Source organism: Spinacia oleracea, chromosome 4 (genome assembly GCF_020520425.1).
Source record: "Spinacia oleracea cultivar Varoflay chromosome 4, BTI_SOV_V1, whole genome shotgun sequence".
NCBI lineage: Eukaryota > Viridiplantae > Streptophyta > Magnoliopsida > Caryophyllales > Amaranthaceae > Spinacia > Spinacia oleracea.
In genome coordinates, this window is record NC_079490.1 from 158,861,201 (window position 1) to 158,933,289 (window position 72,089).

At 37.4% G+C, this 72,089-nt stretch overlaps 1 protein-coding gene across 2 annotated transcripts; it reads right to left on the reverse strand.

Moving 5' to 3' along the window:
* Positions 1 to 20,542: 20,542 nt before the first annotated feature.
* On the reverse strand, positions 20,543 to 35,224 carry LOC110784786 (5'-3' exoribonuclease 3). Of its 2 annotated transcripts, none has more exons than XM_021989231.2 (23): positions 34,807 to 35,224; positions 33,066 to 33,168; positions 32,913 to 32,989; positions 32,632 to 32,823; positions 32,407 to 32,526; positions 32,239 to 32,301; positions 32,017 to 32,160; positions 31,730 to 31,894; positions 30,249 to 30,326; positions 30,043 to 30,129; positions 29,428 to 29,682; positions 29,228 to 29,323; positions 27,309 to 27,404; positions 25,870 to 25,940; positions 25,142 to 25,270; positions 24,998 to 25,074; positions 24,354 to 24,394; positions 24,194 to 24,268; positions 23,928 to 24,085; positions 23,029 to 23,145; positions 22,856 to 22,931; positions 21,469 to 21,716; positions 20,543 to 21,346 (listed from the first exon to the last, which is right to left on the reverse strand). In XM_021989231.2, exons 1-23 carry the CDS (start codon positions 35,005 to 35,007, stop codon positions 20,767 to 20,769), a joined length of 3,249 nt encoding a protein of 1,082 aa, XP_021844923.2. In that variant the 5' UTR covers positions 35,008 to 35,224; the 3' UTR covers positions 20,543 to 20,766. The 2 variants fall into 2 exon arrangements, with proteins under 2 accessions (XP_021844923.2, XP_021844924.2); XM_021989232.2 differs by having other exon boundaries at positions 23,029 to 23,133; positions 34,807 to 35,178.
* Positions 35,225 to 72,089: the final 36,865 nt, after the last annotated feature.

Here is a 72,089-nt window from a genome sequence, read left to right on the forward strand (position 1 = left end):
GGTGTTGTTTCTGGATCTTCTTGGTTTTCTGCTTGTTCCTCTAGTACGGGAACTTCTTGATTTTGTTGAGCAGTTCCTCTTGCTGTGTGTTTGCTTATTTGGAACTCCTCATCATTTTCTGCAGCACGAGATAAACCAATCTCGAAAAATTCTTGTTCCTGTACTATGTCAGTTTTGTTAGATTCATCAAATATTATATGTACACTTTCCTCGACACACATAGATCTTTTGTTATAAACTCTATAAGCCTTGCTATTTAAGGCATATCCTAGGAACACTGCCTCGTCGCTTCTTTCATCAAACTTCCCCAAGTTCCTTTTTCCATTGTTGTGGACAAAACATTTGCTCCCAAAGGCTCTAAAGTAAGAGATGTTGGGTTTTATACCTTTTAGTAGCTCATAGGGGGTTTTGTTTAGGATTGCTCGAATCATAACTCTATTTATAATGTAACAAGCAGTATTGACTGCTTCAGCCCAGAAGTTCCTAGGCAAGGAACTGGCTATTAGCATGGTTCTTGCCATGTCCTCTAGGGTTCTATTTTTCCTCTCAACAACTCCATTTTGTTGTGGAGTTCTGGGAGCTGAGAAATTGTGGTCCATACCTTGTTCCTTGCAGTATTCATCGAATTTGTAGTTTTCAAATTCTGTTCCATGATCTGATCTTATATGGATCAGTTGGTGACCTGTGGTTTTCTGGATTTTCTTTGAAAATGTAACAAACTCATCAAACGTTTCATCCTTGCTTGTTAGAAATATGACCCAAGTAAAGCGAGAGTAATCATCAACAATAACTAATACATATTTTTTCCCACTTCTGCTTTGAATTCTCATTGGTCCACATAAGTCCATATGGATGAGTTCCAATGGTTTTGTGGTGTTTACCAATTTCTTAGATTTAAAGGAACTTCGGACATGCTTGCCTTTTGCACATGCATCACACACTTTATCAGTTAGGAACTTGATTGAGGGGAGTCCTCGAACCAGTTCCTTTGATCTTAGTTTGTCAAGCAGCGAGAAACTAGCATGTCCAAACCTCCTGTGCCATAGTAGGGAATTTTCTTCAAGGGCACTGAGGCAGGTTAGATTGTTCCTGGGAACTGTATTGAGATCCACAGAATATGTGTTCCCTTTACGAGTTCCTTCCAAAATAACCTTCCCAGTGTTATTGTTTATGATTTGACAGTTTTCAGAAGTAAAACTTACAGAGTTTCCTTTGTCACAGAATTGAGAGATGCTTAGTAGACTGTGCATCAAACCCTCGACTAAAAATACATTTTCAATGGCGTAGGAACTCGACCTTCCAACTTTTCAATTCCAATAATTTCTCCTTTCATGTTGTCTCCAAAGGTCACAGTTCCTCCATTGTAGGCTTCTAGTGAGAGGAATTTAGATTTGTCTCCTGTCATGTGTTTGGAACACCCGCTGTCGAGATACCACGAGCTGTTCCCCTTCACTAGAATCTGTAAAGAGATCAAAGGTTAGTTACAGGAACTCGGGTTTCCTCGAGTTCCTTTTCAACTATAACTTCAGACTTCTTAACCCATTTTTGCTTTACATAATTTATGTTTCTTTGATCCTGTTCCTTCATCTTGGAACACTCAGTACTTATGTGACTTCCACTTCCACATGAGAAGCAGACTTTTACACTAGGAAGATCCACATACTTCTTCTTATGACTATTTTTATGGTTAAAGCCCAATCCTTCTGTTCTCTTAGATTGAGCATTCTCAATCCATTTGGGAGGAACTTTAGGTGGTTGTCTCTGTGCCCTGGCCATGGATAGTTCCCTTTCCAGTTTCTCTTTTTGTTCCTTTGTGGTGATCAGATCTTTGTTTAAATTTTCTAAGTCGATGTTAAAAATTCCCATGTTGATTTCCAAGGATTTTGTAGGATCTAAACTTAAATTAAACATCTTATATTGACTGAGTTGAACTTGTAGAAGGATGTTTTCATTTCTAATTTTTTCGAATGACTCATTAATAGAGGTATTTCTATCTAGTAATTCAAAGAACCTGCCTTGGACATCAGATCTAATATTGTTCAGATAATTTATGTGGTCTTTACTGAGTTCCAAGGCTCTATCACTTTGTGCTTTTAATATACTTAGCTTTTTGTAATCATCTAGAGTTTCTAGCAACAGTTCAATTAGTTTTGACTTTGAGAGACACTGAAGAGTGGAGGAACTTACTTCTTCTGATGGAACTTGATCAGTTCCTTTTGTTCTAGCCATAAGGCAGAGATTTGCAGTTTCTTCATTTGGTTGTTCCTCATCGTCTTCTGAGTCTGTTGCTTCGCCCCATGCAGCTATCATGGCCTTTTTGAAGTTTGGTCTGTTGAAGGTAGACTTGTTAAAGCGATCTTTGACCTGTTCCTTCCCTTTTCCTCTGGTCTTGTCGTTCTCCCACAGAGGGCATTCACGAATTTGATGATCAGTTTCTCCACATTTGAAGCAACCTTGCTCAGTTTTGGAACTAGTGATTTTCTTGGCAAAGTTCCTTCCTTTCTGGTTTCCTGGTTTGAAGTTCCTATAGAGCTTTCTCATTCTTCTGACCAGCATGGCAGCCTCTTCTTCATCTGGTTCAGATTCATCGAGTTCCTCAGCCTTTAGAGCAAGTCCTCGACTTCTTGAGCTCTCGGGAACAGCAGCTCCAAGATGCAGTTCGTGTGTCATCAAGGAACCAGCAAGTTGTTCAATGTTGAACTTGGTGAAGTCCTTGGTCTCAAACAGTGCAGTGACCTTTGTTCTCCAGCGATCATCTTGTGGCATGCTTCTTAGTATTTTTCTTACCTGTTCATCTGTGGGAATGATTCTACCAAGAGAAACTAATTCATTGGTTATGTTAGTAAATCTAGTGAACATTTCTTGAATAGTTTCTTTTGGAAGCATCTCAAATCTTTCATATTTAGACATCAAAAGGTCAATTTTGGAACGCTTAACTTCATTAGTTCCTTCGTGGGTTACTTGAAGTAGTTCCCAAATCTGTTTTGCGTTCTTGCACCCCATGACTCTGTTGTGTTCATGAGGTCCAAGCCCGCAATGCAAGATTTTGACAGCCATGGCATTCATCTCATATTTATCAAAGTCTTCTTTAGAAAATTCAGACATTGGTTTAGGAACTACCTCGTTTTCAGCATTGGTCTTTGTTACCTCGAAGTCTCCAACTTCAATTACACGCCAAACTTGGTAATTTTCAGCTTTGATGAATATCTCCATTCTATTCTTCCAGTATGAGTAGAACTTGCCATTGAACATAGGTGGCCTTTGTGTCGAGTAACCTTCTTCCAGTTTCTCTTGTGAGTTCATACTTTCAGGAACTTGACTCAAACAGGGTTTCCTGTGTTTTGGTGAGTACTGGCTCTGATACCAACTGTTATTCCAGTAGGAACACGCACAAGAGGGGGGGGGTGAATTGTAATTAGAACTTTGATAAAGTTTCTTGCGGAACTTAAGAAACAATCAAGAAACTGAGAATAGAGAAGACAATAACAACAATTGTGAAAACTTCTTGATACTAATCAAGAAGAGAATTCTTTTATTATGGTAATGCCTCGATTACAATAATCTCTCCAACACAAGTTCCTCTCAAACTCGTGTTCCTCACAGTAATCTACTTCGATTACAACTCCTTAACTTCTCTCTCTCAGACTTAAACTCTAAGTCTAAACAGGATAACTCTATCCTTACTAATACAAAATATAATTCGTGTTTGGATAACTCTAGATATTAATAATGCTTTTGTGTGGATATAAGGAACTTAGGAACTTTGAATTAACTAGGACACAAACTGTTTTAGAAAATCTTAGACAAAACGTTTTTAGGAAAGCAAGAACTCTCAGAATGTTTGTGTACTTTAAACCAAAAACGATTTCCCTTTTATAGTGTTTATCCTTAGGGTTAGTTCCCTTCAAAACCTCAACTGCTAACTGCCAGCACTTTGGTCTCCACGTCCCTTGACTTGAGGAACAAGGGGAAGACCACTTCCCACGTTCAGCCATGAAGCAGTTAGTGATTTGACTCAATCAAACCCTAAAATATTTCTTTAAAACAGATTTTATTTATCTACAAAAACTTAGGAGAATTTTTAGGAAAATAAGTTTTGTTTAAATAAAATAAAACGTAAATCTATTTTATATTAAATATGCAAAACTTGTTTTTATTTATGAAAATGTTTTCCATAAAAATCGCTTCCAATAAAATAAATGGCCTAATTAAATCATAAGTTCCTTGAGTACTCTATATACCATTAGCATAATTAATATTTACATAAAATTCTAAGTACAGTGGACTACCTAGACTTCATGTCTTCCCTTTGTCTGGAACTTGCAACTCAGAAGCTTCAGACGTTCCAGCCAAGGAACATTGATGAGTTCCTTTCTAGCTAACACAGGAACTCTTGGCTATGAGTCTGTAATAGTTCTTGTGGATATTCGGAACTCTTGATATGTAACTGTGTTGCTCCTTTTGTGACTTCAAACTGGAACAGATACAACTTCCAGCTCTGGAACTCCATTGACTGTTCCAAGTGTACCTCAGGAACTTCACCAGTTTATTCAAGTTCCTATCCTAATAGAAACTTGGGCATATGCCTGTTCAAAGTCATTTAGCAACCACAATCAGGAAGTTTGCAATATGTGTGTGTCATCAACCAAAACTTAGGAACAACAGCTTCTCTCTTAGTGTGTATTGCTTTTACCCCAATGGTAGCCTTATGGCATGCCGATTTGGGTATTTTCATGGTTTGTCATGTTGCATTCATGGAAAATCTTTTAGTCCGTACTTAGGAATACTTCAAGGGGCGAGTGGCTCGAGAGGACTATGATAGTCGTGACCCAATGTGATCATAAGCCTTGAGGCCATTAATTTTTGCTAATAGTATTGACACCTTAGGTTCACTTTGGGGGTTGTGCGACTATGGGGGAATGATTTTCAGAATGTGACTGTTCCCATTTTGCAAATATATTATTTTTATTAGTGAGAGAGAGTATTGAGGCCGTGGATTCTTAGCAAGGGATGACAATTACATATGGGTGCTTATTGATTTAAATGTTAGGAAGGGAGACTCAATATGGTTTAACCTTTTAACTTGCAGAACGACACCAAGCATTAGGACTGATTCTATGGATAAGACAACTAAGACTTAGGATTTAGATTGTACTTTGGCATAGCCTAGTCTAGACTCGGATTTACTTATTTTTCATTTGAACATTATTTTTCCTTTAAGACTCTATTTGAACATTACTTTTTGAATACTTTACCCATGTGACATTCATAGTTATTAGCATGTTCGGTTTTGATGCCGAGCATTGTCGTCGTAGGAGGCCTAACAACGACACAAAGAGTTTTTTTTTTTTTTATGAGTCGCTTTTAGAATCGAGTGCTTTTCTTACGCCCTCGTAGCAATTCTTTTTACGAACGGTTTTTTGTGCTACGTATTTTCCTTTTGCGCGGGCACCGAGGCTGTTGCGCCTGACCAGAAGGCCAAGCAGCAACTTCAGCGCCCAGCGTAGGGCGTGAGAAATTCTGGCGCCCAGCCAGGGGCGTTGAAAATGCGTCCCTGGCTAGTTCTCGTTTTCTGTTTGCGTCTACTTTTGTTTATGCGACTTCGATTTTGCGTGCTTGCCTAATAACGTCCTTTACGCGTTGTGCAGCGTTTGTGGGATTCGTGACAGGCCATCCTGAGCGTCGCTTATTTTTGTGGCGATCGTTCGGGTTTGCGGAACACGTATTTCGGTATAACTCTTTGGCAAATTGGTTTATGAATGTTTGGGCAATTTTTAAGGTCGTTGGTTTTTCTAGGATAGTTTGTCACACGCAATCATATATTTCGCTACACATAACTAACATTCCATCATGAGGCAATAATAATATGTAGTTTATGATAGGCTTCTATGGGTAGTTATTTGCGCGTGGCTTGGTACCGCTTCTATCGCAGATCCACCACATGCCCCGGTCGGGGTAGTGCTTTCAACAGACGAATTTCGTCCCAGAAGGCCAACCCGCAAGTGCAAGCCAAGGGGGCATGCAGGCGAGAGGGACCTAGTGGGCGAGCGATTGGGTTTGGGACGGGTGTACTACTAGCGAAAGTGCCGAGTGGACAACATTCGAAGCGTATGCACCCCCCGGTTGGCGATGGGTATCCTTAGTCCCAACTCCCGAGATGAAACACCAAGGGAGCCAAGATTCGTTATGCGGTTCTGTCCGTTCACATTAATATGCTGATTTTCAGGTCGTCCCAACTTGATGGGGAAATAAACGCGGGGTAGGATCGTTTTACCCTTCGGCTATTTTGATTACCTACAAGCACGAGTATTTCCTTCACTGTCCCCAGCGGAGTCGCCACTGTGAGGGGGACGAAAAAGCACGAGGCTAATGCGTGACCTCGTCCCTCGTGGGTGTGACGCTTCTTTTTGTCAAATCAAGTGTAATTGGATTTCCTGTGAGTTTACACCCAATTGGCTAGTAATATAGGAGTCGCCATTCAGTTTTTAACGACAATGAGAAAAACTGACAAAACCCGGTTATCGTGACATAAAGGGAGTGCAATTATGTTTGACCACGACGGCCGTAGGTTCCCTTGTGATCCCTGGTGGTGGGGATCGCTCAACGTACACCCGCAGGGTAGAGATTGAGGGTTCGGGGGACTGTAACTACCGAGATGAGTACTCGCTCTTCGATAACTCCAGAGGCAGGATATCCTTACTAGCTCAGCATAAATAATTGAAGGCACATGCGTTAACTATTAAACTAATCTAAGTTGATTTTAACAATATGCAACATATAGTACTAGATCGAGCGCGATTATCTTATTGAGATTGTTTTAAGGGACCTAGCATGATAATCCAATTTCTCAAAAATATCATATTTATTAGGCGCGAACGAACAATCAGATTTAGTTAGTTTAACAGTTCATAAAAGGGCGAGGAAAGCAATTAAATCATAGAAAAGGGACACATTACGACGCACCCTTGAGAGGTGCGTCACGGTTCTCAGAAAACTAACCACTTTGACTTTGCTATTTCTCCTTTTGTTTAACGAATCTCAAATTATGGGACGGGATACGTTCTGTTCGATTTATGGATCGATTGCGACAGAACGTGTGATCAGTTTTGCAGCGTGAGGCTTAGGCTTAGGGGTTCAGAGTCAATACTTAGAATAATAATTGTGTGTTGTTGTCCTTTTCACGTCGAACTTAGGGCCCTATTTATAGAAAAGAGTTCGTGGAAAGATAGAATTGTAGAACTCTAATCCACGAGGAATTAGGAAAAAACACGTACCCGGTATTTTCAGCGCCCAGAGCCAGGCGTTGAAAATAGGATCTGGGCTGTTTTTCTTAGTCAAGTTCGGATTCCTAGAATCCGGAGTATTTGAGATTTAATTGAGTCTTTTAGTGCGTATTAACCTTGTGACGGAATGCGTCTGGGCCCGTTACGAACTCTAGGCTCGCTAAGATTTTAATTAATACGTGACTCTTATTTTCGAATCATATTAGGAATAGGATTCTCTCGCAATTTCTATCTCATTTAGGATTTATGTTGGAGTGCAACACCTAATTCTGACAGGTTTCTATCTTTTATGACTTGCCACTTTTAGCAACTACCCATTACTGCAGTTACTATTTTTGGCAGGTTTCCATAAATAGCAGGTTTCTATAAATAGCAGGTTTTGGGTGAAATGAAAAGGGGAATTGAGATTCGTTATTTTATAGGAGATGCATTGTCAAGTGGAGATTTATGTTCTCATCATCGAACCTTCCCTTTCGGGAATGGGGACAAAAGTAGGTGTCTACACTAGCAAGAACTGATGGTATCCAAATTGCCTTACCTAGTAAGAATTCGCCTTTTCTAATTCAATTAGAAAAAGATCTTTTAATTCAATTAAATGACATTTACAAGAAAGGGCGCATAATTTGGGCACAAAAGGCTGGTATTAATTGACGCAAATTTAGTGATTATAACATTAAGTATTTTCACTTAATTGCAAAAATTAAAAATCAAGAGGAAAAATTGCAGCCTTAAATTTTGTCAATTCTCTTGATTGGATCACTGACCAAAATGAGCTAAAGAATATAGCCTCTAGTCAATTTGAAAATATTTTTACAATTTCTCATATTATTAGTATTAGATCCTAAAAATTTTCAACCTCCTGTTACTTTAGATGATGAAAGTGTTTATACTTTGTACTCATTGCCTAATGTTATTGACATTAAAAAATGTATATTTAATATGGATTTTATGAAGTGTCCGAGTCCTGATGGTATTCAACCATTCTTCTTTAAAAGACATTAGGATTCTCTAAAAGATTACATTGTCCAAATTTTCGTTTCTTGCTTTACTATTTCCGATGTTCCTAAAAATAATAATAAGTCGTACATGTCACTCATCCCGAAAAGGGATAATCCGACTTTTATTTCGGATATTAGACCCATAGGTCTTTTCAATACTATGTACAAATTTATCATTAAGCTAGGTTAAATTAGACCTATTCTTGGTGATTTAATTAGTCTCCTTCAATCAAGCTTTGTGCTTAATAGAGGAATTGAAGAGAATATCATTATTGTTAAAGAAGTTGCTCATCTTTTTCATAGAGCTAAAAAAGGTAAGAATATTATGGCCCTCAAATATATATATATATATATATATATATATATATATATATATATATATATATATATATATATATATATATATATATATATATATATATATATATATATATATATATATATATATATCCAAAGCATTCCATGGCATCTCTCCATGTGTCACGATGACTTGGAAAGTGACATGGCGTAGCAGTGTCATGTCATACGCACACATCGTTTATTGTGCGTCCTCGTTAAAAAAAATGTTGTTATCTATCCTTAAACTAATGACATCTTATATGTTAATACAACATATTAAACATCACTCCAATGACACAACATATGACTATAAAACAATTACAAAAATAGAAAATTCATACTTATGAATGCATAAACCTTTAATACTCAAATTTATGTACTTGAATAATAATTTATGGTAACAAAAAATTTCTTAATTTTTATTCATTTACTAATCGAATCATTTATCTTTTCTAGAAATATATTTAGATAAATCATAAAACCACGAAATTAACAGAGAAAAGAATAGATAAAAATAATGTTGCGCTTCTTTTAACTAATCAAATGTGTTTTTCCTCCAAAATTTATTTCGGCTTTGTATATACAATTGTAACTTAAAATTTTTCTTACAACTCATAAGTAAAGTAGGTATAAAAAGTAAAATTTATACAAAATAATGCAAAATTACTCAAAAAAATAGTTTAACAGTAGTTGGTTGACCAAATGTATTCTTAAACTATATATGTAATAAAATTCATATTATGGTCAAACTGCGTATATAAAAAAAATTGTAAGTGAATTTGAAATGATTAAAAAAACACGAATTTTATGCAACACTCCGGCGCATCGCCCGGGCTACTAACTAGTTAGATTTAACCAAAGCTTATGACAATTTGGAGTGCGATTTTAATAGGGAAAATTTATTAGGATTTGCTTTTCCTAGTTCCCATGATTAAGATAATTATGAATTGCATCTCAAATCAAATTATTTTAGTCCTTTGTAACGGAGAGATCACCAAGGAATTCAAACCCTCTAGGGGAATTGGAAAGGGAGATCCCTCTCCTCTTATATCTTTGTCCTACATTTAGAAAGATTATCTTTGATGATTGAGGAACAAGTTCAAAAACAAAATTGGATTCATCTAAAGATTATTAGGTCTATAAAGCTTTTACACCTCTTTTATGTTGATGAAGTGTTCCTTTTCGGTACTGCAAGTAAAGAAAATATGAAAATGATTATGGATACCCTATAATCCTTTGGTGACATATCAGGTTTGAGGCTTAATCTTAATAATCCTCTTTGATTTTTCCAAGTAATGAAGAGGATTTGAGTGTTGAGTTTAATTTAAAAGCTTCAACTTCTCTTGGAAAGTATCTGCGGATTCAGATTAGTCCTAATCGTTTAAAAATGGCTAATTAGTAAAATTTAATCCAAAAAACTACATATAGAATTAGGGTTTGTCTATAATATCCCGTATTTTTATTATTTTTATAAATATAAGTTCAATATATTTATAAGTTAATAAAGCATTTAAAAAATATTTATGTGATTATTAATTCATATAAATAATAAAAGAGAATTTAAGTTCATTTAATATTTATTAAAGTTATTAAATGTATTTTAGAAAGATTTCTTTAAAAAATAATTTCTTAGATGGAAATAGCTTTAATTAAAAAGGATGAAGAGATTAATTAGAATAGGAAAAGATGGCAAATTAAGTAAACTTGGGTCTCCTAAACCTTACTCGAGGACCAAGTAAGGGTTAGTCTAAATACCCAAGGATTCAAGGGAAATTAAACCCTAAAATCACTTTGTCTCTCCTCTCTCCTCTCCATCCTCTCTCTCCCTCTTGATCGTGTACCGCAAGGAAGCAGCAGCCCGACCGAGCCGTGGTGCCCCTCCCTGTCGTTTTTTACCGCTGCCCGTCGTCGCAGCACAGCCGTGCGCTGCTCCCATGGGTGGCGTGTGCGTGTTCTCTCTCCTCCTCTCTTGTTTTTCGTTGTTTTATATAAAAAAAAGAAACGTTTTCAAGGTTTGTTAATTTAATTAATTCAGATTGTTAATGATGATTAAATTAATTAAAGTTTACAGATTTCATGTACAAATTTTCAGATTTATTAATTAATTGATTTATGCATATTTGAAACCCTAAAACATGGACTTTTAATGTTTTAATTGCATGAATTGTCTAGGGTTTTGACCATGGTAACTAATTAAGATTAAAATAGGTTTATTAGGGTTTTTAATGACTTTTAAAGTATTAAATAGATGTTGGAATTTTATTAAAGTATGCATAATAATTGATTTATTATTTATTTTAATGGGAAGCTTTGATTGATTAAGTTGTTGAGCAAAGTAACACCTTTGAGAACATACTCAAGGTACGTATACGTGTAGATTATGCTTATGTGTGTAGTATAATGCATAAGATGTTATTTTAATCATGTAGCATCATGTCATATGTGAATGTGGTAGTTACTTGATTCAAGGGAAGTTTGTGGTTCATATTTTATTATGCAATCATTTAGTAGAGCATGTTTGTCATTACTTAATTATGCAAGCATGTAGTATTAGTTGTGCAAGATTCTCAATCATGCTAAAGTCATGAGAAGTTATTTATTTCATGTGTGTCTTAGTACCTGTGTAGAAGTAGAAAAGTTTGATGTCACATGTGTGTCTTTGTGCCCTTGTTATCCGGCATGATACTGGTGGCGGGCAAAGTCTTAGCTACTGAGTAAGTAATTGTCTAATAGTAGTTATTTATTGGATAAGCACTAAAAGTTCTTGGATCGTATACATAGAGTGGACATATGGGGGAGGTTCGTATGGTGCAGCCCTCTGAACATCCATTGTGGTACATGACGATGTTCCATGTTTTATTATTTTATGCACTGGATCCGTAACAGAATTGTGACATAGGTTGGTACTTGGTAGAATGGATAGCTCACGTGCTACCGTCCAATTGTGGACATAGTAGAAGTAAAACATGGTTCATTGCTTAATCCAAATACTAGAACTTCATATTCCATTAAAAAGAAGAAAAAAAAAGCTATCCAGTAGTAGTAAAGTCAAGGGTAAAAGTAAAAGTCAATTTCATATTTCATCACCTAGAAGCATATGCTTAATTTGTGTCTTCAGGCTTAAGAAAAAAAATTGGCTCGTTTTGGGATCTTTCTGATTATTCCACAAATGCTTAATTTGTTTAGTTTGTGGTTGTTGTTCAACGTGGGTCTGATATATTTTGCTATAAAAAATTATGTTATGGTTTTGGGCTAATGTTAGTTTATCTAGGATTTATGCGAACGGCTTGAAACTTAGTCCGTTTTTGGTGGGAAAATTAAGCTCCCTACTCCTTGTGTTCATAATTTAGATGCATGCCCAAATAAAGTTCAATCTCATATGCATATGTTAGTGGAAAGACTTAATATAAACTCTGACCAGACTCGAGGAAACAACTCATCTCCCCTTGACCCTAATGTTCCTATTCCTGGAAAATGGATCAAAGTTAACCCCAATAAGAAGTCTGCTCCTAGAACCAGAAAACCAGTGCTTAAACCTAATCAAGGGGGTCTAATTTACCTTACACCACAAAATCAAGCATCCCAAATCCATGTCTCAACCCCTAAGCACCAAACTCCAGCTGTCAACCAAATTCAGCTACACTCAAATGTGTATGATCCACTATTAGCTACTGAAAACTTCGAAGATATGTTGAGGGAAGCCTTTGATCACGAAGCTCTTCTCCTGGAGAATACCATGTCTGCAATGAGCTCGTCCAAGGCTTCAAATTTCTCTTCTCCACTTTTTGTCCACTTTTTTAGTATGGCTCCAATCTTCCTTTAGGTACTGGACTATCCCCTGAAGAAGAAACAAAATTTTTTGATGCCATGGGAATAGACCAGCCTCTATCATCTGATTCAGGTAAAAGAAGAAGAACTGAGGGAATAATGGAAGTGAATTGAAAAAAAAACTAAAGAATATGATTTCGAAATTAAAAAATGGGTTGCCCGGGACTCGAACCCGGAACCAATCAGATGGAGTAGATAATTTCCCTGTTAAAAAAATAAAAAAATAAAAAAATAACCTTTCCCCAAACCGTGCTTGCATTTTTCATTGCGCACGGCTTTCCCTATGTATAAATTACTCAGTTCCCTTTCTAGGGGGAACTCGAACAAAGTTGAATATTCAACCCTTAATTGCATAAGCATTTCAGTATAAAAATGAATGAATTTTTTTTATCTTATCCCTCCATTCATTTCGGGATAATTCCCATTTCATTTAGACACTCTCATAATAAATCATTCATCATTGGCCAAATTATGAATACGAATAATATCCAAATACCAAATATGCCCTCTATATAATCCCCGTGAGATAGAAGAATCTCTTGGTAAGATCAAAGAAAGAGCTTTTTCTTCCTCTATAAAGAATTCTTCTAAAAATTCTGAACCTAATCTTTTCAAAAAAGCATGTACAGTACTTTTGTGTTTACGAGACAAAGTTCTAGCACAAGAAAGTCGAAGTATATACTTTATTCGATACAAACTTTTTTTTCTTGAAGAGCCGCTATAATAATGAGAAATATTTCTACATATACGTCCAAATCGATCAAGAATATCATAATCTGATAAATCGGTCCAGACCGACTTACTAATGGGATGCCCTAATACATTACAAAATTTCGCTTTAGCCAATGACCCAACCAAAGGAATAATTAGAACTACGGCATCGAACTTCTTACTAATATTCTCTATTAGAAATGAATTTTCTAACATTTGACTCCGGATTACTGAAGAATTGAGTCGCACCCTTGAAAGAAAACCCATAAAGTCTAGGTAATGGTTTGATAATCGATTGATATAGAGTGTTTTTGGTTGAGACCACACAGAAAAATGACATTGCCCGAAATAGATAAGGTAATATTTCCATTTATGCATCAGAAGAGATGACCCTTTTGAAGTCATAATTGATTTTCCTTGATACCTAACATAATGTGGGAAAGGTTCTCTAAAAATCCATAGGATAACTCCAAAATCCTTAGTAAAAACTTTTACTAGATATTTTAGCTTTCCGAAGAAATAGATTCGTTCAATAAGGGCGCCAAAGGATGTTGGTCGTAAATAAGAGGATTGGTTGCAGAGAAAAACAAAAAGGGATTCGAATTCACATACATGCAAATTATATAGGAATAAGAATAATCTTTGATTCCTTTTTTCAAAAAGGAAATCAATTCCTTTGGAGTAATAAGACTATTCAAATTACGATACTCATAAAGAAAACATCGTAATAAATGCAAAGAAGAGGCATCTTTCACCCAGTAGCGAAGAGTTTGAACCAAGATTTCGAGATGGGCGGGGTAAGTTATTAATATATCTAACACATAATTTAAATATAATAATTTGTCCTCTAAAAAGGGAAATATTGAATGAATTGATCGCAAATTATGAGATTTTACTATTTCTTTTTCCCCTAGGGAAGATATTAATAGTGGGGAAAATGGAACTTCCACAATGACGGCAAACCGTTCTGTTTTCATTTGTGAATACAAATTCTTTTTGTGCTTGTGCCCCAAACTGTAATTTTGGTAATGTATCAACAGAATCATTTGATTCTTTTAGTGCTTGTGCCCCAAACTGTAATTTTGGTTCGAATCATTGCAGAAAGAATCAAATGATTCTGTTGATACATTCGAGTAATTAAACGTTTTACAAGCAGTAAACTGTATTTACTGTTGCCTGACTTTTCCAACAAAATTGATTTATTTAAACCATGATCATATGCAAATGCATAAATATATTCCTGAAAGATAAGTGGATAATGGGAGTGAATTGAAAAAGAAACTAAAGAATATGATTTCAGTATTAATTTTTAACTGATGAAGACTCAGCAAACTCGAAGTCCTCAAAGAAATTAATACACACCTGATGGTTCCTGCCCTTATGCTATATAATGCTAATGATTCCTAATATGGATTCCTATAATGTTTGTATTGATGCATATAAGGTATTCAATATATAATGATGCATATATATGTAGAATATATGATAGAAATAGGTGATTGTGTTACCCTTGTAGAATATATAATGAAGCATATATATGATCAATATGTACTGCTATGGCCACACATAATCTTGATTTCCAATTGGGTCACATATATGATTAATAAAAGTATAATTATTAATAACTTACTTGCCCATATGTTTATTGATTTACATTGTCTTAGTGTATTTAAATCACACGTAATAGATAATACAAAGTCTCTTTCTCTGTGCACATTCCCATGGATGACCCTCCATTTCTTTACTTATGTTGCTATCCCTAATCAATATCTTCATCCGGTTACTCATACACCCAGCAAACAATTCCTTAGAATAATCTCTTCTTTTGTTCTTGGACATAAACCTTTTCCATATTGCATACTACTAGGCAGAAGCTCATTTGATAATATACACATTGATGCTTACAACTTGAAATACAGACAATATATTGAAACTTCTAGTTTGACTATCTCTACTCATAAAAACGAAGTATATAGTATATTCTTGACTCGTCGTATGGTACTATTCTTGTCGCCTCTATGGCAAAAAGTTATACTGTATTTCTTTCATCTGAATAATATTCTCAATTGGTCATGTTCTGTATCGTTTTCCTTGCCCCTTTGCATTTTTCTATATTGTTCTAATTATTTTTGTATACAAAATGAAGCAAAGAATACAATTTTAGCAAAAAATTGGTGCTGGAAGATTTATTGCTCAGATTGGTATGTACTGATATTTTTCAATCTCCAAAGCCTATACAGTACAATCCTTCTTCGGCATTGGTGGAAGTACTTCACATCTAATTCGGTTACATGGATAAACAATCTTGTAAGGCAGATTTTTGTTTATATTTGGGCTCATCAGTCCAGAAGGAAAATAGCCTATCACAGGCCACAGACCAAGTATCTCAGATACTATGACCCATATTATTGTGAACAGAAATATATTGTCTTAATAGTACTTCTACAGGTAAATACTCAACCCCTTAGGGGATTGTACTTGCTATTTGAAATGCGAATTAATATCGGTTGTTGTACCAGAATATTTACTTATGATATGACCAGTATTTGGCAGTATAATATATTTGCACAATCATTATGAAAAATTTAAACTGGAATGTGAGAGGAGCTAAGAAATCGGAAACTATCAGTGAACTAATTTTCTTAAAGAAAAAGTTTAACCCGGATATTCTTTTCGTAATCGAAACAATGGTAACCAATATTAATAGTCTGTGTCTATCGAGAACACTAGGTTACGATAATGTTCATATTATTGTACCTATAGGACATTGTGGTGGAATGTGGGTTTGCTGGAACCAGGTTAATACTGATATTCAAATTGTTTCCCTTCATCATAGAATTTCCAACCTCACTGTTGTAGATAAGGCTAAATGTTTTACTTTCGCCCTCTTTGGTCTCTACGCTCCAGCTCAAGAAAGTGATAAGATGTTGTTTTGGAACTCTTTTGCTGAATTGATCCAATCATGTACAATTCCTTGGTGTATCTAACTCTATTGGTCATAGTTTCCTGCTGTTGCGGCCGGTGCTCATTTGCGCGCGCGCAGGGAAGGAATAGACCAAATTCTAGAGGGCGAATTGAGTGGTCCTCCACCTTTGGAATCTGATTTTAACGAACTTTTAAGCTTAGCAGATAAAAAAGGTGCGATACCACTCACTTTACGACGATGTTTAAAACTACAACGCTTTGCTCAACTTACTAATGCCAATGACATTCCTCCCATAGGTTCCTCTTTCTCTTGGAAGAAATTAATTTGCAATCATCTTATATATGAACGTTTAGATAGATGCTTAACAAGCAATGATTGGTTACAGCTATATCCTCACGCAGCTTTTTCATACGAACATTTCTCATGCTCAGATCATAGTCCAATCTGTCTTCACTTAGATAATTCAGGTCCTCAAAAATTATCGTCATTCAGGTTCCAAAACACTTGGACTTTAGACCCAGAAGAAAAAGCTCTTGTCACTAAAAATTGGAAACAAAAACATCAAGGATCAAGGTTATTCAGGATCATGCAGAAGTTATATCGCTTAAAATTAGATCTTAAACAATAGAATTTTCGGAAATATGGAAATATTCAAAATAAACTAGCGCTTAATCAAGATAAATTACAAAATGTAGAACAACAGATGCAAATCCACCCAGATAATTACCACATTAAGCAGCACCTCAACAGACTCCAAAAACAACGTGAACGATTACTTTCTTTTGGACAAAAGTTGTGGGGTAAATATGCTGGAAAGAATTGGTTAACTCAAGGGGATCGAAACTCTCAACTTTTTTCACGAGAAGATGAAAATTTTAAAAAAAATCCAGAATTTTCCGACTGCAAAATGATACAAAGCAATGGGTGGATTCACCTACTGAAATTGCGCAACTTTTTTTTAAGGAATTCTCTACAAGATTTAAATCAGCATATTCACACAATCGTAATATAAATATTCCTTGGATACAACCTATTGTTACTGCAGAAGATAACGTAGCTCTAACCAAGCCCTTCTTAGATGAAGAAATTAAACAAGCCTTTTTTGATATACCTTATAAAGCACCAGGATCCGATGGTTTTGGACCAAATTTTTTCAATACTATTGGCCCATTATTGGTACTGAGATATGCAACGCAATTAGGGGTTTCTTTCATAGTGGAATTATATTACGACAACTTAATCACACGATTATCACGCTAATTCCAACAGTGGATCACCCAAATAAAGAACATCAATTCCGACCCATTAGTTTATGTAGTACCATTACAAAGCTATTTCCAAAATATTGGTTAATCGACTTAAACCTTACCTAAAGAAAATTATTGGCCCTTATCAAAATGACTTTGCTCATGATCGAGCGATTTAGGACAATGTCTTATTACTACAAGAGATACTCAATATGTACAATAAATCAAAGAACAAAATCGGGTGGATAGCTTTAAAATTAGATATGGAAGAAGCTTATGATCGAGTTGAATGGGACTTTCTTTGGACTACCCTTCAAGCGCTTGGGTTTAACGATACTTGGATTAAGTGGATTAAAGCATGTGTCACAACGGTTTCCTATTCCCCGGCAATAAACAATAACTGTACGTCATTAATTATGCCCACTAGAGGGTTACGTCAAGGAGATCCCCTGTCCCCGGCTCTGTTTGTTATATGCATGGAAGTTTTATCTCGAATATTACTTATGCACTCTCAAATCAAAAAGGATGGAATTGGGATTAAAATTACCCCTTATGCCCCTACAATTCCAGGATTATTCTTTGCAGATGACAGTTTATTATTTTGCAAAGCTAAATCTTTAGCATGTTCTACTCTACGAGACATTCTCACAGAATTTTCATCCATGTCAGGGCAATTGATAAACTTTCAAAAGTCCTCGATTGTATCTCTAAACAAGTTAGCAATCCCAGAAAACGACAGTTGGCAAACTTTTTTAGTATGACACCTAAGTCATATTTGGGTCGTTACTTAGGTGTCCTCTTTACCTCTATGTCATTTGCCCAACAGGATTTCCAACATCTAGTAATAAAAGCAGAACAAAAAATGAATAGTTGGTCTTCTAATTTGGTTTCTAAAGCTGGAAAAACAGTATTAATTCAAAGCCACTTGGAGGTTCTTCCATCTTATGCTATGACTACTGCTCGTCTCCCCAAAACAACTTGTAACTCTCTAGATCAAATTAATCGAAACTTGTTCTGGAAACAATCCCCAGAAAAGCAAGGTATTCCTATGAAATCATGGGATAAAATATGTCAACCAAAGAACCAAGGAGGATTAGGCTTGCGTAAAACATCAGCAGTTAACTCGCCGTTCTTGGCTAAGTTAGGATGGAAAGTCATTACTGATCACAATAATCTCTGGGTACAGACAATCCATGCCAAGTACCTGCGTCACCATACATTTTTTGCATGTAGGCCTCATACGAAGGACTCCTGGATTTGGATAAAAATCCTCCAAATCCGACCACTCCTTCTTAAAGGACCTAGATGGAAAATAGGATTGGGAACTAATGTCCTTTTCTGGCTTGATAATTGGTCTTTTTCAACTAATCTTGTCACCTATTTGAACTTAGATACGTCGGTTATCCAAAATCTAGATCTAACAGTTAATCACTTCATCAATAATGATCGCACATGGGATATTCAAGCCCTCTCCCTGATTCTTTCACCGGTTATTGTGCAAACCATTAAAGGTATCCCATTACCTGACACTGAAATACCAGACGAACCCTGTTGGGGTTCTCTAGCACTGGAGATTTCACTGTTAAATCCGCTACATGGTTAGCCCATAATTTTCTTTCTCCCTCCAAGTGGGAATTCTCCTGGATATGGAAGCTAGACATTCCTCCGAAATTAAAAAATTTTGTTTGGCAATTACTGCACAATAGCCTCCCGACTCAGGATAATTTATCTTATCGGCATATTGATATCCCTAATTGTTGCCCATTTTGTGTTACTCAAAACGAAACACAAGATCATTTATTTTTTCATTGTCCCATAGCTAAAGAATTCCGGGATGCAAATATTTTAGTTCGTTGGCTTGGTACTCATCTCCGTTCTTCTTCTGTTATTACACTTTTTTGAGAACTACGGCAAAATGTCACCCTCCCGACCCGAAAGATAATCACAGCTATTTGGAGTATTTGGAAAATGCGTAACGCCTACATTTTTCGACAGACTCCTGTCTCAATAATGGGAATTTACACTAGAGCTTACAGAATATTCACAGAATGGAATGTGCGCACATGCCTAGATTCGTCGATTGATACCGTTCATCACAATGCTATTATACCTCGTTCACGCACTATACGTGTTGCTTGGACTCCTCCTGCTTCGGGTGTACTCAAACTCAATTTTGATGGGTCAGTTCGACACTACTCTGGAACAGCAGGGGTTGTTATTCGGGACCACCTAGGTAATAACCTAATCAGTAGATCCTACAATCTGGGAACTTCATCTCCTCTCCTTGCGGAAGTTATGGCTCTTCGTAACGGCCTCCTATTAGCAATTGAACATAACATTCGTCATATTTTTATAGAAGGTGATAACTTATTGATCATTAATATTTTACAAGGTCAAGCCCAATGTCCATGGAAGATTCAGATGCTAACTAGTTGGTGTCCCGGGCGATGCCCCGAATAGTAGAAATATGGATCAATCAGATAATTATATAACTTGTTTTGAGTTTAATTTAATTTTTACATTACAATATAAATTGCTTTGAGTATTCTTTAATAGATTTTATCATATGAGGATTAGTAACTTGTAAAAGCAATGACTAATTAATGATGTGAGACTATTAAAAAATGATTCAACCTATTTTTCTAATTATATTGAGTTAATATAATTTTGAACGTATAAAGAATGTCAAAATGAATTGTGGCATAGTGGTTAAAGTATGTGTTTACCAAATGAGAGGTCATAGGTTCAAAACCTATAACTAACCTTTTTTCATGATCAAGAAAAAAAAAATTACATGAGATGACATGTCAAAGTTGACAATACATGAAGCGACATGTGGCGAGATGGCATTTCCAGAAGGCTACCCTAACTTTTGGTTTATCTTTCAAAAAATAAATGTAGTGCGGTAACAAACTATCTAAGTTTATAATATAATCTCCGTAATTATGTTAAAGAAAAGGTCAAAAGTAAAATGTGGTAGCAATGAGAAAAGTAAATAGCACGATGATACCAACGAGAAATTCCCTAAAAAAAAAAAATTCATTTTAATAAAAATTATGTTAAATCCAACAATCAACTTTACTGGCCCCGGGGCTAAAACCTAACAAAGGCACTAAAGTCCAAAGTCTCACCATATGAAAAACAACAATTGTTCCCATCTCAAGAACACGGTAAAGCAAACTAAGATATGCAGTTTCGACATTTCTGGGGGGAAAAAAATACTTGTGCTTCAATTTTTATTGCCAAGATTTGGCCAAGATATTTTACAACAATAATACAATACAACTTGGAAAAGGAAATGCTCCTATATGTTTAAACTCAATAAATAAAACAATCAAGGGAATACGAAGCTGGAAGTATGCTACAGAATCCTATCATCTGAAACTGCGTATTTTACACCTCAGCTAACTTTTGCTCAAGTTGAAGCAATCTTACTACCGGCCACGACCACGACCACGACCACGAGTAGATGGTGGCATACGACTTGATCCTCTTTCGAATGCTGAGAAACGGTTTCCCCCTTGTTGGGAACTACTACCGTTACCATATCCTCCTCTACCAGCATTGTGAGACTGTGGGCGTCCACCCCACTGATTATAACCACCAACACCATAACTTTGGCCACTCTGATGATGGTATGCTCCAGGTGCAGGCTCGGCAGGATGGTACTGAGGTACAGGTGGATAATATCCCTGAACGGGAGCTGAAATATTACTTCTTTGATTTTGAGAATTGGGCCTTCCATACTGTGAACTGTATGGCTGACTTTGATGGATTTGTGTCATGGCAGGAGGTCGCTGATATCCAGCCCCCAAATACGCTGCTCTAGGAGGTGGCATCATCCCACTGTGTTCCTGACCATAGTATCTATTATCTGGATGTGAATCCACAGGTCCATAAGCTGGAGATCTGGCATATCCGGTCTGATCCGCCCTAACTTGTAAGCTATTAATAACCAGCCGATGTGCTGCCTCTCCAAGTTGACGACCAGATATGCTTCCAGGGGGGTTTGGCCTGGACAAACAGAAAAAAAAAATATACATAAAAAAAAATATGAGGCTTTTTGTCTAACATCTTAGATCCAAATCTTCCATCTTCAGACTAAATATTTGGGTGAGGATGATAAAAAACTATACCTTTCATTTTCCATATGCCGCCCTCTTCCACTTTCCATAGGCCGTCCTCTTCCACTTTCCATAGGCCGTCCTCTTCCACTTTCCATATGTCGCCCTCTTCCACTTTCCATATGTCGCCCTCTTCCATTATCCATATGCCGCCCTCTTCCATTATCCATATGCCGCCCTCTTCCATTATCCATATACCGCCCTCTTCCATTATCCTCGTGCCATAAGACAGGTTCTTTCAAATCTCCCATCGAGACAATCTGCCATAAAATATATATATGAGCCACTAACAGCAATGAAGCCTATATAAGGGGTTGCAAGTCACATTTGGGGGATTTAAGGAACAACTGGTCCATTGTTCTTGTGAGCAAAAAGCGGATCCTGTGAGTTCTCTCTTGTTCTTAAACTGCCTTGGAATTCATTCACCAGATTATTTCCTAAAGGATAAAATAAATTTTTTAATCAAGCCACCAACTTGCATGTACAAGGAATTTTTGTGCCTTCTCTTAAATAAAGGAACCATCTAACCCAGACTCCAAAAGACAAATTTAGGTGAGCAATATCAACATGGTCAACAGCAGTAAAAGGAAAAGCACAGACTACCAGGTACAACACTGGATGGTAAAGTTAGCAACATATAAAAACAAACTCGGAAAGAGCAGCACTACAGGAAGTTAAATACTTCATTCAGGAAAGGACAACATTGACTTTCTCAAAATTGGTTGGACGAAAAAACTTAGGATGGGCATGCTGTGCCACAGAAAAGAAGAAAACTGAAAGAACCATCACCAGTTTTCATGATAACAGAAACACAAATTGTATAGGTTAGAACAGCCAGACACCAGAATGATGGTGCAAGCTGATCTATATACCCAACCCACTTTTTACACATTACAGTTGCAAGTTACTCGTCACAACTCAACCGAGTGAAACCATGTTGATCATAATGGTCGTTATTTTGTTGAAGCTAAAGGTCCTCCCCTGACCTACTTGGGTAAGTACTCCCTCAGTCCCTCTTCAAGTTGAAATGAAGGTATTGTCTTACAATAACATTAACCATTGCCTCCATTGTTTCATATTCAGATATGGAAACGTTAAAAGTGCATACAAGATGTAATTTCAAAGGCAGGCAAGCAGACAACATATTTTCGTTGCTTGAAACACCTGCAGTTACTGTCCTTCACAAGACCTTTCAGGGTCCAAAGACACCCATAAAAAGAAAGGTTTTACAATTTTATACTATACAGACGTTACAAAAGAGTTTATGCAGCAATCACTAGTTTCAAAGTAACATACAAAAACGTACTAAAATGAAGCCACAGTAGCAGCAGCACCAAAGTGTATTCACAGTTTCACACAACGAAAAACAGCAAGTTATAAAGCCTGTAATTGTATCTACCTTTGTTGGAAATTTCACCCCTGGAGGTGGACGTGATATGTGTTTGTGATACTCTGGGAGTTTGTATATTGCACAACTGCATGAAAGCCATGAATAAATATCGTCAAGAAGACAGTATGGTCATAGATCACCCTCTACAGGTTCACCCTACAAAATAGGAGGTTTTATCTTACATGACTTGATTGTCTACAATATCTTCCATGCCAGCTACCGGGGACCTGAAAATAGGAGGGCAAGGGTCTCCAGCACAAAGGCAAATGTAACCGTTCATTCCCCCACTGCAAGCAGACCTAAACCACATCAGGAAATGTGCGAATTGATCTTAAAACTCATAGACAAGCAAAGTAAAATTTAAATTGAAGAAAATAGCAGGATAAAGGTACACAATATGGTAAGTCCCAAAGTTATCACTTGATCTATTAAGCATAACAGCCACCACACATCATCATTCCCCAAAAGACCGAAGCCTTCCCTTCCCTGGACTGTAATAACCTGATTAACTTCTGAATGATGCCCACAAAAAACCACATCCCTTCTCAAGAATGACCATAACAAGCCCAAGAGAATAAGATATCCCACCCCAGAGAGGGGGGGGGGGGTTCCACACCGTCTGGGTTTTATCCCAGCCGCCATGTACTATGCACCCTGGTGTTATCCCATGTTTTTACTATATCCAAGCTCACCTTGTATCCGACTCAGATATGTGACAAGGCAAGGTAAGTCAGAGTAACATATCCCAGAAAAGACTTGGTTAACACGGACTACAATATACATTAGACATCAAACAATTACTTGTCGGCGAGATCTTTTGGGAAGACCATGTTTGTCACTGTTCATATGTAATATGTCCCTATCAAAGTGAAACTCATCTGCACCATATATATGCTCAACACCCCATGGGAAAAACAACTTGATATACAAAATAGGATAAGACTAGAATCATCATTGTAACTAGCTCAGCCAAACACTTAGCTAGACATTATATACATAGAAGTGCAAAAGAATTTGAAAACAGGCACAGCACAAGAACACCTATCTAATATTCGTATAGCACCAATAACCCCTCACATACCTGGCCTTGGGGTCAATTTGTTCTTTCACTAGTACTCTTTCTTCCTCATTCATTTGCTTACAACGATCATCAAGTGAAAAAATATAAGGTGACAGTGGATGGGATACAGCTACAAACAGCATGTCAGACAAGATACTGTTCCTTCTCTTCTCTTCTGCCTATAAAAACCCAGTGATTAACATGATAAGTTCACAGAGAGAATAATAAACCTGGTCCTGAAACCAAAACCCCTCACCAGGCTATCAAAGCCACCCTGTAATTCATACCGTTAACGTATGTTCAACTTTTGCAATCTCTGTAAGAAGACGGGTTTCATCAATAAAAGGCAATTTCGAAATGCCCTGCAACATTCCCATGCAAACAATGTCAATTTTACAGGCACAATTACATGAAGTGTATAATAAATGGCCAAGGTAAAAGAAAAACCTGCCAAGCAAAACGCTTCCCATTCATGTCCACTTCAAAATCTGAAAGGAGAACATATATGCATAGTCAAACAAAATACATCAAAACAGAATTATATTTGCTAAGACACAGCTGTTTATCAACAATCAAACTTATTTTCCCCATCTCCATTTGATTCATTTATCATTTATTTGCATGATCTAATAGTAAAGAATTTACTTATTGAAACTCTAAACTTGCGTAAGTAGAAAAAATGCTACATCTATTAATCATCAGTTAGCCTAGACAACTAAACAAGGTAACCGTAAGCATACTTTATGCCATACCATGCATAAGATTTTGTCTCCTGTATAAGATTTATGCCTCTTGACATAGGCCACCACATACCCATAACTTAGACAGTTAGACCCCTTTCCCTTCCTTGATCTAAGGCCCATCAAGAGCTGACGATCCCCACTCTACAAAGGGAATGTGACAAATAAAACTGAAGCTAAAGTATGCGGCAAAAATATGGTCTATGATGGTTTTAAGCAATGAAGGCCTTGAACTAACAGCACCAACATAGTAAAAACACCACGGCGGCTTCACTCTTTAACAATTTAAAGCTGATGAAATTTCTTCACAAATATTGATAATACTGATATCATTCTTCAAAAGACTCATACCTAATGGGTAAAAATCAATAATTGGGGATTTAGGATCACTCATCAACTTCCTGTACGTCACTGGAAGGGCATGGGAACTGCAAGTAATCATTGTTAGAACCCTCAGCAAACTAGGAAAGAGACAGAACAGGTAACAATTACAACCTTGCAGCAGGAAAGACTCCCATAAGTTGATCAAAGGGCTTGAAAGGAGAACCTAGCTCAAAGTTGATATCTAATTGTGCAATATCCTTTATATCAGAAGCAAAGGGAGCATAATGGTATGGATAGAACCTGAAAATTAAAATTAAAGGTGAGAAGGAAACTAAGAAAAACAACAGCTAAAAATACAAACAGATGTACTATTAAAAAAAGCAAAAACACACTTGCAAATTACCCACCCCAATATCGACAAATTGTGCGCAAAGAATGCAGTCACGAAAACAATAGGACAGTTTTGGGCAGTCAGATAAATATCAATATGCTCTGCCCGTCATAAAATTAGCCCCAGATTCACGAGGCGCATCCCCTCCCTTTTCAGCTAGCGTTCTACTAAAGCATCATATCATTAGGCAAATTTTTCATAGGGGAAGATGTTTAGTGACAAGAAGTTGAACCGCAATACCTCATTATTAATTCAAATATAACTTGGGACTAGGCAGGGAATGGATGAGATGAAATAAATGTATAAATTGCAAAAGATGTTGAAAAATCAACTTAAAATTCTGAACTTTTAAAGACGCATTCAATCTTACAGTAGCATTCACCCAAATGTGACAAGAAAAGGCGATACAAACAAATCTCCAAAGTATGCTCTTTATAGTGATACTAGAAGGAGGCACCTAGATGTTCGACGAAAATCAAAAGACCTGAAACAGGGACAACAAACTCACCACTGCCATGAGCAGACACCTTCATAATAATAATGCATAACCCAGCACAAGCCTTCTGTGTACTTCAAGACCTGGAAATGAAACATTTGTCAATCTAGTAGTCCAGATAGGCAGATACACAAAAGCAGTAAAAAACAAGAAGTAGGTAAAAGACTTCCACGGAAAACAATGTAACAAAATCAAGGTCACAAACCAGTTAGAAAATGTGTCTGTATTGAATATTCTTGTCTCTTTCACTCATGAAATTTCAACTTCAATCTTAAATAAATCTAGTGTATACTTCATCTGTAAAAGAATGCAAACAAGACAGCCTTCTTCACTCTCACTGTATATGACACTGCAGTACTAATGCATCATGTTTGTGGAATATGCAAAATAATCAGCCCTCAACGGCTCAACCACACCTACGGACAGCTCTAGTGTTATTCAACGTTTTCTCAATTTCAATTGTTGCCATGATGCATGAAACTTGCGCAGTCCTCTAGGCATGCTCATGACACCAAATCTTACGAAAGTCCTTCTCTCTTGTTACCCGTAAGCAAGAGTGTATCACATGTTCCTACCGCCAAAGAGTCGGACACTGACTCGAAGACACTCTACTACTTCGCATAAAACGAGTGGAAGCAATAAGCCATAAAAAATTAGTCCATTATAATACGAAAGACAAGGACACCCCCATCATAAATCATAGCGTCTTCTAAAATAATTCTAAGAACTAGTAAATTTGCAATATGCTATAGGCTGAGCAAGGTCTAATTCAGGACCCAAATATGAAATTGCTATGTTTTTAAGAAAATATTCTTAAACCACACCAAGAACTTTAACTTGCTAAGAACTAGTAACTTTGCAATATGCTATAGGTTGAGCAAGGTCTAATTCAGGACCCAAATATGAAATTGCTATGTTTTTAAGAAAATATTCTTAAACCACACCAAGAACTTTAACTTGCTAAAAAGGATATCTTGGATTATACAATACATGATACTTGTAAATTGTAATGGAGATTCCGGGTGGTCAAAAGTTTGTACGGACACTCTGGGCCCTCCCTCTTTTCCAGGAAATTAAAACTACAATGGTTCTAGCTTAGTATAGAAAAGATCATTATCAGGACATGTGCACTCAATAGTCATTGAGCTGCAAGTTTGTTTCAAAATGCAGCCGGATGGCATAGGGAGGGATCAAAATTCTGTAGGTGAGGCAAATGTTGTGATTCTCAAATGCAATAATCATTTATTCTACATCAGTAACACCCAAAAATACCCATGAGATAAGCAAAGAAAGCTAATCCAAGTGCAAACAACAGACAGATTCCTGACAGTGAAAATAAGAATCATTCTACAAGAATTTTAAGCCATAACATAAACACCAAACATAATCAAGGATAATCAACAAACATGAACCTAAAAAGGGAAAGTGGTATCACAAAATATGCAACTTACAACATCCTTCCGAATGCTTTCCATTTCTTCTAAAGATTTTGCATAGAACTTCTCTTCATAATACCTTTCCTTCCATCCAGGCTCTCCTAATTTGATCTGATACAAAATTAAATAATGTAAATAAGCATGATAAAATGACAAAAGAAATTCTTTTACCCGGAGAATAATGCATCAACAAATAGGCGTTTCCTGTCAATTCACAAAACCTTGCTAACTAAAAGTTGCTAGATTATGGAAATTTGACTTTCCAACAACTTAGCATGAATATTAATTTAGCAGATTCAATATATCAATTAGGAATATATCCAAAGAAATTTGACTGCCATATCTATTATCATACCATGTTGTCAAAATGGAGGAGATGCCAATATTATAAAGAAGAGGAGAATACATAAAAAGGAAAGATAACTTAGATAAATATGTAGCCTAAGATAACTACCTAGCAGCCATACTTTAAAGTTTGCATTCATCATATAATGGCTTCAACTGCAATCTATGCAACGAATACGGATTTAACCAATGAAGAACTTAGTTCCCACAACTGATTTCTCAGTTTTGTCTGTGGATAAAATAACACCATAGAATATGCATTATAACCATTTCAACTTAACAATCAGGTAAGCTTTCTACAATTAACTACATGTGTTTCCACTAGCAACTATGAAGTGCAATAAGTTAAATAATGGACTAACAATTGTACATGACAACAACAACAACAACAACAACAAAGCCTTATTCCCAAAATGTTTTGGGTCGGCTAACATGAAACGTCGTAGGAGATCGTCATTGTCACCCATCAAACCAAAAAGAAGCGGGAAGTTAAAAGAATAAACAAGGAAGAGGGAGAAAGTAGAATTAATGAAAGTAAGATAAGGGAAAATATACATATATATATATATATATATATATATATATATATTACAGAAAACATATTATAACGGATAATAAAAATAAGTAAAGTTTAAAATAAATAAATAAGTAAAATAAGTACATTTCAAAAATAAAAATAATAATAAGAATAAGTGTAAATAAAAAAATAAAAAACATAAATAAATAAGTAAAAGTAAAAGTAAGGAGAGTCAAAATGGAAGTTGTATAAGTTAAATGAAGTCATCAAAAGTATATTCTCTCCCTCCATTATGTCCTATCCAACGCCATATTTTCCTCAATCACTTTCCTCCAAGTTTTCTTAGGTCTTCCCCTACCCCTTGCAATTGTATCGCTTTGCCACCCTTCTAGCCTCCTAACCGAGGCATCACTTGATCTTCTGTTTACATGCCCAAACCATCTAAAACGATTTTCCATCATCTTAAACTCAATCGGTGCAACCCCTACTTTCTTCCTAATAATCTCATTCCTCAAACGATTCTTTCTTCTATGCCCACACATCCAACGTAACATGCGCATCTCCACCACATTCATCTTATGCACATGACAATGTTTCACTGCCCAGCATTCTGCCGTATAACAATTGTACATGACATGATAAAAAAATATGGAAGTTCCCCGATATCAATCGGCGATTGAACTACTGCCGTGGTAGATGCAGAGAGACTTCCTCAAGCCTCTTTAGGGATAGAAGGATGCACGCACCACAATGAAGGGTAGCAATGGCAATGCTCAAAAAAATTCATAGCTATGTGGCAAATAAGCTATGATGACTGTTAAACAAAAATTTCAGCTTTAAAAAATGTCTGGGAACACAAGAATTAAAAGGAATTCCAAGATTCTATAGCTGCCGAACTCCAGCTGAGTATATGACTTATCTTTATGTGAAAAATACTTGTTAGAAGAATATTCTAATTACACAAGGCATATCAACTAAACTACCCATTTCAATAAAATCTCACAACTACAATAGAAAACAAAAATTAAAAAATTCAAGGCAGAAATAGTTGATAACAAATCAAAAAATAAACCTTATCTTCTTCCCGAACGTCAGAGTTAAAAACATCGGACTTCTCACGAATGGACTCTTTAATCTTTGCTTTCAGATCCTCTATATTGTCAAGAGCCTGGCACAAAAATAATGCAGTTATCTCAAGTAATATAAAGACAGCAGCTTCTACAGAAGTACAATTGTTTTTTGGAAGTGAGCCTGCAAAGCAAGAATACATACTTCCTCTTCAAGACTACTTTCAGCCTGAACAATAGCAGCGCCAATTGTTGCCGTAGAGGTACGGGCCACTTTACGAGGCTTACTTTCTGAACTCCCAACTGGTCCCTTCTGAAAGGGTGAAGGTGATGGAGCTGAAGCAAGGCGAGAACCCTTAAATCGTGAAACAGGGACTAAGGACTCAGGCTCGACTTGGGGTTGCACATCATCTCCTCTTTTGGCATGTGCTTTATCTCTTTTTATCCTCTCTGCTTGACGCTGAACAATAAATAAATAAAGCTCATTCAGTACTTGCAAACTTCAGATTACAGGCTCCCCCCAAGACAACATTCTCAAAACCACAACACCTTTAACCAAATACACCACATTATAACAATTCAATGTAATTACATCCAAAGATCAGAGTTATTGACCGACCAATCAATGCAACGCCAATGGCATAGATTGATCGAACAAACACATCTCCTATTTCGGTCCTCCAAGCCTGTAGGGATACGTGACACAAAAATGAAAGAGATGTTGGGGAGCATAATGATATCAACACCTTCTATCACAATAAGTCAATAACCCACCCAACCACGACATCCCACCAGAATGCTGTAGAAAGAAAGAACTAACCTGGTGTAACCGACCCCTTTTCTGGAAGATCTGGTCTTCATATGATCCAACAGCTTGAATAAACTGCTCAACCTTACTTAAATCAGGCTGCACATACAGAAAGATTTAAATGTTGCTCAACAATTCATCCCCGCAAGAAGCAACAAAAACAGATACTTGCCATTTATGGATAGCCTACTAACAAAAGCAACCAATTAACTAAATACCTTGCTTCCATTGGTCAAATATCCGCCTATTGCACGAAATTCCTTCTTATACACAGCCACCAACAGGTTTATTGCACCCTGATTGACAGAAAAGACATATGGAGAATAAGAGACTCCAAAATAAAGGCGGTGCTAATATTCTTGTATAAGACAAACCAACAGCATTAACCAATATGGATCTGATCTGGAGTCATTTTGCATAAGTAAATTATGTTACTGCTAATTTGCTAAAGTCTGTGTTTATTACTTTCAGTTGCTCTTTCTAAAAATGACAACTTAAACACATAAATGAGCAACTACAAAATAAATAATTATGTAAAAACAGCAACTCAAAAAAGTAAAAAGGGAGTTGACTTATGCAAGGGTGCACAATAAGCTTATTGTGGCCCTGAACCTGGTCAATACAGGGACCACTTAAAGTGCAATCACAACACTTTCTGCACTGACACATTTTGCAGCAGTCTCAAATATTATATAGGACCACAAATGCTGCCACACTAAATTCGAGCTGCCAGAACATGCTTCAATTACAAAGCTTATCATATTGTGGCCCTGAACCTGGTCAATACAGGTACCAATTAAAACGCAATCAAGACACTTTCTGCACTGACACGTTTTGCAGCAGTCTCAAATATTATATAGGACATCTAATGCTGCCACACTAAATTAGAGCTGCCAGAACATGCTTCAATTACCAAGCTCATCATTTTGTAGCCCTGAACCTGGTCAATGCAGGGACCAATTAAAGTGCAATCTCGACACTTTCTGGACTGACACGTTTTGCAGCAGTCTCAAATATTATATAGGACAACTAATGCTGCCACACTAAATTAGAGCTGCCAGAACATGCTTCAATTACAAAGCTTATCATATTGGCTGGGGTAGAAATGGGTCGGGTACCCGAACCAATAGCATTATCGATCGGGTAACCGATAACCAATAATGCAAAAATTGATATCCATGAACCGAACCGTTAAGTTCGGGTACCCAAACTTTCGGATCGGATGCCGGGTACCCGTTAATCGTTATGATATCCAATTGGAAAAAATAGACTTTATAACTAGATTGTAATATTATTCAATACTAGATACCAACATTAACACATGATTTTGACTACATTACTAATGAAATTACAATTTACTAAAATTATACATTTATTATTAACATTTAGGATTTTGAGCTCTTTGAAAAAATATTTAAATTGAGAAAAACTTAAAAAAAAGGGCTTATCGGATCGTTATCGGGTACCCGTTAATTGTAAAACGATATCCGTAACCAATATCCAATACCCGAATTTCAGATCGGGTACCCGAACCGATAACCATATTGGTTTAGGTACCCACTTTTTCAGATCGGATACCGGTTTGGGTTTCAGGTTTTTGGTTTTTCGGATAGTTTTGCTCAGCCCTAGGTAGAATTGATATGCTACTGAATAACTTCACTAGCATGCAACAAAAGAAGGAGAAACATCGTATACAAACCTCACGGATTTCCAAGGTAGGCATGTGAGGTAAAAAGTCATTGCCGACGAAAAAGCAGATGAAGATGAAATCATCTACAATGCGCTCGAAATCAATCTTAGAAGGAGGATTGGGAATCCTCATCTCATGCTCCAGATATTCCCTGAGAGTCCACACGTTCAGGAACTGCAAACAAAGCTCAAAGTTACAGAGAATATTGTAATTCAGAACCACAAATGAGCACAAAGGTTTTTTTTCTACTGCCTGGAAAGCCTAGTTACTTCTGAAAAGGGGGAAAAACGGCAAACCTGAAAAGGTTTCTTAGCAACATCAGCACCTTTCTCATCAAATTCACCAGCCTTCCTCTTTGCTTTGCCTTCGCAAGTTGCTGCTAAATGGCCAACCTGACCACATATGAAGCACTTATCTTGCTGTCCGGCGACAAAAACAACCTGCATTGACAATAAAATTTTAAAAGGAATACCACAAAAAAAAACATAGTGAAGGAGCAAAATTACAGTACAGTATACCTCTCTTAGGATTGAAAAATGAACTTCATGGGTAGCCAGTGCCAACATGATCAAGTCTGCATCCTGTCAAAATAATTATAAAATATAAAAAAAAAAACATGTTAACTGTTATTTGAGGGTGCTGGTAACATATTTGTAAAATATGGAAAATGGTGCAAATGATAATACCAATCCATATAAACAATGGCGTGTGTTTGGATCATAGCCAGGAAGATTCCGTTGAAGGCGTATGTATGACATAATCTTGTGCTCCCCTTCCCCAGGAACATTTGCATCAGATAATATAACCTAAAATCAACCACAAAGAATTATAAATCCCCTGCACAACCACCAAATACTCCAGACTAGCAAATTCCTGAATTGTTGCAAAAGCATTAAACTTCAAAGCAGTACCTTAACAGATTTCCACCCTGGATCATTATTTATTCTGAGGTGAACATAATATTGTAATGCAATAGACAACACAGCCATAAACTCTGTTCCAGGAGTAATAATATTGGTATCAAAAGTTTGTGACTCCTCTTTCGGAGGAAGCTTTCTCCCCTCTTGTTCAAACTCCTGCCGTAAACGTTCTTCTTCAGCTGCCTAAAAGAAACCATAATATATACACGGTGAGCAAGTTGATAATTCGAGGATGAAGAAGATCCAGACACACCAGTATATCGATTACATACAATTTCTGCTGCATCTTTAGCAGCCCTGAAACGCCTAGAACGCTGCTGATTCATCTTGGCTCTAGGAGCAACACCATCTGAAAGCATTTCTTGTAGTATCAGTATAATGCTAATGCACAAATAACGCAAATAGAAAAAGATCAATAAACCCACCAATCGCCATGTATAGCAGCTTTCTAGGACGAACCATGTTAAAAAGCCTATCAATGTAGTCGAACATATTCTGATACACCTCCTCAAATGTTGCCGGAGAAGCCTGAATAAAATGAAGGGGAAAAAATTAAACATACTGAAAATGCAAAGAAACTTAGCAGGTGCAAATAGATCACTGAAAAGCATAGATCTGCTCAAAAAGGATATAAAGGCTTTTACAATTAAACATCGATGGCCTCAAATAGGCTCATCACAAATGAGCCACTCAGAAAATATCTAAAAGACATAAGCGAAGAAGATGTCCAACCATGGTAAAGATAACAACCATTATGAAAATTGAAACCCTCCACACCCAGAAAGGGTTATGAGAAATATTCAAACATCAGCAAAGGAAAGTGAGGAAACTTTTGGCCTTTTCCTGATAATCAATCAGAACCATTTCACAACGCTTTTGCACTCCTTCCAACTATGAAGAGAGCAGTACAAGAAGAAAACTCACAAATAAAAAAAAAAATCAAATTTTGAACACCAAATTTTGCTTTACCTCTTTATATCAAACGCAAGCTTCTACTTCTAACACAGTGAACAACCAACCTATAAGTCTAAAAATGACTTTCTGAAGCAACCAGACCAGACAATTTGAAAAAAAAAGGCAACCCCCACAGCCTTACCCACCAGACATAAAAATTTAACAGGAAGAAAGAGGTCAAATACAAGTACCAAAAGTACAAGAAAATTACATGCTTATATTATATATAAGCCTCTTCGACTTTCTTCCGGTGGTTTACTAATGAAAATGTTGCGAAGGCGATGAATAGATGATTGTGAATACAATCCTCACACATCAAGGCATCGGCATCTGCAAACAATCAATCACGTCTCAACGATCATCTCAGAAAGCATTCAAGATCAGGACACTTAGCGCCCCAATGTCACTGACTATGCTTGCTGGTACTCCGGGCAAAGAAATGGAAATATACTGTCTGTCTCTGCACTCTTCCCTTACCATGCATACCACCTTAAGTGTTCCAGAGTATTCCCCTCTGAAGCATGAAGCCTTCCCCAGTTCCCCCGTAGTCTCACAATCTCACTGACCTACATTCTACCATGTCACTAATAAGCTGATGGATGTATTGTAGTAGGCAAAAAAAATAACAGATTGTTACCCCCCACCCCACCTCTGGAAACATCCTCATAAAAGCTATTACCTATGTTCTTTAGCACACTTGAATATTGTGCCAATCATCACATTAAATAACCTAGCTAAAAACACCTAATTCAATTCTCCAGCACTAAGAATCTACATCAGCGATATAGCACACGCAAAATATTCCACGAAAATTAAAAAATATCACACTCCATACATTCAAGCATCCCTATCCGCACCAAAAGCAAATCACCCCAATTACAAATTTATGATCTACAGCCCCACACAACTTAACCATATGCAAACAGTTCCCCAGGAATCAAAAGCCTCCACTAGTACTCAAGCAATCCGTATTTCGCTTCGATAGCAAACTACCCCAAATCATAAAATTGTAATCTCTAGCAGCACGCCACCTAGCCCCATCTAAAAACAACTAATCCAATTCTCCTGCACTTAAAATCTACGATGACTTCTCAAATTAGCATAAACTCAACAACGACAAAAACAAAAGTCCCAAATTCATAACAATAACAACAAAAATCTACTTCAAATAGCATAAATTTAAGCAAATGGCAGAGAAAATTAAACAATTACCCGGTCCTCGGGATGAAAGCAAGGGTGAATAATCCCATTCATATCGAGATAAAGATTATCATACTCGAGATTAGGACTAGGTTTACTCGTATCAACTGGAATCTTAATTCCGTCAATAACAACCTCTTCTTCCTCGATAACATCCACCACAATCAATGGATACTTCTCCGCTAACCACCGATAAAACGCCGGAACTCCCATTGCAGCAGAATCACCTCAGCTGCAACGTCGTAACCCCTAGATTCCGGAGATAAACCCTAATTTTTGTAAATAACGGTTTCAGTTAGAGAGAAAGAAAGAAGCGGGGTTTCGCGGCGGCGAGGTAGGTTAAAGGAGAGCGGAAGGACGATTAGACAATTTTACCCTCTCGCGCGCGCACTGTCGCGTGTGTGCTCTCTCGATATTTAGGCTCTGTTCTCTACGTCTGGTCTAGTCTGGTTTGATTTTTCATTTTGTTGGTCTGGTCTGGTCTGATTCATATTGGTCTGGTCTGGTCTGGTCTGGTCTGATTCATGTAGGTCTGGTCTGGTCTGATTCATGCTGGTCTGGTCTGGTCTGATTCATGCTGGTCTGGTCTGATCTGGTCTGGTCTGAACTTTTCTAATTATTATTATAATAAATAATAAATAATAAATATAAATTATTTAATAATTAAAATTAATTTTTAATAATTAATGACTACTTAATAAAAATTAACTAATACCTAAGTTTTAATAATGAATAATTAAAAATTATTATTTATTTATTAATTAATAATTATTTATTAATTATTAATTAATAATTAAAAATTGGTAACTATTAATTAATAATTAATTTATAATAATTATTAATTATTAATTATTAATTATTAATAATTATAATTAATTATTAATTATAACTAATTATTAATTATTACTCCCTCCGTCCCATAATTATCTTCCTGTTTGACCAAAAACACGGATTTTAAGAAAAGTGGAATATAGTACATGAAAAAGTAGAATAAAGTACAAATGATGATTGAGTTATATGGAAAAGTGGAATAAAGTACATGTGAAAGAGAATATAGTACCTGGGAAAAGTGGAATATAGTACATGGGTGGGGATTTCAATTCAATTTTAATTAATATAGTACATGAAAAAGTGAGGACCTTAGTAGCCAAAATTAGAAACAGGAAGATAATTTTGGGACGCTCGTTTAGGAAAGCAGAAAGATAATTTTGGGACGGAGGGAGTACTTATATTTATAATTATAATTAATAATTAATTATTAATTTATAATAATAATTAATTATTAATTTATAATATTATTAATTATTAGTAATAATTTTTTTAATTATTATAATTATAATTATAATTATAATTATAATTAAAATAATAATAATAATAAATAATTAAAAATTCATGGTCTGGTCTGGTCTGAATGTTGTTGGTCTGGTCTGGTCTGCTCTGAATATTGCTGGTCTGATCTGGTCTTGTCTGGTCTGGTCTGAATGTTGCTGGTCTGGTCTGGTATGATTTAATAAGATCTGATTCAATAAGTAACAATGACAAGGTGAAGAGAACATGGCCTTACTCCGTATTATTGTACGGCTGTGACTCTGGCGGTGTGGGAGTACTTACCCAATGGTTGATGGTACCCTTTTTTTTTAAGGAAAATTAATTCATTAATAAAGAGTCATACGACATCTACAAGGATCTAACAAATACATGACAAATTGAATCAAATACTTCATCAAAACTACAATCGTTGAATAGATCTTGCACGGTAGAACGTCTCCGCTGGAACATGCAGCCTTTTCAGAGGGAGAGTCTAACGATTTGTTGTAGCCACGATAATGATTTTTATTTGATTCATCTGGATGTAATCGAAAAATTGATATTTGTCGCGATTCCGCATAAAACTTTACCAACGAACTAATTCTACGACAAACCAGACATACTAAAACTAACTCCACCACAGGGAGACTAACGAACAAGGACGAACTCCGCCCATATGGTGAAAATTTATTAAATTTTAGAGATAGTAACTGAATTAAATAAAGAGAAAGGGTCGGAAATAGTCTAATTTCCGAAGAAATTAGACTATTTCTAGCCTATAATTACCAAGAAAATAAACCCTAGAAAGGAGAGCGGAGGGGAGAGCGGCGAGAGGTTTTTTAGGGTTTTTTTTAATTTTTCTATAATGGTTGATGGTACGTACATTGGTACGTAGTGATGGACTGATGGAAATTAAAGGTCCTCCAGTTCGGCAAAATTAGCGGTTGTGGATAATTTTAGCGGTTGAATAGCAGGTAGTGGGTCTGAGTAGTGGATAGTTTTCAACTAGTAGCGGTTGAGGTTAGCTGTCAAAGTAACGGTTAAATGTTTGGTTAAAGTAGCAGCTGAAACTGAAAAAAAATAAAAAATAACTACTCAATTATGGTTGATAAATTATTAATTTACGATCATATTTTTAGTTGATTATTAAAGTGTAGAGTCCTTATTGACCGATAATTTATTGATGTTGTAGTGGACGTGTCTCGAAAAAGTGATCGAATTATTAGTATTAAGCTTGTGATAGAGGATGACGTTGTAACTATTGTGAGTGCCTATGGACCACAAGCAGGAGTAGATGCTTCAACTAGACAAGAATTTTGGGAGGATTTGGAAGAAGGGGTGTGTAGGGTTTTTTTTTGTACTTTTGTATCCCTACGGGTTTTGAGATTTTGAATTTTGAAGGAGTTATCACCAAACATTTTTTAAGGGTCCGGTTTGGGAGGACCTTAGTATGACTCTTGTTGGATAAGGCATTGAATCTTAGAAACCGAATGGGTGAGATTCGGGCACGGGAACGAACCACTTATTTGGCAAGCTTTTCAAGTACATTCGAATACTAGACAAGGACTATGAACTTTCTACGTGTTGATTTTATTGAAATCGTTTTATTTATTTTCCAAAGATTTTTCCTTTATAAAACTTTATTTTATTCACAAAAACTATTTTCTCAAAACGTATTAAAATGCACGTGTTCCTTTTGTTCCATATTATGCATAAACGATATTAAAATACTTACACAAAATCTAAACATAAACTCATATGTTGTAGCTTTCATGTTGGCACCTTTTGAAGCTTCGCTTGTACGCTTCATGCATTGTTCCTTCTCCGGAACATTGATGATCCTCATAATATATGAGGAACACCCTTAATAACTTGTTTAGGATCAGCCGTTGAGGATCAACCATCTTTATGATCAACATCTTTAGGATCAACCACTTTGAGGATCAACCACTTTGAGGATCAACTATTTTGAGGATCAACCACTTTGAGGATCAACCATCTTGAGGATCAACCATCTTGAGGATCAACCGTTGATATCATTTGCAAACTGATTGATTCTTTAGGAGCTCCTTGTATTGCTTGCGTTTGTTCTATTTTCATGGAATCCTAATCATGACACTAAGTCGGTTGAAACATGCAATTAGAACATTGTATTTGCTACTTGAACGTGGTCACTTTGCTTTAAAGTTAATTAAGGGAACCTAAGGCCGATTTGCCCAAAATTATCTTTTTTAAGCGTGATATAACTGATATATTCATATTTTATTGTGCTTTTACCCCCGTCCCTTAGTACTTTTTGGTCTCAAATGAGCTCTTCGGGGCGAATTTTAGTACTAATGTGCTCCTTTTAGTGTGTTTGTAGTTTCAGGTTCATCATTGTAGGAATTAGCATATTTTTGTGTATTTCCTACTCATTTGAATCAATACGTACAAGAGACTATGTACTTTCGAGAGCACAAACATTGAGTTGGAAGAGTTTTCGAGCAAAGCGAATAGTGAAAGAAGTAGAAAACCAGCACTCGTCTACTCTTTTGATCATAAATCAAGTTCTACAACTCCAAATGAAGTGATTCTAATTGGGTTGGATTCTAGACTTCAAGATCTTTCCAAAAGGTGGCCACTCGCCTAATTTGGACGAATAACAAAGGAGATATGCCATTTTGAAGACAGGAGACTGTGCAGATTGTACGCGCGCCCGGCTGGCGAATGGTTGCCCGGCGGGCGAAGGGAGCTCGACCGGGCGCGTGTTGATGAAATTGGAATTGTGTAAATCCGCCCGGCGGGAGGACATGTGCCCGACGGGCGGGTTACGAGCTGCTCGCCCGGCGGGCGGATGTGTGCCCGACCGGGCGACGACAACCCCAGCGCGGGTTTCACTTAGTTATTTCCGATTTTTCTTTTTGTTTTAGGAAACACTATAAATATAGCTCTTAGTTATTTGTTTTAGGCATATTATTTCCTAGCTTTAAACACTTAGTTTATTTTCATTACTTAGTTTTTCTCTGAATTGTCGCTAAACACTTAGGTATTAATTCTTTCTTTGCTTTATTATTCTATTTGAATTATGTTTTCAATTAATATGTTTGTCTTAGTTATTTTAAATATGTGTGAGTAGTTCCATTCTAGGGTTTTGGGAATCCATGAACCAATATGAAGGGATGATTAATTATTGTTGATTGTTGGTATTAGCTGTTAATTCCTATTGATTGCTTCCATTTACTTTGCGATTAGATTTGCGCAGGTCTAATTGTATTAGTCTAGCAATATCAAGTTAAGATTCGAGAGATGCAATTTGATGTTTAGGCTTGTTTCAATAGGTAGAATAGGGATTAATACGTAGCGAGAGCCCGTTAATTCTAAATCTATGATTAGTATCGATTCGAGAGAGCATGCTAGTCTAATTAACTGCATTATTGATTACTATTGACTGTTTATCATCCTGGATTGTTGTTCATTGGTGAACCTATGCCTAGACCTTTTAATATCTTATGCATTAAAATGCGATATTATTGCAATTTCAATAATGTCATTTCAATAACTTAGAATTAACGAGCCCATTAGTTGTTTATTATTGATTGTTTATCATCTTGGATTGTTGTTCATTGGTGAACCTATGCCCTAGACCTTTTAATATCTGATTTCCTCATTGTTTAATTATTGTCGTAGTTTAATAATCAACCCAAATCATTTACTTGTTTCCCAATAGTCTAGACCTTAGTTTAATAGTAGAAAGAACACATATTTCCCTGTGGATTCGATCCTGACTTCCCTTGCTATTTAGCTAGTGATTTTAGGTTTATCTTTGATTAGGTGATACGACTTTAGCCTGTCAGTAACCTTTTGTATATTATTGAATTTAGCATGTGAGATGATGAAAGCAATAAACATGTAGAGCATCATCACAAGAAATGAAGGAATTATTGAAATGCGTACAAAACCACATCACCTTAAAAAAGGTGAATAAAGAGTCCGGAATTGAAATTGCAAAAATAAAGGTGTGATATTGAAAGTGCGTTATTGAAATGCGATATTGAAAGTGCGGTATTGAAAGTGCGATATTGAAATTGCGATATTGAAATGACGATATTGAAATGACATTATTGAAATGATGATATTGAAATTGTATTATTGTACTTGAGATACGAACTCCAAGCAACTACTTAATAATAAGTGTGCCCGACACGGATTCAAATCTCTAGAAAATCTCAACTTTAGATGAGTTGCTCATCATAAAGCATCCTTGACTTTGATTATTGAAATAGAACTTGAATATAGAACTTGAATATTGAAATTGAATATTGAACTTTGAATATTGAAATTAGGAGACTTAGTTCTTAAAGATTAGACCTTTTATGTAACACCCTAATAATTCCTTGCGTTTTATAAAACATTTTCCAACTTAAAATAAAGGAATTACCAAGATATTACCGCCACCGTGATAACGGCTAAGGCTATTTACCAGAATTACGCAGCGGAAATAACTAACTTTCAAAACGTATTAAATAGTTAATGATCATTAAAACAACTTGGAACCATCAAGGCCCAAACCAAAGTATAAATAATTTAAAATCTTAACTATAGTCTAAATAAATTAAGTAGTAGTCATGACTAGAAATTAAATAGAGTTTATAAAATATGGAAGAAAATAAACTCTCAACACGATTCCCATGATAACTTCTCCCGCAAGTTATCTCTACAAACCTGCTTTATTAAAATCTACTCGCCAACAACGCAAATGCAATGATGGATCATCATAGGGTCATTAAGGCGAAAGCCATGACCAAAAGACATGAAGCACGAAGTCAGCAAAAGCTGAGTACGAACAAGCTAGAATAACAATCTATCCTAACATGTTTCACTCAACGGATTAATAATCCACACGCATAAGCCATTTAATAAACAAGTAAACATGGAGACAAGACTCGACACTCGACACGACTCTTGACTCACAGTTTATTAAAGAAAGTAGCTCCGAACGGGTAAAATAAAGTATCCTCAAACGGAAAGAAAAGGGTGATGGGAGCCAACCATACACCAAATAATAACAAGTCGGAGTCCTACCGACAGTCGGACCATACCGATGGAATTCAAATGAACAACGGCCTAAAACAAAAGAATGAAACAACGTCTTGTATCATTCAAGGAGTACAAGTTCTCCGACCAGACTCCCCCCATTGTTCATACTCAAGGTATATACGTTACGAGAGTTTTGAAGCTCATTCGGGTTACACTTTACCTTAATTAGTATGTTATGTTCAAGGCGACTCAAGACTCTACAAAAGACATAACAGGAAAACAATTAAGCAATGAAACAACTCAACAATGACACTTCGTTTTAATACTTTAGGACTTGTGATCAAACATAGACTCAAGTGAAATTACTCCCATTGTTCCTTCTCAAAAACACTGTTTGAGATAACCCGATATTGCCCATTAACAAGCGGGGTGTGCCCTTAGCACGAATTGTCATTAGTTCAATTCACATAGACTCTCTAAACATATTCTACCCCTGTGGTAGAATAAACAATGCACTCCGGCAATATTCAATAGGCTCAACATATGCTAGACATCCCGTACTATAGCATAATCATAATAACTTGCATGCGCAATATTCATACATGCATACCAACTTGAACAACATGCTTGACATAATTCAACGATTATAAAAGTCCATAACATGATAGTTCAACAGAATCTATAAAGCATAATTCAATTCATAACATGCTCGTTCACATAGATTCAATAACAATTCTCACATGCTTGTCTACACATCAAACATGATTCCATAATAATATAACATGTTCATTCCCAACATCAAACATGAATTCATAATAATAAAAACATGTTCATTCTCAATCATCAAACATGAATTCTCAACACTTTAAGTTCACGTGATTCACTATACTTCATAAAGTCCTAATGGGATGGTCACCCTAGTCTTGTACGTACCTGGAATACCTAAGTACGGGGGCCACTGTGCGAATCACGACTCAAAGCTAGAAATCAACTCCTATACACAATGGAGAAACTTAATTATTATCCATGTTTACTAAATTTCCAGAAACTATTTAAGATTCTAAAACTTTTGCTTTAATTAGAAATTAATCGTTATTCATTAAATTAATAGTCTCAAATAGTCAACTCAAGTCCTAGTATAAAAACATTGACTTTTTAGCTTTAAAATCATTAAAATCAACTCTTTAAAGCTTAATAACAAATCTGAAAATTTAAGTTGATTCCCATAATTTAAATTATCATTAAATTATGTGAATCAATCGCTTGAACAATAGGTCACTAATAAAATCATGTTTTGACCTTAAAAATTGACATTTTAATTAATCACTAAATCTGAAAATACTAGTTCTCATAATTAAAATCATTCCCATCAATTCAGATACGAAAATATTAAAACACGGTGTTCATAACCGTTCCCAACAATTTAAATAATCAAAAACAATAATGATAATTTAATAATTTAAAAATGGAATTTGGAAAAGGTTAAAAGTATACGGAGTATGAACGATCAACAACAACAACACACACACACAACACAATTGTGTTGCGTGTGGGCAGCGGCATAAGACAGCAGCAGCGACGAGCAACAACAAGCAATAGCACACAACAACACGCTAGGTTGAGGTGTTGTGCGAGAGAACGAGAGTGTGCGTGGCGAGGCGAGGGGCACGACGCGTGCTGGGCGAGCATGAGAAGAGACGAGAAACAAAGAGAGGGGTGAGGGTTGCGTGCACGAAGGCACGAGCAACAAGGGGCTGTGCGTGCGCGAGCAAAAGAGAGAGGAGAGAAAAGTGAAAATTGAAATACTGCAACAGGATTTTAGAACGCTCATAACTTCTAACCTGTAACTCGAAATTGATCGATTCTTGAGGCAAAGTTCAAGAACTTTTTGAGATCTACAACTTTGAAGAAGAAACCTTTTTCTGAAAACAAATGGAAGTAAGAGAAAAACGGCCAAACATAAGTTCGATGAAAGAAAGAGGAATTTAGGGTTAGAGTTTTACTTTTAGGTTTAATGAATAATAGTGAGGGATTTTGAGGGTGAGCACCTCTATTTATAGGCTTAGGAAACTCCAAGATGGGCTAGGATTTAGGATTCCCTTTCGGGCTTCATTAAACATAAGATGGACTTGCTTAATTTGTTTGGAGTTGAACTTGGAATTGAATTGGGCTAGATTAATTAAAAATCGTTTTACTTTTGAAACCCAATTAAATTCCCAACATGAAATAATAAATTATTTTTGTACTTAATTAAAATAATAAATATTCTAATTAATTAAAAATACATTTAAATAATATTTAAATGCGATTTAAATTCTAAAAATCATAAAAATGCTTTATAAATATAGTAAAATATATTTATAAAATACAGAAAAATACGAGGTATTACATTTTAATGTGAAAAAGGCCTCACCTTTAATATGCTCCATAACTTGAAATTGATTATAGTTTAAGGAGTAGTTGATCTCACTTAAACATCATTGAATATTGAAAATAGAACTTATATTTGAACATAGAAAGTTGAATGTCCATGTGTTCTAGTTTGGAAAAGGCCTCACCTTTAATATGCTCCATAACTTGAAAAGGGTTTGCACTTTTCCAAACATCCTTGAACTTTAAAAAGATTTGTATTTTGTAAAATTGTATGGTGATTGTTGTAAAGGAGAAACTTTTCAAGTATGAAAGCTCATCAGTTACTAATCATTTTCGAAAATAAAGCTTGAATCTTGCATATGATATTGAAAATGTGCTTAGAAATCATTTGGGAAGAGTTTCAAGAGTGAAAACCTCCCCAAAGATGGCACTTTTGGATATGCTTCCTAGTTAGTCATGAGTATGAACTCAAATGACCACATCATTGAAATTGTATTTTAGATTTAGAAATGTAGAAAAGTAGAAAACATCATAATGATTTGAATAGGGATTCGGAATTACCTATTTAGGGTTAGGTTAGTTTTCCAATTAGTGCTCCCAATTGCTTAGATATTTGAGGAATTGTAATGGAAATTGTAGATTTGAAACTTGAATTTTGTATTTGATTTTGAGAGGAAAATTGGAGATTACGACGTTGTATTATCAATCCGCCTCCCCATTTGGTGTAGAAATAAGGGTTTATACAGGAGATTAGGCGGCTAAACGCCAAGACACGCCAGCGCCCAGCACAGGTCCAGCGCCTGGCGCAGGTGACGTGTCCCAGGTTCGTCCAAAAAAGGACGATAACGTCGTCCTTTGGGTTTGTCTTGTAGTCTTGTACCTTGTACGAGCTTGTACGATATTTTCACGTAGCTATTATTACTTGGAGGTTAAGGTTTGGGTTTGCGGCAAAAAACACTCCTTTTTGTATTTCGTACTTTGTACTCGATTTTACAGGTCGGGGCCCGGCATGCTCGATTTTATGGGTCAGCGCCCGATTTTGGATTGCTTAGTGTCATTTCGACTGGAAATGACCTTGTAAAACCAATGGAGAGGTCCATTGGGCAAGATTGTGTTTCGATTTTGAATTTTATTTTTGGGAATTGAATTTTGTACCGAGTTCCGAATTGGGAATGGGCTCGGGGATTGGACTTTGGATTTTAGAATATACCTTAGCAATTGGGACTACCGCATGGAGTTGCACCAACCACCTAGCAAGGATAATAGTCTCGTCATCATCCCATTAGGGGAGACACAAATTAGGTGTCTACAGAAGCCCCCACTTTGACTGAGCGTTCGGTTGGAAAGAGAAAGTCAAAGTTTTCGAATAAGGACGGAGAATGGTCAAGATACTCTGCAAAAAGACCACTCTTTGTACCCCGGTACCTGCATAAGACAAGCGGGTTTATTCATTCCTCGTTAATAAAAATGTCAATATTCCGTATTTCGTATTCTATTTCGAGGTTTATTCATTCCTGGTAAATAAAAATGTCAATATTCCTTATTCCTTATTCTGTATTCCGTCATCGGTATTCTGTTTTGAGGTTTATTCATTCCTCGTTAATAAAAATGTCAATATTTTGTATTCCGTATTCCGTCATTTTGTATTCTGTTTCGAGGTTTATTCATTCCCCGTTAATAAAAATGTCAATATTCCGTATTCTGTATTTTGTATTCCGTATTATGTATCCCGTATTCTATATTCCGTATTTTGTGATCCGTATTCCGTTGTCATTTCGCATCCTGTATCTGGTTGTCGTCCCGTATCATGTCATCGTTCCACTTCCCATATTCCGTTCTCAAAAGAAATCAAGTTACGTATCTGTTTTCGAAAAACTCTGTTCCACCATTTAAACATCTTCAATGACTCTGTGAGAAGTCGATTCAAGTCAATGGGTTGCCGATGACTCGTGAGGGAACTATTGGCATTTATAGTGATGACCCTTAAGTGAAATGTTATCACTCGGGGGTTCGTGAGACCCTCGCTCGAACTTGGTCTTAACCAGACTAGGTTCCAGACGCACTCCGTCTACCAATACTTTGATTATCGTCTTGCCCAGACTCAATCAAAGCGGGGGCTAACTATAGACACCTATATTTGTCCCTAGGCCCGACACGGTGTGTTCGATGATGAAACCAAACACCGCTTGACTAAGATTTCCTAAGAACGCAACGAACGATCCATGACTGACTGATAATCCTGTAAACCATACTTCCATTTTAGAAACTGATATTTATAGTAACTGCTATGCCTGAACGCTGCCCAAAATGGTAACTGTAAAAGATAAAACATCTGAGTGTTTAAGTTGCATTAAGATTTATCACAGGATAAAGGATAAAGAGTTGCATCCCGACTCATACTCTAAAGAATAAAGACCGTGAGTGAGATTCGGGTAAAAAGCGGATAAAACTGGAAAAGTGAAGTAAAACACCAGCGCTAGAAAATTCTAGCGCTGGCACGTACGCGCCACAGTATTCCAGCACACAAATCAAAAGCGCCATTATTTTATGGCGCTGCAATTTGGTTCTCACCCAATCACGCAAGATAGAGTTTTAATCCAGCTGTCAAGAAAACACATCTGGCGCTGACATGTGAAGCTCTAGAAAATAACATCGCTTCTGATCCAAGCGCTGGAAATTTCTAGCGCTGCACACATCTCAGTAGAAAACTCACATTTCTCAATTCTATCTTATTCTGGCCTATTTTACTATAAATAGGGGCTCTAAGTTCCGAAAAATAACACACATTCCTAGCCTAAAACCCTAAGCTTGAGTATTGACCGAAGCTTTCTTTGTCCCGTATTCGTGTGTCTGCAGCATTAACACTCTATTAAGCAGACCCTGCCCGCACGACCACCTGAATCAGTCCAAATACTACCAAAGTGCTGCCCAAGTCTTAACCCAATCCTTAAGCCTAAAACATACAAAAACTCTGGAAGAATCCCGTCCCGCAATCAGTCAGTCATCTGAAAGTTCGAAGGCCAAACGGAAAGCTAGCCAAGTCAAGTGGTAGGTGTTCCTGAGAACCTCAGTATAGCCTACGCTATACTGTAACCTGAATCTATATTTTACAGCTTTCATCACCATATAAATCTGTTCACTTTAATCTGTTATATTACTCACGCCTAAATCAGATAACTCTTGGACAAAACGGTTTATTGCTATGCACCTTTGTTGACCCTAAAGTTTTGATGATGACACAACAAACTCCTGACAATTGGTTAAGTTATGTTGCATAATAGGTTCCGAGATCCTTAGAGGGATAATGCTAAGTTAAGGAGATCCTGAGTTGGATAAACTAAGCAATGTGGAATATAAGCAAGTAATTGATCCATGTCAGACACTACATTGAAGAAATAATCATTAAGCAAGTTTACAAAGGCGAGATCCTTAGGCGAGTTCCTAAGGCGAGATCCTCATATATTATGTGGATCCTCGATGTTCCAGAGAAGGAACAAATTGGGAAGACTTCGAGTGAAGCTTTTAAAGGTGCAACATGAAGACTACAACATATGAATTTATGTTAAGGATTTATGTAAGTATTTAATATTGTTTATACGTAATTTGGAACGAAAGGAACCTAAGTATTTTGGTACGTTTTAAATTGAAATATATTAACTGTAATTATAAAAGAGTTTTAAGTTGGAAAATCTTTGTTAATAAATAAAATGAATTTAATTAATAAATGTAAACATAGGATTCTATTTTCATTCTCCTTGTTTCTCAAGCAAAAGATTTTCCATGATCCTTAAAACCCTCCCACGTATTTATGTTTAAACGTGCAAGTAATGTTTTGATTTGGTCTCCCTGTTTCTCTCCAACTATGCCCATGTTACTGAGCAGTAACAATTAGTGGGTAGTTGAGGAGAACATGGGTATCCAACCCTAAGTAAAACTCCTATATAAAAGGAGAAGAGTTTTGGCTTTTCAAAACACAACTGATTTCTACAAAATCTATCTTAAAGAGCTTAAACGTTTTAAAAGAATCAGTTGGCAAAATAGAGTGTTCCTTGAGTTCCTTATTACTATAAGCTTTATTACGTACTAGAATATATCTATCATATTGTATTTTGGGTATAAGGATTGAGTGATCCTTGAGTGACTTAGAGTTAGGTCAAAGAGAGAAAGAGCGACTTAGAGTTAAGTCAAAGAGAAAATGAGCGACTTAGAGTTAAGTCAGAGAGAGAAAGAGTAGCACAATAATCGAAGGGGATTGCTGTGGGGAACTCGTGTTCGAGAGGAACTCGAGTTAAAGAGTGTATTTGTAATAGAGTTATTGCATTAATACAAAAGAGTAGTGAGGTTCTTCTTGATTAGGGTCAAGAAGGTTCCTCAGTTTTATATCTTTCTTCGCTTATTGTTCTCAGTCTCTTTATTGTATAAATTCCGCAAGAAGCTTACCCAAGTTCCCAAGAAACAATTCACCCCCCCTCTTGTCAAGTGTTCCTACTAAACTATCAGTTGGTATCAGAGCAGGATCTCACAAAAATACAGGAAACCCCGTTGAGAAAAAGTTCCTGGAAAGTATGAACGCTTACGAGAAACTCGAGGAAGGTTATTCCACTCAAGGACCTCCAATGTTCAACGGGAAATTCTACACCTACTGGAAGAACAGGATGGAGATCTATATCAAGGCAGAGAACTATCAAGTGTGGCGAGTCATAGAAGCTGGCGATTTCGAGGTAACAACGACCAATGCTCAAAATGAGGTAGTTCCTAAACCTATGTCTGAATTTGCTAAGGAAGATTTTGAGAAATTTGAAATCAATGCAATGGCTGTGAAAATCTTACATTGCGGCCTTGGACCTCACGAACACAACAGAGTTATGGGGTGCAAGAGCGCAAAGCAAATTTGGGATCTCCTTCAAATAACTCATGAAGGAACTAATGAGGTCAAACGTTCAAAAATTGATTTATTAATGTGTAAGTATGAACGTTTCGAAATGCAACCAAGAGAAACAATACAGGAAATGTTTACTCGTTTCACTAACATTACTAATGAGCTAGTTTATCTTGGAAGAATTATTCCCTCTGATGAACATGTTAGGAAGGTCCTAAGGAGCATGCCACAGGATGATAGATGGAGAACCAAGGTCACGACACTGTTTGAAACAAAGGACTTCACCAAATTCAACATTGAACAATTGGCGGGATCCTTGATAACTCACGAATTACATCTAGGAGCAGCTGTTCCTGAGAACCGAGGCCTTGCTCTCAAGGCTGAGGAACAGGAGGACTCTGTAGACACCTACTTTTGTCCCCATTCCCGAAAGGGAAATGTTCGATGATGAAAACATAAATCTCCACTTGACAACGCATCTCCTTAAAATAAACGAATCTCAATTCCCCTTTTCATTTCACCCAAAACCTGATATTTATAGAAAACTGCTATTTATGGAAACCTGCTAAAAATAGTAACTGCCGTAAAAGGTAGCTTCTAAAAGTGGAAAATCATAAAGGATAGAAACCTGTCAGAATTAGGTGTTGCATTCCAACATAAATCCTAAATGAGATAGAAAACTACGAGAATCCTATTCCTAATATGATTCGGAAATAAGAGTTACGTTTTAATTAAAATCCTAACAAGCCTAGAGTTCGTAACGGGCCTAGATGCATCCCGTCGCAAGGTTAATACGCACTAAAAGACTCGATTAAGTCTCAAACTCTACGGATTTCAGGAATCCGAATCTGACTAAGAAAACAGGCCAGACCCTATTTTCAACTCCTGGCTCTGGGCGCTGAAATCTTGGGCGCCCAGGCCTGGGCGCTGAACATACCTGGGTACGTGTTTTTTCCTAATTCTTTATGGATTAGAACTCTGCAATTCTATCTTTCCACGAACTCTTCCCTATAAATACAGCCCTAAATTCGACGTGAAACACACAACACACAATTATTATTCTGAGTATTGACTCTAAACCCCTAAGCCTAAGCCTCACGCTGCAAAACTGATCACACGATCTGTCGCAATCGATCCATAAATCGAACAGAACGTATCCTGTCCCGTACCTTGAGATTCGTTAAATAAAAGGAGAAATAGCAAAGTCAAAGTGGTTAGTTTTCTGAGAACCGTGACGCACCTCTCAAGGGTGCGTCGTAATGTGTCCCTTTTTATGATTTAATTGCTTTCCTCGCCCTTTTATGAACTGTTAAACTAACTAAATCTGATTGTTCGATCACGCTAATAAATATGATATTTTTGGGAAATTGGATTATCATGCTAGGTCCCTTAATACAATCTAAATCAGATAATCGCGCTCGATCTAGTATTATATGTTGCATATTGTTAAAATCAATTCAGATTAGTTTAATAGTTAACGCATGTCCCTTCAATTATTTATGCTGAACTAGTAAGGATATCCTGCCTCTGGAGTTATCGAAGAGCGAGTACTCCTCTCGGTAGGTACAGTCCCCCGAACCCTCAATCTCTACCCTGCGGGTGTACGTTGAGCGATCCCCACCACCAGGGATCACAAGGGAACCTACGGCCGTCGTGGTCAAACATAATTGCACTCCCTTTATGTCACGATAACCGGGTTTTGTCAGTTTTTCTCATTGTCGTTAAAAACTGAATGGCGACTCCTATATTACTAGTCAATTGGGTGTAAACTCACAGGAAATCCAATTACACTTGATTTACAAAAAGAAGCGTCACACCCACGAGGGACGAGGTCACGCACTAGCCTCGTGCGTTTTCGACCCCCTCACAGTGGCGACTCCACTGGGGATAGTAAAGGAAATACTCGTGCTTGTAGGTAATCAAAATAGCCGAAGGGTGAAACGATCCTATCCCGCGTTTATTTCCCCATCAAGTTGGGACGACCTGAAAATCAGCATATTAATGTGAACGGGCAGAACAACATAACGAATCTCGGCTCCCTCGGGAGTTGGGACTAAGGATACCTTTTTTCGCCAATAGGGGGGTGCATACGCCGCGCATGTTGCCCACTCGGTACTTGTGCAGGTAGTACACCTATCCCGAACCCAATCGCTCGCTCATTAGGTCCCTCTCGCCTGCATGCCCCCTTGGCTTGCACTTGCGGGTTGGCCTCTTGAGCGAAATTCGTCTGTTGAAGACACTACCTCGACCGGGGCATGTGTTGGATCTACGATAGAAGCGGTACCAAGCCAGGCGCAAATAACTACCCATAGAGGCCTATCATAAATTACGTGACATGTTATTATCGCCTCATGATGAATGTTAGTTATGTGTAGCGAAATATGTGATTGTGTGTGACAAACTATCCTAGAAAACCAACGACCTTAAAAATTGCCCAAACATTCATAGACTAATTTGCCAAAGAGTTATACCGAAATACGTGTTCCGCAAACCCGAATGATCGCCACAAAAAAAGCGACGCTCGGGATGGCCTGTAACGAATCCCACAAACGCTGCACAACGCGTAAAGGACGTTATTAGGCAAGCACGCAAATCGAGGTCGCATAAACAGAAGTAGACGCAAACAGAAAACGAGAACCAGCCAGGGACGCATTTTCAACGCCCCTGGCTGGGCGCCAGAATTTCTCACGCCCCTGGCTGGGCGCCAGAATTTCTCACGCCCCTCGCTGGGCGCTGAAGTTGCTGTCCGGCCTTTTGGTCAGGCACAGCAGCCTCGGTGCCCACGCATGAAGAAAATACGTAGCAAAAAAAAAAACTTTTCGTGATTTTTTTTTTTGCTACGAGGGCGTATGAAATAGCACTCGATTCTAAAAGCGACTTATATAAAAAATAAATAACTCTTTGTGTCGTTGTTAGGCCTCCTACGACGACAATGCTCGGCATCAAAACCGAACATGCCAATACTTATGAATGTCACATGGGCAAAGTATTCAAAAATAATGTTCAAATGAAGTTTTTAAGGAAAAATAATGTTCGAATAAAAAGTAAATCTGAGTCTAGACTAGGCTATGCCAAAGTACAATCTAAATCCTAAGTCTTAGTTGTCTTATCCATAGAATCGGTCCTAATGCTTGGTGTCGTTCTGCAAGTCAAAAGGTTAAACCATATTGAGTCTCCCTTCCTAACATTTAAATCAATAAGCACCCATATGTAATTGTCATCCCTTGCTAAGAATCCACGGTCTCAATACTCTCTCTCACCAATAAAAATAATATATTATAGTATTTGCAAAATGGAAACAGTCACATTCTGGAAATCATTCCCCCATAGTCGCACAAACCCCAAAGTGAACCTAAGGTGTCAATGCCGTTAGCAAAAATTAATAGCCTCAAGGCTTAGGATCACATTGGGTCACGACTATCATAGTCCTCTCGAGTCACTCACTCCTTGAAATACTACTAAGTACGGACTAAAAGATTTTCCATGAATGCAACATGACCAACCATGAAAATACCCAAATCGGCATACCATAAGGCTACCATTGGGGTAAAAGCAATACACACTAAGAGAGAAGCCGCACTAATGATTATAGCCTTGCAAAAATAAAAATTCGATCTCCCCAATTAACTACCTTGCCAACCTTTAGCAAAATGGCGCATGACAAATGAACACCCAAGGGTTAAAATCTAAAGTGTCAACCAATGAAAGTTATGGTCCAATTAGCCTAAGTCTGAGAGTCGCTTGGTCAAGTGTTATAGGCTTACGCCACGTCATTATTTTGAGTCTAGGCCACCTCCTTGTATTCATACACGGGTTATAATCAGAAAGATTAATGAAAATTCGAGTCTAAATCACAACTTCCAATTAAATCCCGTAAAACTGGAATCTGAAAAGAAGCAAAAAAATTATTTTCGATGTAATTCTTTCGTTAAATTTCAATAAGGTAAAAATAACATTTTGAATCTACGCTATTTGCACATTTTAAGAAACGACTAAATACGCTTGCAAAGTAAGACAATTTAAAAGGTCCACCCTAGGCCTACTAAAATTAAAGGTCCACTATAGGCCTACCAAACGAGGCTCACTCAGTCTCGCCTCGTGACTCAAAGACCACAACCATCTACCTTTTAGCCCAAACAAAAATTGATTGAAGGATTTATGTTGGGGAGAAATCCCAAGCAAAAAGAGAAAATAGAAAGAGAAAAGGGAGAGCGAAAAGAGCGAGCCATAGAATACTTATCATGTACCTCCCAAAGTGCAACATTTACCCAAGTAAACAAAGGAAAAGAATTGAGTCAACCAATCCAAATCATAAAGTTCTACGATGTCTACCCTTTCCAATCCTTATGTTCTTAGACACCTTCGCTCTGGGGCCCCTGTTCAGCTCATCTAACCCATCCATGTTCTCATTGCCATAACCCAAGAAACCATTACCTCGACTCCTGCTCTTGAACTTATTGTCAATCGCAAACCACGCACGGCCATTGACACGTGCGTCATACCCATTATTTCCATAGCCCAAACCTGCTCTTACACCACCATTAGCATAATGACCATATAACTTGTTTGGATACATCCTGTTGATATACCCTTGAGCCGTCCCCATGCTACTCATCGGCCTTGGTTGATGTAAACTCATGACACTAGCTTGAGGCTGCAAATTATGAGTCCTAGCAGATATAATCCTCATGCTTGACCAATACCTATACAACTTATCCCAACTCATTCAACCCATCTTTGAAGCTGTCTTGAGTCACGAATAAAAAAGAAGACAAATGAAAAGTACATTCTACGCTCAACCTAAGAAAAAATAATAAAAAAAATAAAATGTGAATAATAAAAAAGGAACTTTGCAAAGCGCCTCTAAAGTTAGTCTAAAAAGAAAAAGAAGCATTTAGCGCACCAAAAAAAAAGATCCGCCCAGAAATAATTTTCAGCGCCCACAGCTGGGCGCCGAAATCTTTAGCGCCCCAGCCTGGGCGCTGATTCTCTCTGCTTGCCAAATTTTGTCCAGAAGTGCTCGTCATTTTATCTGCACATGCACGGAAAAATAACGAACACTTGGAGGGGTACAACACGTATTCAGGTATACGTACCAAAAAACACATGAAAAGAAAATACATGTACTAAAAAAAAATACAAAACAAATTTTTGGCAGCAGATTAAAATAATAATAAACTTCAATTATTCTACCGTTTCAAATAATATGTTTCCACCTCAGAACATACTTATCGAATTCGGCATTCTAAGAAACCATTTTCTAGGCTAAGAACTACGCAAGACCTGATTCCAAATTAAATCTATTTAAGGCGGATACGTAGGCAATCCATGATTCGGTCCAACCAATTTGCAAAATGTTAGAGCCTATAGAATAACAAGAATAAGAAATAGAGTCCCTTATTGAAATTTAATTACTTGCAATCCAAGTCGAAAGAAAAAAAATTAAGTCAAAAAAGGAATCCAAGTCATCAAGACGCCAAAATTAATGAGCACACATCGAAAAATAATAAAGGCATGTACCCTTGCCAGAAGGAGCACTCACACTCCTAGGCACTTAGCCAAGACTCAAAAGATCGCTTTGCCTCAATTGAATGGGGGCTAGCGCAAGCGTCCATGACCTCTAACTTACTCGACTTGACCCTCCCTAAAAGCGAACTAACTCACTTAAAGACCTTCTTTCACCATTAGACATAAGTCGTTCGCTTAAAGACCTTCTTTCACCACTGGACACAGTCATGATCGCCAACAAGTAGTAAGGGCAGTAAGCTTGCAATAAAGAGGATTGTTCTACGGCATTGCCCCATCGTTCCTTCGAACTCAGGGCACCCTTTCATGGTAATTCAAATGCTTACGAATCCCCTTTGAAAAAAAACAGACATTGTCAATAGGACTTGGCACTTAACCAAGGCTCACCCTACTCAGACATATGACACGGACATCTAAAATCGAAATCTAAAAACATCGTTAATGGGAAGACATAATAGCAACTGGGGGCTAAAAAATTGAAATGAAAGAGCTAGGGAAATAACTAAGTATACCTTGACCTTTTGTGCAGACATACACCAAGTAAATCTAAGTCAATTTGAAAACGGTTTATATTCCCGCAATTCTGGAAAACATGGCCTTAAAAGCCTAAGGCATATGCCAAACGGGCACAAGTATATCTTGACGCCTGCACCCTGGCTTCCAGCAAATCCTTAGACAGCATTCCAAAAATCGTAACAGTATTTTTGATTCACTCATGTAATCCTGTACGAACCCTTCTATAAGTGAACCTACTTAGGACACCTCGGATTGTACACAGTAGGACTCGGATTTCAAATAATTTTCAAAGACTTCTTCGAACATAATAAAGTGTCGTTGGTTTAAGCTAAGCATGCATATCTCGATGTTGCAAGTGAGTCAAAAAGATTTCTAAGTATGATTATGGGTAAAGAAAGGCACCTAGCTTTTGGTCAAGGCACACTTCAACATGTGACTACCTTGACCATGGCAATGTCGCATAATACGACATTTACAAGAGAAGTAGCAGATCACTACTCGAACGTACCTCGCACTAAACGAGTCTGGTTCAAACTATTCATGATCCATGTCACCATGAATGCATAAAGACGTATGCAAAGCATTATAGCACCAAGCCAATCCCGTAGCTACAATTGGGGGCTTGAGGAAAACACTCTAAAAATGCTCGAAATGACGATTTTATCGCAAATTCTCGACGCTAATGCTATACATATGTCATAGGGGCTCAATCCTAAGCTTTAATCGTGCAAAACGAACCTTAGAATGGCTACAACCCCTCCCAAATTCTAAGCACTACTTAGAATATATAAAGTCACCCCATTAACAAGGGTAACTGAAAATCGCGAGTCACCAAAACTCCGATCAAACTACTGCACATAACGCTCGCCCTACAAGCGCCCGTTACACAGTCTACCTCGTTCCAAAGCAAAAGCGAAAGAAAAAATCAAGGATAAGAACTGTCAAAATATACCCAGAAATCAATTTCAACACCCAGAGCTGGGCGCTGATATCTTTAACGCCCCAGCCTGGGCGCTGATTCTTTCTGCTAGCCAAGTTTTGCCCAGATATAAAAATAAGAAAGAAACACCTATGAATCCTCGCATCGAACGAAGTAATAAGCCATGCAAACCCACGCAGAAGGTACTACACTTGTTCGAGCACCTGAACAAGGCGTGATGAAGTATTCCAATGCAAAAAATAATAATGATATCCCAACACCTGGAGGAATGTTCTAAGACACGCCGTTAGGCCACACAAGCCTACGTCGCACCATAAAGTTTAACCATCCCACAATACAAGTCTAAAAAAAAAGAGAGTAAGGCATACTGCACTAATCCGGGCACGACCAAAGAGTATGTGTAAAAGAGGCAAAGACTACTTATCGCCCAAATTCAAAATGCAAGCCACACGACTTCTATATTAAGGATTAAAAGTAGAAAATATTACCTACCACAAAAGGGATAGCTCGCACCTACACGAGCGGAACCCCAAGGCATATTTCTCGAAAGAACCTACAAAAATCGTACGCCAAAAGGAAGCATCCCAACATGCATACTTGGGGGCTCCAAGCTACGAAACAACCATAGCAAAATAAAAAAAAATCTCTCGAAGCAAATGTTCGAACAATCGAAAGGGCACGATGTTTGAGCCCACTTCATGAATGGGCCTGACCCCTATCAAGCTTCTAAGCAAACTATTCAAAATCAGTCATTGTTCAAAAAAAATGATTCAAGCAAACTGATTAATGGACCGCACACGACGGCCATTCTATGAACGCTCGTTCGCACATACATATCATCATTCTAAGTATCGAACATTCACGAACGCGTTCAAAAGAAAAAAAATATATACAAGAGCGATCAAAATCTTACGCCTCAAGGTATGTTCCTCGGGCCAAATAGACTCGCCCAACTATTGCAATAACTGTACGCCCTAAGAGCAACAGTTCCTTAAAATAATCGCCCCAAAACGATAAGCACCGTAGTCCACCAATCGGCTACGGCTTCTCAAGAAAATCATCACGTTCTAAAAATAAAGAAAAAACAAAAGAGAAGAGAGTAAATAGAACTTCCAAGTGAAATAAGCGAATGAACAAGAGGCCAACTATGTCATCAAGAAACCTCGCCAGAAATTATTTTCAGCGCCCAGAGCTGGGCGCCGAAATCTTCAACGCCCAGGCATGGGCGCTGAAAATGAACCCAGACCCAAAAAACAGCTCTGACTTCTATAGAGCCCTGCCATATTTATTTGACTCGAAAATTGCCGATTCCTTTACTGAAAGTCGCTCCTCACGACTTTGTCAAAAGTAGCACACCACTACAAAGATCGCTCGCACTTACGAGTACAATCCCAAACATGATCAAGGACATCACAAATTGCGTATCACCAAGGAACCCCTTTGACAAGAAATGACCGTCAAGCACGAGTGCTTGGGGGCTCGAAAGAAAATATATATTATGCAAAGTTAAAACAATATTCCCAGACTACGTGTCTGGATGTCTCAAAAAATAAAACCGGTTTATGACCTCAAGACAAAGGTCGCCGTTGATACCTATACGTAGTCCCCTAATTAAGGACCCAAGTAGTGGCAAAATTGAGCCGTAAAGACTAGCTCAAGAACATGAAAGATGATGACCACGAGACAATAGTCCGTCTAAGCCCGTTGTCAACCCACATTCAGGTTGCAACTAAATCCGAGCATCCCTCGAAAGAATTCTCTCCTGCGAGAATAAATAAGAAAAGAAATTCTCAAGAGAAATCACAAGAAAAAAATGAAATAGGGACTTGACCACCTCAATCGGGCAAGATCGCGCCATGAACCACGCGAATCCCAAATCGAAAAGACGAATTCAGGTTCGCTCACCTCCAGCGAGCGGGGCGTCCACCCTTAGCGGACAGGGCTCGCCCACCTTCAGCGGGCGAGGTCTGCGTCACTAGCCGCGCATGTCCTCAATTTTCGAAAATAGAATCTTCAAAAACAAAATGAAACAGGCTCGCCATCTTCAGCCGGCGGGGTCTACGTCACAAACCGCGTAGGTCCTTATTTTCAAATTTCAAAAACAGATTCGTCCACTTCTATCGGACGGGGTGTCCACCCTTAGCAGACAGGTTCGCCATCTTTAGCCGGCGGGGTCTACGTCACAAGCCGCGTAGGTCCTTATTTTCAAAAAAAAGCAAACAAACTTCAAAACAGATTCGTCCACTTCTATCGGACGGGGTGTCCACCCTTAGCGGACAGGCTAGCCATTTTTAGCCGGCGGGGTCTGCGCCACTAACCGCGCAGGTCCTTAGTCGCTGCAGCGATAACTTTATCTGGTTTTCCCTTTTTCAAAAATTAAAAGGATTGGTTTTCCGTTTTTTCCAAAAAAGAGCGATGTGCTGGATTTTCCTTGGTTTTACGTCCCATAAAAACAAGGGGGTTTTCTCGTTTAGCTAGCCCTGAAAATGAGAATCTTTAAAAATATTTTTACCTCGTGATTGGGCTTGGCCAGGCCCAATTACACTTTATAGCTTTGATTTCGAAAACATCTGTAGCTACTTCCAATGACAAAGTGAGGGAGTTTCTACGCAACTTTAGATCTTTCCAATGACAAAGTGAGGAGGTTTCCATACTATCAGTTGACAAATCCCAATGACATGTGAGGGATATGTCGACATTTCAAGTGATGACTCTTAAGTCAAATGTTATCACTCGGGGGCTCGTGAGACCCTCGCAAAACAGGTCACATACACCATGGCTTGTGTGATGCACTCCGTCTAATACTTTGACCATCGTCTTACTCCAAGACTCAGTCAAAGTGGGGGCTAACTGTAGACACCTACTTTTGTCCCCATTCCCGAAAGGGAAAGGTTCGATGATGAAAATATAAATCTCCACTTGACAACGCATCTCCTTAAAATAAACGAATCTCAATTCCCCTTTTCATTTCACCCAAAACCTGATATTTATAGAAAACTGCTATTTATGGAAACCTGATAAAAATAGTAACTGCCTTAAAAGGTAGCTTCTAAAAGTGCCTAATCATAAAGGATAGAAACCTGTCAGAATTAGGTGTTGCATTCCAACATAAATCCTAAATGAGATAGAAAATTGCGAGAATCCTATTCCTAATATGATTCGGAAATAAGAGTTACGTATTAATTAAAATCCTAACGAGCCTAGAGTTTGTAACGGGCCCAGACGCATCCCGTCGCAAGGTTAATGCGCACTAAAAGACTCGATTAAGTCTCAAACTCTACGGATTTCAGGAATCCGAATCTGACTAAGAAAACAGCCCAGACCCTATTTTCAACGCCTGGCTCTGGACGCTGAAATCTTCGGCGCCCAGGCCTGGGCGCTGAAAATACCTGGTACGTGCTTTTTCCTAATTCCTCGTGGATTAGAGTTCTACAATTCTATCTTTCCACGAACTCTTTTCTATAAATAGGGCCCTAAGTTCGACGTGAAAAGGACAACAACACACAATTATTATTCTGAGTATTGACTCTGAACCCCTAAGCCTAAGCCTCACGCTGCAAAACTGATCACGCGTTCTGTCGCAATCAATCCATAAATCGAACAGAACGTATCCCGTCCCATAATTTGAGATTCGTTAAATAAAAGGAGAAATAGCAAAGTCAAAGTGGTTAGTTTTCTGAGAACCGTGACGCACCTCTCAAGGGTGCGTTGTAATGTGTCCCTTTTCTATGATTTAATTGCTTTCCTCGCCCTTTTATGAACTGTTAAACTAACTAAATCTGATTGTTCGATCGTGCCTAATAAATATGATATTTTTGGGAAATTGGATTATCATGATAGGTCCCTTAAAACAATCTCAATCAGATAATCGCGCTCGATCTAGTACTATATGTTGCATATTGTTAAAATCAACTCAGATTAGTTTAATAGTTAACGCATGTCCCTTCAATTATTTATGCTGAGCTAGTAAGGATATCCTGCCTCTGGAGTTATCGAAGAGCGAGTACTCCTCTCGGTAGTTACAGTCCCCCGAACCCTCAATCTCTACCCTGCGGGTGTACGTTGAGCGATCCCCACCACCAGGGATCACAAGGGAACCTACGGCCGTCGTGGTCAAACATAATTGCACTCCCTTTGTCACGATAACCGGGTTTTGTCAGTTTTTCTCATTGTCGTTAAAAACTGAATGGCGACTCCTATATTACTAGTCAATTGGGTGTAAACTCACAGGAAATCCAATTACACTTGATTTGACAAAAAGAAGCGTCACACCCACGAGGGATGAGATCACGCATTAGCCTCGTGCTTTTTCGACCCCCTCCAGCTAGTAATCTCTTTTTTTGTTTATTAAGATTACCAAAAATATTATGATTCCAATTCGTAATATTATTTTAAAAAGAGTCTCTTCCTTTCGTGAACTGATGATTAGGGGAATCCCAGTTACTAGTAACGTAATAAGAGAAATTTGGATGTTCTAACCAAACTTCTTTGCAACGAAGAGGGAAAGAACCATTAACAATAGGATTATCTAAAGCTACACCAATGGGAGACTGATCAGAATAAGTTCTAGGTAAGTGTAATACCTTAGTGTGAGAAAAAGTCTCCAACCATTTCGCTTTTTCTAGAGATCCATCAAGCCTTTCACGAATCATAGATGCGCCTTCTCTTGCATTCTCCCAAGTATACGGATTTCCAGAAAACCCTAGATCAATTAAGCTAGCTTCATCCCTGAAATTTTTGAAGTCCTGACACTGAGAGGGTCGATCTAAAAGCATGTACACTTGCTTTCTCTTCCAGCGACGTGACCTCATTTAGATCGCCACCAAGCAACTAGGAAGAAGAAGCAGGGGGTAGATCAGCTTGATGTCCCTCCAAACTTGGTGATGCTACATCTCTTTACTAGGAGCATGTATACCTGTCACATGGTATCCTGCTTGATATTACTGATTGAAAGACGACATAGAAGAAGTAATCCACCACAGAAGGTTACTAGATCAACACCATTCTTCCAGAAAACCCAGATTCCTCCTCTTCGAGAATTGGCTTGAATAACCCTAAAATCATGAAACCCCAGTTAGATCATGACTTGCCTAGCACGAAAGTCATCAACCTTTGTTTCATAAAAACAAAGATAGTCGGGTTATGTCCCTCAATAATTCTCCAAGCACGACATAGAAATTAATTTCTTGATGCTCCTCTTGTAGGGTTAAGAATAATATAAACAATATAATTCATGCGGAAAAACCATAAAGCTAGGAATCCAAACTAATTGCCACATAGTCAATTAGCATAATTAGTATACATACAATGTGATGCGTGCCTTCCCTAGATGCTCCAGAACCGAACAAGAACAAGTATAGGACTCCAAATGTCGCCCCTCCGTAGATAGTCCACAGCACGTTCGGGTCCGCCTTAGATTCAACCAACTAGAATATTCTCTAAGGTTTTATGTGCACTCGGGAAACTCACAATAGTGATAGGCAAGTATTAAATTCTCCTTTGAATTTAAAGTGTTAGAATAGTATATTGAATTGCATTATAAATTGTGATCATGAACCACATATTTATAGGGTGGAAATAAAGGAGTTTCAATTCTACTAGGAATGGATTAACTAAATCCATTAGGATTCTAGTTAATTAATAACATTAGAATTCTAGGGTTAATCAAATACTAAATATTTCAGATTTACCTAAAACATCAAATTTTTAGTAGAATTTAGGAAAAAACGATTACTTGACTAGCAAGCAACCTAGCCGACCAAGGCTTTGCACGTGTGGCCTTGAGCCCACGTTGCTTGGTTGTGCAGCACGCATCCCGCAGCCCACGAATGGGCGCTGCTGCCTTGCTCGGCCCATGCGCGCTAGGCGTAGCAGCAAGCAGCACGCGGCCCACTCGTTGGGCGCTGCTGCCTTTGCTCGGCCCATGCCTTGCTGCTCCGCGCGCGGGCTTGCTTGGCGCTGGGCCTGGCGCTTGCGCTGGGCCTTGCGTCTCGCAAGATCGTTCGTAGAGCGTTCGCACGTCGTGCTTCTGATTCGTTTTCCGGTATTCATTTCCGATTTGAACAAATATTTACGTTTCCGTTAATATTTCCGATTCGAAAAAATATTTAGTATTTCCGATCCCGGAACTTATTTCCGATTCGAACAAATATTTAATATTTTCGATTCCGGAATTAATTTCCGATTCGAACAAATATTTAATCTTTCCGATTCCGGAATTTATTTCCTTTTCCGACAATGTTTCCGATTCCGGTAATATTTCCGTTTCCGGCAATATTTCCGGTTCCGGCAATATTTCTATTTCCGATAATATTTTCCGATACGAACCATGTTTCCGTTTCCGGCAACATCTACGACTTGGATAATATTTATATTTCCGTCATGATCCATATTTCTTTTTCCGACAATATCATTATTTCCGGAGCATTCTATATTTTGCCTTTTGACGATTTCAGCTCCCACTGGAACCGAGATCCGTCATTTTTTAATGTTCATAAATGGAGTATTTAATGAATAATATATTCACTTAAATACTTGATCCGTTCACGTACTATTTGTGTGACCCTACGGGTTCAGTCAAGAGTAAGATGTGGATTAATATTATTAATTCCACTTGAACTGAAGCGGCCTCTAGTTGGCATTCAGCTCACTTGATCTTACTGAATTATTAACTTGTTTAATTAATTAATACTGAACCGCATTTATTAGACATAGCATTGAATGCATACTTGGACCAAGGACATTATTTCCTTCAGTCTCCCACTTGTCCTTAGGGACAAGTGTGCATTGCCTAATTCCTTTGTCGCTTGATGCCTGCTCATGAATAAAAGGTAAGATTAGTCATCCTTATTATGTCCAGAGGTATTTCTCGATTTCAGAGCTCAACTAATCAAATAAACAGATAATCATAGCCTATGATTCATCTAAGGACGATCATGCATTTTTCAGTTTCTAGCTCTCCGAGTGGCCTTGTACAACTTTCAGCATCTCATCCCGATTTATGGGAGGACAATCCCAATCTTGGGATCTTGAGGTTAGACTCGTTTGATAGGTGATTACCTGAGCGTTGCCGTTATAGTCTCCTTTTACGGTGCGACGCTTGATAAAGTCAAAGTAACCAGTTCTCAAACAAGTAATCTCAAATCACAGAATGTAATGAAATTTACTTATGACAGATTTTCATCTCTTACAGTAAAGTTTCATAGGTCTGTCCGATACTAATATTCTCAAGTAAGTATCTATGCAAATGATTGCGATATTGCCTTGTCCACATAGTTCAAGAAACAGAACTACTAGTCATCTTGCATTCTATGCGTCCACCTTTATAGAAAACTTCCGACCAGGGACCATTTTCAACTTTTTACATTCAAGTTCACTTGATAGACATTTCTTAGTCACATGACTGGTCCTGACAGTCTATCTTGAATACATCGTCAAATTGAAAGGACTCATCATTTAATACTAAACCAAGATTAAATGGAGTATGTAAATATATTTCATATATGATAAGTGTTTAATCCCAATGTTTTACAACCATGGGCCTCGAACCCATCTTTAAAACAATTAATGGAATTCAAAATTATGTTTGACTTCCAGTGCCACGATGTGAGTGTTGTATTTCACTTGTTGCATAGGTTTAGTTATCATGCTTTGCCAATCTTAATATCCTTTTTATCGAATGCCTTTGGAGATAGGATAATCAGATCTTTTGAGTACGTTTATTTTGTGATCTAGTATTTCTTGCTTCAAGAGTGGTTCTACGCATTTTGCAATGAAGAACCATCAAGCCAACAGACATATGATCTACCCAAGTTCAGTGAAGAACTCTTTAACATAAACAACTCTGTTTCATTGCTTCTTAGGCAATAATTACTTTTACTTCAACTGTATAGGTTGCTAGTGATGCTTTGTTTGGATTTACTTATCCAAACAGTTCACAGATATGTGGAAGACTTTCCAGCTATATCTTAGAACATAGAAATTAATATTTAATTTCCCACGCAACAACTCATGGTCTTCAATCCATGTTGCCATTTCAAAACACGATGCTCTATAGCTCTTTCTTGCCAATGGTTAACTCCAAAGGGATGGTGCTTGATCCTTTTCCAGTGTTTATGCGTGTAACATCAATATTTAGCATATCTTTATTTCCTTGAATCAAGAACTATTCCTATGTACCTTTTCAAGTACCATAAGTTCTTCTTGATCTCAATCTACTTGATCTTTACTTAGACCAATAGAGATTGGTATATGTTCGTTATGTCTAAAGCCATACGATAAATTTTTGGTGATCCTCATATTATATCATACATGATAAATTCTTTTGCAGAATAATTCCCAATTGAATTCTATTCATGTAACTTTAGCTCATCTAGTTTCAGTAGATACTAATTCCAGCTAAATTCTTTGACATATAATATAGGTTAAGAATCTCATTTAGACTCTTTGATGTTTAACTTAGTAAATGCTTATACATAGTTCAAACATCTATTACTTAGATTTATTCACATGCGTCGAATGCCTCCAATGGAGTCTTTCGTGTTTGATTTAGTAAATGCCATTACTTAATCTAAAACAATAATATAAGATATTTGTAAATAGATCTTAATACCCAGTATGTACTAAGTTTCGCCATGGTCCATCATTGATGAATAATTTCAAATCTAAGTCATTAGCTGTAATACCTCGTATTTTTCTATAATTATAAATATATTTTACTATATTTATAAAGCATTTCGTTGTATTTATAAAGTATTTTTATAAATTAATTCCTTTTAATGAGAATTAAATGCATTTTATTTTTAATTAATTTAATTATTAATTAAGTACGAAAACCGTGTTTTATTAAACAGATTCAACGAATTTATTTAATCGGGATTTGTTGGGTCGTATTTGACGAGTTTGATTTAATTAAAGCCTAGTTAATTTCCCATGATCACACCCAACAAAGCTTGCAAGGAGTAAATTTAATTGATCCCGGAAATAAGCCCAACTCAAACTACCATAACCTAGCCCGTATGGGAGAGAAAAACTATAAATAGACCCTCTCATTAAACCCTCACAAAAATTTCAGCACTCCCTCTCTCTCCTCTCTTTCTCTCTCCTTGCGGCACCCTCACCCCTCTCCTTCTACCGTCCCCTTGCTTGCAGCCTAAGGCACGAGTCGTGCCCAGTCCGTGCGCGCACCCTCGCCCAGCCTCACCTTGCCTGGCAGCCGCAGCGTAGCACACGCGTGCCTGCATGCTGTGTGGCCTTGCGCTCCACGTGCCCGCACTCCCTACCTCGTATCGCCCCGGAGCGCTGAGCTTCGTGCTCGTTGCTGCTGTGTTGCGGGCCCCAACGCCCCTCTCTCGTCGCCCCTTTGCTGCGCGCTGCACTGGTGCGGTGCGTGCTGCGTGTTGTTGTGTTGTTGCGTTGTTTTGCTCGACGCCCACACACACAACACAATTATTGTTGTGTGTGTGTGTTTTTGATTGGGATAATCAAATTTATATTTTTTTAAAATATTAAATTTCAGTTTTTAAAATTGTTTTAATTATCTTGATTATTTAATAATTTGGGTTATTTAAAGTGATTTGAACGGTTATGAACACCGTATTGGTTTATTGTCGTAGTTAAATTAAAGAGATTGGTTTTGATGATTGAAATTATTATTTTCAGATTTAATGAATTGATTCCAATTGATTCCAATTGATTAAGCGATTGATTCCAATTGATTAAGCGATTGATTCACATAATTTAATGACAATTTAAATTATGGGAATCAACTTAAATTTTCAGATTGTTTATAAGCTTTAAAAAGTTGGTTTTTAATGGTTTTAAAGCTAAAAAGTCAATGTTTTTATGTTAGGACTTGAGTTGACTATTTGAGACTATTAAATTAATGATTAAAGATTGATTTCTAATTAAATTAAGAGTTTTAGAATTTTAAATAGTTGCTGGAAATTTAGTAAACATGGATAATAATTTAGTTTCTCCTTTTGTGTTTATAGGAGTTGATTTCTAGTGAGTCGTGATTCGCACAATGGCCCCCGTACTTAGGTATTCCAGGTACGTACAAGACTAGGGTGACCACCCATGTCTTGAGGACTTTGTGAAGTGTATTGAATGCGAATCATGTGAACTTATTGAAGGAAATAATGCCCTTGGTCCAAGTATGCATTTAATGTTAAGTCTAATAAATGCGGTTCAGTATTAATTAACAAGTTAATAATTCAGTGAGATCAAGTGAGCTGAATGCCTAGCTAGAGGCCGCTTCAGTTCAAGTGGAATTAATGATATTAATCCACAGCTTACTCTTGACTGAACCCGTAGGGTCACACAAATAGTACGTAAACGGATCAAGTATTTAATGGAATTAAATGCTCCATCTATGGATATTCGGAATCGACGGATCTTGGTTTCAGTGGGAGCTGAGATCGTCAAAGGCAAGAAATGAATACTCCGGAAACGATGATATTGCCGGAAACGGAAATATGGATCGTGTCGGAAATATAAATATTATCCAAGTCGTAGATGTTGCCGGAAACGGAAACATGGTACGTATCGGAAAATATTATCGGAAATGGAAATATTGCCGGAATCGGAAATGTTACCGGAAACGGAAATATTGTCAGAATCGGAAATATTATCGGAATCGGAAAATAATTCCGGAAACGGAAATATTAAATATTTGTTCGAAACGGAAATTAATTCCGGAATCGAAAATATTAAATATTGTTCGTATCGGAAATAAATTCCGTAATCGGAAATTTAATCGGAAGCGCGTCGTACGAATTAGTATCGGACGAGACTTGCTAGACGAAGGCCCAGCACGAAGCCAGGCCTTAGCCCAGCAAGCCCAAGCGCCCAAACACACGCTGCCAAGCCACGCCAGGCCCAGCGCAAGGCCAGGCCCAGCAATGGCCTTAGCGCGCGCGGAGCTGCGACATGGGCTGCGACGAGTGGGCTGACGCTATGCGTGGGCCGTAAGGCCTGCGTGCGGTGCTAGCGTATCACTCGAAGTGTGTTACTCGAATACTAAGGCTACCGGGATTCGTCATATGATTAAATCTAATCCTAAAAGATTTAGTTTATTTAATTAGAGTCATAGTAGGATTATAATTAAATAAATTAGTATCCTAATAGGATTCCAAGTCCTTTTCCATAACTCTATAAATAGGTGCCTAGGGTCACATATTTACATCGAGAATTAAAGTATTCAAGGTAAGATTTTCAAGCAAAAATCAGCCACAAACACTTGCCCTATTAGCCGAAATTTATAGTACCTTAAGGGCGATTCTAGTTGGTCAATCTTAAGGCGGATCCGGACGTGCTGTGGACTATCTACGGAGGGACGACACTTGGAGTCCTAAAGACTTGTTCTTGTCGGTTCGGGAGCAGCTAGGGAGGGCACGCTACAAAGTGTATGCATCTGAATTATGCTAAATGATTATGTGTTAATAATATGTTTCCTGGCTTTATGGTTTTTCCGCATGATTTATGTTTATTCATATGTATCATAACCTAACAGTGGTATCACGAGCCTCTAATTATTTTCATAATCTAAATTGCATGAACATGGTTAAATTTTACAAATTTGCAAGGAATTAAAGGGGTGATTAGTTTTCTTAATTAATTGCAAATTGCGTTTATTTAATTATATGTACGAAGTTTTTCGGCAGAATATTCGTTACTCAACCAAATCGAGTGATTTTTGTGTCAATTTCGCATGTAAAAGGCATTCTAAAATTTTGACAAAATTAGTATTTTTCGGCAGAACCCAGAATTCCCAAATTCGAAGCCTAACTATGACTTTTCGGAGGTTTAAGTTTTTCGAACGCAAAAGTTTGTAAGTTTAAGATGTTAAATTTAATATTTGCGATTCTTGTTGATAAATCTTGAGTTTTTGATTGACCTACAGTATATGTTTAACAATTACGAATGCCTAGATTTGTTAATTATACAGCCTAATTTGTAATTATGATTAATTTGTTGAAATTCGAATAATTTAGAATTGATTTGTTTTTCATAATTAATTAATAATTTAATTAGGTATCCATGATTAAAATCCACCATAAAAATTGTTAATTTATGTTAAATTTTAAATTTTTATGACCTAGATTTGAATCCATGTTAATCGGAAATTAATTAATTAATCAATTTTCGATTTTTCGGCCTAAAATTATGAAATTAATATGATTTATTAATTTGTCGTTAATTTTAAATTAAAAATTTTAAATTTTTATGAAAACGCTCATAAATGTTGCACGCACAAAGCAAAGGAAGCTACGTGTTACCCTTAAGGGGTGTTGTATAGTGCGGGCATGCGACGACGAGCAAGGGAGCTCGTCGCCCATGCGGTACGAATGCAACGAGCAACAAGCAAGAGGCGCGCGCGCGAAGCAAGGGAGCTGGGCGTGTGCGACTCAATGGGCGATGGGCGGAGGGCGTGGCGTGTGCCAGGCGAGCAGACGCGTGTGGGCAGCAAGCGAGCTGCGCCACAGCGCGCGCTGCCTCGCCCAACGAGCAAAGCAGTAGCGTCGTGCTATGCGGGCTGCGCGCAGCGTGGCCTGGCATGGCTGCGATGCGTGTGGCCTGCTCGTGCGCGCCTAGCGATCAGTCAATGGGGCGCAGATGCCTCATGACTCGATGGGGCTTGGGCGCAAGCCCAAGTGCCTCGTCGTGTTACGATTGACGCGTTTTGAATTTTAATTTCAGATTTTCAGTTCGGAAATAATTTTAATTAATTTTAAAATTAATAATTTAAATTATTTTCTCGGATTTTAATTTTGAATATTATAATTATTATAAATTTTATTTATACTAATTATTTTACTAAAATTAAACCTTGAATTAATTTAAATTCATTTAATTCAACTGAAAAATAAATTAAATAAAATGGATTCAATTATAAATTTATATGAGCTTTAAATTTTAAATAAATTTTTATGTTTCCGGTTAGACTAGAAATACATTTTTATGTTTAAAATTAGTAAAGCATATGAATTTATTGGTTTAAGTGGGAGCAATTTTAGTCATAAACTCTTGATTAGGTCTACAAATCCTTTAAGGTTAAACAACTTGATTAGAATTAATAAGGACTGAATAATTGGTAGATTATTGATGCCCTTGATTAATTGCTGCAAATATTTATGTAATGCATACAATGTGTTTTTACTAACCAATTATGTGGGCCATTCATGATAATGAATGGGTGAATGGTATATATTCTATATGTACAGTTTTGCAGGTTATGAAGTGACTAGTATGGCCCAAATAGGATAGAAAATATGGTATGCGTACCATTAATTTGAATGTAATTGGTCTAATGCACCAAATTTGTTTTTCAATTCAAAAATGGTCTGCGTACCATCAAATAATTGTAATTAGTTTAATTATAGCTGATCCTGTTTGAAGAAAATGGAGCCTCCCACGGTGAAATTCAAGACGAAGTTTCCATCCATTTTCAAGACGGACTTTGAAGTTGAAGCTTCAAGATGAAGTCGGGGCATACTAGATCACATTTATCTTATGCATGCTTTAAGTTATTTATTTCTTTTAAATATGTCTTAAATATGCATGAGATCGAAGCTTGATTATGTTGCATGATTAAGGATTTTAGTTCACTTAAAATATAACCAACATAGTAAGAGCCTTAAGTTCCAAACTTAAAAATTGAGTTAAAAGGTGCCATGCCAAAATAACACTTATTTGGATAACCTTTACATCAATCTAGTAATATATTACGCTCAGCGAGGTGTTACTTATTGATCCTAAAGGGGTAAGGTACACAAATAATTCTGAGTACATGTTAGTTTTGGTGAAACTCAACGATATAAGTAAGGAGTCCTTTTATGTCGTGGAAAAATCGATAGGTTTCCCTATAAGTTCTTAGACGTACCTATCAACCAAGAGTAGTTTCTAGACTATTAGCAAAAGGCTTTTGCTTACCTAAAAAGATTTTAGAATTGAGTCTAAATACATATTGTGCTTAATTCTTCAATGGGTTTTAGGATCATTGAATCATTTTATTCACACCTGCCGGAACACATAACTTGAATAAAATGCTTAATGAACATTGAATTATGCATGTATGCTAGAATTTAAGTTTATTAAGAGAAACTGTGAATGGTTATTTATTTGTTTATTCTTTTTCTATTGTAGTTTAACTATGGAAAACAACAATCAAAACATCATCATGGGTTCTGAGCTTATGGTCAAGCTGAACCTAACAAATTTTCTTGAATGGGAAGCTAAGCTAGTTGAAATAGTCAGACTCAATGGACTTGAGTATGTACTGTTACATCCCATGCCAAGCTACTATGCCAGAGACATGACCCCTGAAAGATTTGCCGCCTGGGATGCGGATCTCAAAAACGTTATGAGTCTCATGCTGAACAACATCCCTGATGAATGGGCTAGAAGGTTTGTAGCTTACGAACCTTTTACGCTCATCAAAAATCTGAGGGATAGATGTCGTGGAAGCACGGAGGACAGGGACCTGAACGTCCATGAGTTGATTGAATCAATGTCAACAGGTGTTATAGGATGGAGGTCCAAGAAACACATGTTCAGCTCCTTCGGACTAAACAAAGGGTAGGCGTCCCACTAAGGTTCCATGTGGATCTAATGCTTTCATATTTTGATCGCCTAAGTCTTCTAGGAACACCAATAAGCGAAAGGATGGCATTCTCTATCTTGCTCAATTCACTGCACAATGGGTTTGGTCGCTTCAAGCAACTATACCTAAGTGAACAAAGAGAAGAAACAGTTGCAGAATTTGTTCACCTTGTCAGAAAGGCTGAGATAATACTGGACTGTGAAGCCAAAGATTTACTCAAGGCTAAAGGGAGACCGTTCAAGAAAGGTGGAAAGTCCAAGGGCAATGCTAAATCAAAGCAGGACAAGTCCACATCAAGCTGTCTTTATTGTGATGGAATAGGCCATTACAAAAGAGAATGTCCAAAGCTAAAGGAAGATCAGAAGAACGGAACAGTCGTTCCATCTTCAGGTATTTTCGTTATAGACTATATACTTGCTAATTCAACTTCTTGGGTATTAGATACAGGTTGTGGCTCACACTGATGTTCCAATCCACAAGGACTAAGAAGAAGTAGAAGGCTAAGCAAGGGTGAAGTCGACCTACGAGTGGGAAATGGAGCACGGACTGCTGCATTAGCTGTAGGAACTTATTATTTGTCGTTGCCCTCTGGGCTAGTATTGGAACTGGAAGAGTGTTTCCATGTTCCAAGTCTTACTAAAAACATCATTTCTGTTTCTTGCTTCGATGCTAAGGGATTTTCCTTTTTAATAAAAGACAATATTTGTTCGTTTTATTTTAAAGAGATGTTTTATGGATCTGCTAGATTAGTCAATGGACTTTATTTATTAGATCACAACAAACAAGTTTATAAGATAAATACCAAAAAGGCCAAAAAGGATGATTCAGATTTCACCTATCTTTGGCATTGTCGATTAGGCCATATTAACTTGAAACGCATGGAAAGACTTCAAAAGGAAGGAATTCTAGAACCATTTAACTTAGAGGATTATGGTAAGTGCGAATCATGTTTACTTGGCAAAATGACAAAGCAACCTTTCTCTAAAGTTGGAGAAAGAGCAGCTGAACTATTGGGTTTAATCCATACAGATGTATGTGGACCAATGACTACAAATGCTAGGGGTGGTTTCAGCTACTTTATCACTTTCACTGATGACTTCAGTAGATATGGTTATGTCTACCTAATGAAGCATAAGTCTGAATCCTTTGACAAATTCAAGGAATTTCAGAGTGAAGTAGAGAATCAATTAGGCAAGAATATTAAGGCACTACGGTCTGATAGAGGCGGTGAATATCTGAGCTATGAATTTGATGACCATCTGAAAGAATGTGGAATTCTATCAGAATTGACTCCTCCTGGAACACCACAATGGAACGGTGTGTCGGAACGGAGGAACAGAACCTTGCTAGACATGGTTAGATCAATGATGGGTCAGGCCGAACTTCCAATAGAATTTTGGGGACATGCACTAAATACAGCTGCACTCAATAGAGCTCCGTCTAAAGCTGTTGAAAAGACTCCATATGAGTTATGGTTTGAAAAGCCTCTAAATGTGTCTTTTCTTAAGATTTGGGGATGTAAAGTATACGTCAAACCTTTAATTTCAGACAAACTTCATCCAAAATCTGACAAATGTATCCTTGTGGGCTATCCAAAGGAAACAAAGGGGTATTACTTCTACAATACATCTGAGAACAAGGTGTTTGTTGCTCGAGATGGTATCTTTTTGGAAAAGAATCACATTTCCAAAATGACAAGTGGGAGAAAAGTAGACCTCGAAGAAATTCGAGTCGAACAACAAACTCTAGAGAATGCTCAAGACGACATTCAGGATGAAACTCAGAGATCTTTAGAAGTATCTAGTGAGAATCATGGTCAATCTAGAAATGTAACCCCGCGTAGATCGCAGAGATATAGATCTCAACCGGAAAGGTACTTAGGTATTTTGACGAACGAGAGCTATGACGTTCTATTACTTGAAAGTGTTAAACCTGCGACTTACAAACAAGCTATGACGAGCCCTAGCTCCAAGCAATGGCATGAAGCCATGCAATCTGAATTAGACTCCATGTCTGAAAACCAAGTATGGGATTTGGTCGATTTGCCAGATGGCTACCAAGCCATTGGAAGCAAATGGGTTTTCAAACTGAAAAAGGACAAGGATGGGAAACTTGAAGTTTTCAAAGATAGATTG

What these genes read in the sequence shown, in the direction of transcription:
- LOC110784786 (XM_021989231.2), bottom strand. Translation starts at nt 35,007, where the DNA reads ATGGGAGTTCCGGCGTTTTATCGGTGGTTAGCGGAGAAGTATCCATTG. An exon ending in ATTGTAGACAATCAAGTCAT is followed by an intron (nt 22,932 to 23,028) that starts GTAAGATAAAAC and finishes GCTTTCATGCAG; the next exon opens with TTGTGCAATATACAAACTCC. An exon ending in CGGCATATGGAAAATGAAAG is followed by an intron (nt 21,347 to 21,468) that starts GTATAGTTTTTT and finishes CTGTTTGTCCAG; the next exon opens with GCCAAACCCCCCTGGAAGCA.